This window comes from Nicotiana tomentosiformis, chromosome 1, assembly GCF_000390325.3.
Source record: "Nicotiana tomentosiformis chromosome 1, ASM39032v3, whole genome shotgun sequence".
Lineage (NCBI taxonomy): Eukaryota > Viridiplantae > Streptophyta > Magnoliopsida > Solanales > Solanaceae > Nicotiana > Nicotiana tomentosiformis.
In genome coordinates this window covers 93258470-93330558 of record NC_090812.1, presented here as the reverse complement: position 1 = coordinate 93330558, position 72089 = coordinate 93258470, and the positions used below count along the sequence as shown (strand labels likewise).

General features: G+C 37.4%; 1 protein-coding gene across 1 annotated transcript; it reads left to right on the top strand.

Annotated features, from left to right (window-relative positions):
• The first annotated feature begins 60401 nt into the window (after positions 1-60401).
• LOC104099420 (dnaJ protein ERDJ3B) lies at positions 60402-65836 on the top strand. The gene is made up of 10 exons (XM_009606404.4): positions 60402-60715; positions 60817-60965; positions 61068-61197; positions 62512-62626; positions 63329-63445; positions 63537-63623; positions 64627-64686; positions 64784-64861; positions 65144-65215; positions 65311-65836. The coding sequence occupies exons 1-10, from the start codon at positions 60639-60641 to the stop codon at positions 65467-65469; spliced, it is 1044 nt and encodes a 347-aa protein (XP_009604699.1). The 5' UTR covers positions 60402-60638; the 3' UTR covers positions 65470-65836.
• The last annotated feature ends 6253 nt before the right edge of the window (positions 65837-72089 follow it).

Genomic DNA, 72089 nt, shown 5'->3' with positions numbered 1-72089 from the left:
GGGGTAAGTGATTCTAACTCGTATTTAGTCTACATATAAAAGTGTATCATTGTTTTTCACAATTTAATTAGTATTTTAAGATTTGAGATTTGGAAAAGTTTAGAAATCTCATAGAAACGAAATTTTGAGATTTCGGTATCGATTCGGAGTCGGATTTGAGTGAAACTGGTATGGTTGGATTCGTAATTGAATGGGTTGTCGGATTTCATAACTTTCGCTAGATTCTGAGATGTGGGCCCCGTGGGCGAATTTTTAATTAATTTCGGGAGTTTTATTAAAAATGTAGTATTTTCTTATAGAATTGATTCCTTTAATATTTAGTGATTGTATCGAATTATTTTGGCTAGATTCGAGCCAGACGGAGTTGAATAATCATGGAAAAGGCCTTATAGTGGATTAAATTGGAGCAAGATGAGGTAAGTCTCTTGTCTAATCTTGTGAGGGGGAAATTACCTCATAGGTAATTAAAATTAAATAATTGTTGCTAATTATGGGGGGCTACGTATGCACGAGGTGACGAGAGTCCGTGCGTAGCTACTATTAATGCTAAAGTCCGGGTAGTTTAGGACTCAAAGCATGCCTTACTTGTATAAATTGTATTCTTTAATTTATTTATATTAATTGATATCTATATGAATATATTGTGAACTGTTAGATAAAGATATTAAAGGATGGAAATTTTATATGCTTGATTTTTGTTTAAATAAATTAATTATTAAAAGAAATTATTCTCCTCCCAAATTTATCTTATAATAAATACACTCTCCTTCCGGAGGCACATCAGAAAATGTCCTCCTTTCTTGTGGAGCAGGCCGAACACCTCGGCAGGATAGATGCATCTATGGATCGCGCCGCACGTTCCTCGGCAGTGTACACGACACTCTGGATCAGGTCGTACGTCCTCGGCAGAAATCGTGCTTAATAATAATAATTACACGATACTTTAATAATTTATTTCAGCTTGTGAAGCTAAGTAATAAATTGGAAAATCCTTGGAATTTAATGAATTATTATTCTTGCTTATTTAGGAATTAATTGTTACTCCTGTAAATGAGATTTAATTGATAAATTGGAATTTATTTGAATTGAAGGAATTTAATTAATGTATTGAGAATTGTTACATTTGAAGGAATTGGATTATTTCCGCTGATTAAATAAATTATTTGTAAATTCTGTAAATCATGCTGATTTAAATATCTTAGTTTTATTTCAATTATTATTGACCCATAGTGAGTGTCAAAGTCGGCCATCTCGTCTCTACCACTTCGAGATTAGGCTTGATACTTACTGGGTACATGTTGTTTACGTACTCATACTACACTTATTGTACTTTTTGTGCAGGATCTGAGACAGGTACTAGTGGTGGACCTATCATCACATACCCACGTCATCCCAAGGCATAGTGGTGAGCTGCCTTTATGAGTCGTTCTGCAGCTACCAGTGTCTCTTCTTATATTTATATTCTATCTATTTTATTTTAGACAGTATTTGGAGTTTTGTATAATCTACTAGATGCTCATGCACTTGTGACACCGGGTCTTGGCACACACATTGGTAGAAGTTGGTATTTTATTATTTTCTTGGAATAATAGTTTAACCAATGTACGATTGACTTATTAGTTGGCTTGCCTAGCTGTAGTGTTGGGCACCATCACGACCTATAGGTGAAATTGGGTCGTGACAGCATTGATAGGCTTACCTAGTCTTAGAGACTAGGTGCCATCACGACATTCTACGGAGAGAATTTGGGGTCGTGACACGGTGGCTATAAACCTATGAACCGCTGAAGCATGTCCAGGTACTGCAAACCTGTCTGCTCTCTCATGGCATGCGGCAGAGCAATAGGGTGTCCATCAACGGGAAGCCCATACATGACCTCCATGTTCTGCAGTGTGATGGTGGCCTCGCCAATGGGCAAATGGAATGTGTGCGTCTCCGGTCGCCACCGCTCTATCAGGATCGTGATCAACGACCAATCGAGTTGCAGCCGGCCGATCTCCACAATCCTATAAAAGCCCGTGTCCTGGAGGCGTCTGACTATACGGGGATGGAGAGCGCGGTCCCTGAGAAAGCCCCACATGTCGTCTACTCTCCTGGCGCAGAAAGTCTGGGCCAGTAACTGTCCCTCCCTTGTGTGGGACGACCTATGATCGCCCTGTAACAACAGTAGCTCCAGGCTGGCAAGTCTGGGATGCAAAGGCGGAACCTCCATGTCGTCTACCGTAAATTAAACAAGATTAATTACACTATTTTACTTTAATATGTTATTTTATTATTTTACATGTTAGTTTTATTATTTTAATTGTTTGTTTGTAAATTAAATAATTAATTTTCATAATTATACAAGATTTAATTATTAAATATTTACATATGGGTTTTGGTCTCGATATTTGAGGCTCAATAGCACCAAGATATCCTGAATTCTTGTGTTCATGATGAGAAAATTTTCTCGATTTATCACTCAACATTTCTGTTATTTTAAATATTAGTTTATTATTTATATGTTAGTTTAATATTGTATATCTTAGTTTATTAATTTATATGTTAGTTTTATTTTTATATATTTTTATTTATGACTCACTTATTTTTGACTATAATAAAATTAAATAATTAATTTTCATAATTATACAAAATTTAATTATTAAATATTAACATATGGGTTCCGGGCTCGATATTTGAGGCTCATTAGTACCAAGATATCCTGAATTCTTGTGTTCATGATAAATTTTATTTTTTGATTTATCACTCAACTTGTCTGTTATTTTAAATGTTAGTTTATTATTTACAGGTTAGTTTAATATCGTATATGTTAGTTTTATTAATTTATATGTTAGTTTTATTATTATATATTTTTGTTTATGACTCACTTATTTTTTACTATAATAAAATTAAATAATTATTTTTCATAATTATACAAGATTTAATTATTAAATATTCACATATGGGTTCCGGGCTCGATATTTGAGGCCAAGTAGCACCAAGGTATCCGGAAAATATTATTGTTTTCTCATGTTATTTTCTTACGATCGTTGACTAGAATTGGACAGAGTTTGTGTTTGAACTATCAGCTATTTTGACGTATTTTTGGGTATAATATATACTTAAATGATTAATTTCAATAACTACAAGGATACTACGCTAAAGGGCACTACATTTTACAACGCTTAAAGGGCACTACATTACAAATACAAGCACTATATTAGGCCACAAGATAGCACTAGAGGGAACTAAAGTAACAATTTATCTATTTTACTAGTCTTTAAGCAAATAAATAATCTAAACAGGATAAAAATAACAAATAAATTTAATCACAAAACATTCACGAAAATACATATACCACAGAAAAAATTAACTAATTAACATTTTTTTTTTAACAAGTAATAATAATTTCTCTATTTTTACTAATTTTTGTAGCACACTAATATCATAGTCCGGATAAAAATAACAAATTAGTTAAATCTCAAAACAATCACAAAATAACATAGAACACATTAAAAATAACTAATATGCATTTTTTATACGAGTTTTAACAAAAACTAAGTCGAAATACCTCGATTTAAGGTTTTTGAAAAGTTGAAGATTTGGTGATTTGGAGCCGAAACGAGTAACCCACGACGAGAAAACGCCTTAGCTAGGATGTGAAACCGAGAATCTTTACTTTTTGTGGGACGGGTGGGGTCCACTCGAGTTTTTTGGTCGTTAATGGGGGGGACCGCTGTTCATAATAATTTTTAAGGGGGGGGGGGGGAGTTCTGTTTGGTGGGGGAAGGGAAGGGGATGGGTTGAATATGTAGGTATAGCGCCATTTATTAAGGCGCTATACTATAGCGTCATTTATTAAGGCGCTATACTATAACGCCTTAATAAACGGCGCTATACCTGGCCGTCTTTTCATATTCAAATATAGCGCTCTTTAAAAGGGCGGTATATGTATTTTGGTCATTAGCTTTTTTTTTTCACCTATTTTTGTGTCTTGAGTCCAAAAATACATTATTTTAGTTCCGGACTCTTGTAATGCATCTTCTGCTTTTAAAATAACTAGTTCTAAGTTACGCACTTTGCGCGTGTTCCCTATATAAGTGAATATACGATCTTACAAAATTAAGTAATTATTATTAAATAATGTGTTTGAGTTATTAAAAAAAATTAAAAGAAAATATAAGTTCCTAAAATTGATAAATGCTGGTCAAATTTAGCTAGTACAATAAATAAAGAATACTACCCTGTAAAAATTCTTATATGCTTTATTGTGATTTTTGATGACTCATGTAGGAATATATGATGAAAAGTATTATTATTATTGTTACTTATACTGAAAACAAGTAACAAACAATACTATGATATAGCTAATTTTGCTCTATTTTCTAGTTTCTTTCACCGCTAATGCTCTTTTTGTGGAAATAAATTTATGTAACTTAGGAGCTTTATCAACTTAAAGAATAATTTTACTTACATGAAGATTTTGAAAAGAATTGAATAAGATTTTTTTCTAATTAGTTAATTCAGTGATTTTAATTTTTTTTTTGTTTTTGCATTGGGGCTTTGTACTGTTAAAATAACTTAGAAAATATAGATAATTTTTTAACTCCATTACTTCTCAAACAGTTATTTTTCTCTTAATTAATTTTTGAATAATATTTCAAAATTACATTCAATAATTAAAAAAATATTTAATTAAGTACATACCTCTTGCTTTTAATAGTTACAATCTATAGAAGTTTCTCCTTATAAGAAGAATGAATGTCTAAACATATTTTATCTGGAAATTACAGTGAGTAACTATAAGAAAACAAAAAAGTCTTACATAATGCATAGTTCACACACAAAAGGATAGTAGTCCAAATATAATTAAGACAATAATTTTAATTCAAAATAAGTAAAGATTTAATAACGAAAATTTTAGTTGATTTCAAAGTCCTAAATCTTAGAAAAAAAATTAAACTACAATTTTGTCTATTGTGATGACTATTTTAAAAGGGTCAAAAAGACGAACAACATTTCGTTAAGGGCCTTCGTACTTTTAATAGTATACTGTTGTATACCCCGATAATCAAATATATTTTTAAAATTCTTTCTCAAATTTTATAGAAATAATTGTTTGAATAGAATACCAAGACCAAAATTATATAGCTTGAGTTTTATATCCTAGTAACGGACATAGTGTTGTATACCCAGATAATCAATTATATTTTTTCACAAAAATTCTTTCTCAAATTATATAGAAAGAATTGTTTGAATAGAATACCAAGACCAAAATTATATAGCTTGAGTTTTATACCCTTTTGTTGAAATGCAGTTTTTCATTGTGCTAATATCCTTATCTTTTTGTCACGACCCCAAATTTCCTCCGTAGGAGGTCGTGATGACACCTAGTCTCTAAGACTAGGTAAGCCTATCAATGCGGAATAATAATAAATATCTGAAATAGATAAACTACAATTCAAATAATTTCAACTCCCAAAACCCGGATGAAATAAGTCACAAGCTTCTAAGAATTTATTCTCTATGTCTCTATACATCAGAGTCTAAAGCAAAAAAGGAAGACAACATAGTAAGATAGAAGGGGACTCCGGAGTCTGCGGACGCTACCAAATATACCTCGAAGTCTCCTCGTACAACTAGTTTAATGATACCCAGTCTGATAAGATGTACCTGGATCTGCACAAAAAGATGTGCAGAAGCGTAGTATGAGTACACCACAGCGGTACCCAGTAAGTGCTAAGCCTAACCTCGGTAGAGTAGTGATGAGGTCAAGTCAAGCCCTACTGGAGAATAAATAATGACATGGTAAAATATTTAAACAATATAATAAGATAAAATAACAATAGAAATGAATCAAGTAGTATGTCACATTTAATTACATCAAATAATTGCAATTAATATCTCGTGGAAACAAAACAAACTTTCCTTTTAACTTCAAGAAAACCACATCAAATAATCAAAGGCAACTGCGGCCATAAATCAATATAAATAAGGGCACTCCCGAAGTACCACCTCGTAGTCCCAAATCATAAATAAATTCACAATATCTCATTTTTCGTATCTCACCGCAGGAGCCTTCACAATTTATTTTAAAGAAAATATTTTTTTCGAAATAGCATCCCGCGTTTTAGCCATCCTTATCACACCGCATGACTTCTAGTAGTTTTCCCTACTAGCCACGCGTATCAAGCCACCCTTATCTCACCGCATGTATTTCAATACCCAGACCTTATATCACCGCATGCGTATCAATATCACAATATATCACAATTTGCACCTCAAGTGCTCAAATAATTTAACTTGCCAAAATAATTCAACAAGAATATTTTTCCACAATAAAGAGCTCACGGCTCATGCCAAAATAAATCATCAATAATATTTTTTCACAATAAAGAGCTCACGGCTCCATCACAATGAGTACGAAAATCTTACAAAAATATTCAGGAATAAATAATTCAGGAAAATAATATTTAAAAATCTTTAATATGTTGTTTCAATATCAAATTAAAAAATGTCAAATATTTCATATTAATAATATTTAATTTAAAGAAAATCAACCTTCAAATAATGCACAATATAAAAGAAACCAAGTTTCAACTAACAGGTAAAACAATTAGCAGGAGAAGGTCAAACAAATTTAAAATATAAACATTTAATCAATGATGAAGAATATAACAAGATAGAATATTTTAATAAATGCGCAACAATGATCTACACAATTTAAAAATATAATCCTTCACATTTAGCTCGTGTACGCACTCGTCACATCGTGCACACGACTTTCAACACATTTCAATAATCACATCAATACCAATCCTAGGAAAAATTTCCCCCACACAAGGTTAGACAAGTCACTTACCTCGACTTGCTCCAATTTAACCAAGTATTATATTTTTTCCTCGATTATCCGACTCCGATCGACTCGTATCCCAATGTTTTTCCTTAAAAATATATCAAAATCGCCTCTTCTCAAGCTCTAATTTGTCAAAAATGGCAAATGGGACGAAGTCCCCTATTTTTATAACTTACCGATCTGTCAGGGAGCTCGATTTGTCAGGGGGCTCGATTTGTCAGGGAGCTCGATTTGTCAGGGAGCTCGATTTGTCAGGGAGCTCGATTTTGTCAGGGAGCTTGATTTGTCAGGGAGCTCGATTTGTCGGGGAGCTCAATTTTGTCAGGGAGCTCGATTTGTCAGGGAGATCGATTTTGTCAGGGAGCTCGATTTGTCAGGGGGCTCGATTTGTCAGGGAGCTCGATTTTTGACAGGCAGCCCGATTTTGACAGCATTTCCAGCAGAAAAATTGCAGTAGCTTTTGTAGCAGCTAAGTCCCACTTTTGATCCGTTAACCATCCGAAACTAACCCGAGGCCCTCGGGAACTAAACCCAATACACCAACAAGTCCTAAAACATCATACAAACTTATTTGAAACCTCAAATCACATCAAACAACGCTAAAATCACGAATCATGCTCCAATTCAAGCTTAATGAAACTTAAAATTTCCAACTTGGACATTCGATGTCGAAACCTATCAAATCAAGTCCGATTGACCTCAAATTTTGCACCCAAGTCATAAATGACATAACGGAGCTGTGAATTTTCAGAACTGGATTCCGACACAGATATCAAAAAGTCAACTCCCCGGTCAAACTTCCAAACATTAAATTCCTATTTTAGCCATTTCAAGCCTAATTTCACTACGGACTTCCAAATAAAATTCCGATCACGCTTCGAAGTCCAAAATTACCATACTGAGTTGTTGGAATCATCAAAACTCTATTTTGGAGTCGTTTGCACATAATTCGACATCCGGTCACTATTTGAACTTAAACTTTTAAATTTTCATCAAAATTCTATATCTCGGGCTAGGGACCGCGGAATTTGATTCCGGACATACGCATAAGTCCCAAATCACGATACGGACCTACCGGAACTGTCAAAAATACTGATTCGAGTCTGTTTGCTCAAAATATTGACCAAAGTCAACTCAGTTTAGTTTTAAAGCTATACTTCACATTTTAATCCATTTTTCACCTGAAAACTTTTCGGAAAATTTTACGGACTGCGCACGCAAGTCGAGGAATGATAAATAGTGCTTTTTGAGGTCTTAGAATACATAATTAATTATTAAATTTAAAAATGACATTTTGGGTCATCACACTTTTGCATCCTAAACCTAAAACTAAATGGAGCTGAAAGTGATAAAAAATTTATTAACCTAAAAAAGAAAACCAACTCTAAAAGTGGTATAAAGTAGTCGAAACTATCCTACTATAAGTTGAGAGTTCTTGAATTTTAATGCTTTTAAATTTAAATCGAGTAAAAAATAAGGACTTCTAAAATTAAAAGGGATTGAAAAATCAAAGACTAAAAAGTAAGAAAATAATTAAACTATTAATCCTAAATCTTAGAGAACTAATAAAATAAATATTTTTAAATATATAAAAACTAATTAAATGACTATTTTGTCTAGTGTGAACTCTATTTCTAAAGAGTAAAAAAGGAGAACGACATTTTGCTAAAGGCTTTCGTGCTTTTAATATAGTATAGTATAGATAGATGCTTCTAGAAAATAATATATAATATCAAATACATTATTTATATATTCTATACGTATTTATTAATACATTATTACTATTATTACTTTTAGTAAAAAAATAACATTTATTCTTGTATCATATATACAGATACTATTTTTAAGAGCTATTTCAATCCTAGTTTTATTATTATTGATATTTAATATTTTGAAGTCAATAAATTACAAAATTATTAAAATTCTTAGTTGGATTTTTTCTAATGCTATACGAATTGTAAAAACATTAAAATAAATAAGTGAATGAAACAAAAGCTGAAAATAAGAACAAAATTCCGTCGCTGACATACATGAGATCTTTCACATGTTTCCTTTCAATTTTTCTTTTTCTTTTTTCTTAATATTTTTTCTCTTTAATTTAATACTCCTAAATTTGAATGGAGTTAAAAGAAAAAACTTTATTAAGAAAACAAACCCTTAAAAAGTGGACGAAACTTTCCTAATTTGGATTGAAAATGCAGGAATTCTAGAATTAAAAAATTAAACTCCTAAATATTAGAAAAATAATTAAATGACTACTCCTAGATATTATAGAAATAAGTAAATAAATACTCCTACATATTCGAAAAATAATTAAATGACTATTCTTAAATATTAGAAAAATAATCTAATGACTATTTTATCCAATGTGAACTATATTTTAAAAGGCTAAAAAAGACGAAGGATATTTCGCTAAGGGTCTTCGTGCTTTAATATAGTACTAGTCTTAGGGTACGCGCGTTGCGCGTGTACCCTGTCTCAATGAGTACAAAATTATAAAAAACCATTACATAAATACTATTATTAAATATTTAAGTTTAAAAATAAATATTAAAAGTGCAAGTTTTTAATAATAGATATTGATCATATTTAGCTAGATTAATAAAGAAAAAAATTGTAATTAAATAAGTAGTATCACTTTGATATTGTGATGAAGCCCTATCACCATGTCACCCTTTCTTGTGAAAGTTTCTTTCATGATTATTTGTTCTATATTATTATTTTATTTATTTATTAAAAGTAGAATATTTAAATGAAATCTTAATAATCTATTGCACATTTATTAGAAAATCTAATAAGGCCAAGATGCTTTTTTAAAGGGGGCTAAAATAAAATTTTAAAGGTCCGCCACTTTATTCTATCAATTTAGTTGTTTGTATGATTTGTACAAACTATGTTTAAAATGAAGTAAGTTATATTCTAGATTGGCTTTAATAATACGTAATAGTACTAAAATAAATACCTTGACCAAAACAATGAAAAGGAGTAGACCTTCACAAACGACAAAGAGATGGCAGAAAAGAAATCAAAGCAAAGATCCTTAAAAGCTCAAGAAAAAATATGTAAAATTTTACTTGATTTTAAATTATTAAATATTAGGAGTTTTTACATATTTCGAATAAGAAAAGCTTCAATAGCTAAGACTTTAGTTAATTTTAAAAATATAATTAAATGGTAATGTTATTTAGTATGAAATTTATTTATTTTATTAAAAAGAATAAACCAATTGTGTATAACCTTCATAATTATCATAAAAATATTTGTTTTCACTTATAAATAAGAATAACCTTATATATAGTGTAATGACCCAACCGGTCATTTTAACTTTTAGAACCCCGTTTCCTAAAATAAAACTTTCCTTATGTGCTTTTAATGATTTATGATTTGCGGGGATGGTTGGTTCGGGATTTGAAAGTGTTTGGGTTGAAATCAGAACACTTGGTTCCTTAAGTTGGCTTTAAAAAGCCAAATTTGACTTCGGTCAACATTTTTAGAAAATGACCCCGGAATAGAATTTTGATGATTCCAACAGCTCCGTATGGTGATTTTGGACATAGGAGCGCGTTCGAAATTTTATTTGGAAGTCCGTAGTTAAATTAGGCTTGAAATGGCTAAAATAAGAATTTAAGTTTGGAAGTTTAACCGGGGGTTGAATTTTTGATATCGGAGTCGAAATTCAATTCTGAAAGTTTTCATAGCTCTGTTACGTCATTTATGACTTGTGTGCAAAATTTGAGGTCAATCGGACTTGATTTGATAGGTTTCGACGTCGAATGTAGAAGTTGAAAACTTTAAGTTTCATTAAGCTTGAATTGGAGCATAATTCGTGGTTTTAGCGTCGTTTTATGTGATTTGAGATTTCAAATAAGTTCGTATGATGTTTTAGGACTTGTTGGTATATTTGGTTGAGGTCCCGAGGGCCTCGGGTGAGTTTCGGATGGTTAACAGATCAAACGTTGGACTTAAAACAGCTACTGCAATTTTTTCTTTCTGCTGGAAATTTTGGGCTATGATCGAGCCCAATATCGAGGCCCAAGATCGAGGCCACGACCGAGGGTCATGATCGAAGGAATGGCTCGAGAGTCATGATCGAAGGCAAAGGCTCGAGGGCCATGATCGAAGCCACGATCGAGGCCGAAGATCGAGGCCATGATCGAAGCCACGATCGAGGCCGAGGATCGAGGCCGAGGCCGAGGATCGAGGTCATGATCGAGGGCTGCCTGGGCAGAATTATAAAAGAGGTCATTCATCCCATTCACCATTTTTAACAAATTGGAGCTTGAGCAGAGGAGGTTTTTGATAGATTTTCAAGGAAAAGACATTGGGGGTAAGTGATTCTAACTCGGATTTGGTCAACATACACGAATATATTATTGTTTTCACCATTTAATTAGTGTTTTGAGATTGAAATTTGGGAAATTTTTAGAAATCTCATAGAAATGAATTTTTGAGATTTCGGTATCGATTCGAAGTCAGATTTGAGTGAAACTGGTATGGTTGGACTTGTAATTGAATGAGTTATCGGATTTTGTGAGTTTCGCCGGATTTCAAGACGTGGGCCCCACGAACAAATTTTTAATTAATTTGGGATTTTTATTGAAAATGTAGTATTTTCTTATGGAATTGATTCCTATAATTTTTAATGATTGTATCTGTCACGACCCAAAATCTCACCCGTCGTGATGGCGCCTATCTCGATACTAGGCAAACCGTTAATGTCACTAAACCACAATTTCTTTTATGTCTGAAAATATAATATTTAAATAAAATACAAAACCTCCCAAATACAAATACGAACACTCCCCAAACCCTGGTGTCACTGAGTACATGAGCATCTAATATGAATACAAATCTGGAAAAGTATGGTCTACAATAGTCTATGACCAAAAGTACAGTAATACAGAGATAGGGAAGGAGAGACAAGGTCTGCGAAATACGGTAGCTACCTCTGAATCTCCGGAAAATCAGCTGTACAGAAGAATCAACACTCGCTATGTCCGGGAATACCTAGATCTGCACACGAAGTGCAGGGTGTAGTATGAGTACAACCAACTCAGCAAGTAACAATAATAAATAAGGAACTGAAGATAGTAACGAGCTACACAGTTATGGTTCATTTCCAGTAATCCCAACAAAGAATAGACATGCTATAAAATCTGGCAGTTTAATGTCAAATCAATTTTTATACAGTTCCTGTTCATGAAATCCGTATATCAATAATTTTCCAGAAATTTCACAACAATGACAGATAGTAACTAAATACAACAACAAATGCAATTCAAGTACAACCTCTCAGAACAACAATCACTCACTGGACTCCCAGCCCTCATCACACACTTAATGAGTACCCTCACTAACTGGGGGTGTACAGACTCCGGAGGGGCTCATACAGCCCAAGCGCTATAATCTGCACGGACAACTCACGTGCTGTATGGACAACTCAAGTACCATAATATAAATATCTGGATCTGCACGGCCAACTCACGTGCTGCACAGCCAACTCACGTGCCATAGTATAATATAAGGATCCGCACGGCCAACTCACATGCCATAGTATAATATAAGGATCCGCACGGCCAACTCACGTGCTGCACATACAACTCACGTGCTATAGTATCAATATCTCACATTCAGGCCCTCGGCCTCACTGAGTCATAAATCTCTCCAGTCTCTCGGGCTCTCAATAATCATGAAATCAGCCCAAACAACAATGATATGATGTATTAATAATAATAATAATAGAGATTGAGATAAAATATGCAAGTAAAAACTGAGACTGAGCACATATAGCATTTAGCAGGCAATTCAACAAGTACGCGACCTCTGTGAGTCCCAACAGTACTATCACATAGCCTAAGCATGATTTCTAACATGGTTTACAGTCAAATTTTATCAACACATAGAGAGCATATAGCTAACAATAAATTATTCAACTTTACAGTTTCCCGGGACGGACCAAGTCACAATCCCCTCGGTGCACGCCCACACGCCCGTCACCTAGCATGTGCGTCACCTCCAAAATAATCGCATGATACCAAAATCCGGGGTTTCATACCCTCAGGACCAGATTTAAAACTGTTACTTACTTCAAGCCATGAAATTCTTATTCCGCAATGTCCTTTCCTCGTGAATTGGTCTCCAAACGCCTCGAATCTGGCCATAAATAATTCGTTTCAGTCAATAAAATTCATTGGAATTAATTCCATAAGAAAATAATAATTTTCCATAAAAATCCGAAAATTAGCTCAAAAATCGCACGTGTGGCCCACGTCTCGGAACTCGACAAAAGTTACCAAATCCGAAAGCCCATTCAACCACGAGTCTAACCAGACCAATTTTACCAAAATTCGACTCCAACTCGACCCTCAAATCTTCAATTTAGACCAAGAGAGTTTTCGATTTTTTCCAACTCAATTCACCAATTAAATGATAAAAACAACCATGAATTCGGGTAATTTAACCAATATTGAGTTAAGAACACTTACTTCGTTGTTTCCTCTGAAAATCAACCAAAATCGCCTCAAATCCTAGCTCCAAATAGTCAAAAACTGAAAAACTTAAACTCACTGCCCAGGATTTTCTTCTTCGCGAATGCGGTCAGTGCCTCGCGTTCGCGAAGCACAAAATAGCTCCTGTCCAAATTCCTCCTTCGCGAACGCGACATCACCCTCGCATTCGCGAAGCACAAAAATGCCTTTGCCTCAATGTCTTCTACGCGAACGCATTCAACCCCTCGCGAACGCGATGATTCCTTCCCCTCACTACGTGAACGCGACACCCCCTACGCGAACGCGTAGACCAATTGCATGGGGTCCTTAGCTGCTTCCTCTCTTCTTCACGAACGCGTAACACCTCTCGCGGTCGCGATGCACACCCAGTCCACCCTTCGCGAATGCGTGCTTCTCTTCGCGAACGCGAAGAGAAAATATTTCCAGCCTCTCAGTTCCTCTTCGCGAACGCGATGAAGGAAACCAGATGGTGCATCAGAAAAATTCTAGCAGAGTTCCAAGTCAAAAATCCAACCCGTTGACCATCCGAAACTCACCCGAGCCCCTCGGGTCCTCGACCAAATATACCAACAAGTCCTAAAATATCATACGGACTTAGTCGAATCTTCAAATTACCTCAAACAACGCTAAAACCATGAATTACACCCCAATTCAAGCCTAATGAACTTTGAAATTTCTAATTTCTACAAACGACTCCGGAACCTATCAAATCGCGTCCGATTGACCTCAAATTTTGCACACAAGTCATAAATGACATAACAGAGGTATTCTAATTTTTAGAATCGGATTCTGACCCCGATATCAAAAAGTCAACCCCCCGGTCAAACTTCTCAAAAATTAAACTTTCGGCATTTTAAGCCTAATTCCTCTACGGACCTCCAAATAATATTTCGGACACGCTCCTAAGCCCAAAATCATCATACAGAGCTATTGGAATCATCAAAATTCAAATCCGAGGTCATTTACACATAAGTCCATATCCGGTTCACTTTTCTAAATTAAATTTTCAATTATGAGACTAAGTGTCTCATTTCACTCCGAGTTCCTTCCGGACCCGAACCAACTAACCCGATAAGTCATAAATCAATTGCAAGACATAAATTAAGCAGTAAATGGGAGAATGGGGTTACAATATTTAAAACGACCGGTCGGGCCGTTATAGTATCGAATTATTTTGGCTAGATTCGAACCAGACAGAGTTGGATAATCGTGGAAAAGGTCTACTAGTGGATTTAATTGGAGCAAGACGAGGTAAGTCTCTTGTCTAATCTTATGAGGGAAAAATTACCCCATAGGTAATTAAAGTAATAATTATTGCTAATTGTGGGAGCTACGTGCACACAAGGTGACGAGAGTCCGTACGTAGCTGCTATTAATGCTAAAGTCCGGGTAGTTTAGGACTCAAAGCATGAATTACTTGTGTAAATTATATTTTATATATATATATATATATATATATATATATATATATATATATATATATATATATATATATATTGAATTGTTAGGGATATATATATTGAATTGTTAGGGAAGTTATTAAAAGATGAAAATGTCATATGCTTAATTTTCTATTTAAATTTATTAATTGTTAAAGAGAAATTGTTCATCCTCTCGAATTGATCTTATAATAAATATACTCTCATTCTGGAGGTACATAAGAAAATGTCCTCCTTTCTTGTGGAGCGGGCCAAACGCCTCGGCAGGATAGATGCATCTATGGATTGCGCCGCACATCCCTCGGCAGTGTACACGACACTCTGGATCAGGTCGTACGACCTCGGCAAAAATCGTGCCTATTAATAATAATTACACGATACTTGATAGTTTATTGCAGCTTGTGAAGCTATTTGATAAATTGGAAATTTATTGGAATTGAAGGATTTTAATTAATATATTGAGAATTGTTGCATTTGAAGGAATTTAATTATTTCTGCTGATTAAATAAGATTATTGTTGACTTTGTGAATCATGCTGAGTTAAATAAATTCTAATTTATTCTATTTAATATTGTTGATCCTTAGTGAGTGTCAAAGTCGACCATCTCGTCTCTACCACTTCGAGATTAGGCTTGATACTTACTGGGTACACGTTGTTTACGTACTCATACTACACTTGCTGTACTTTTTGTGCAGGATCTGAAACAGGCACTAGCGGAGGACCTATCATCGCACATCCACGTTATCCAGAGGCGTAGTGGTGAGCTGCCTTTATGAGCCGTTCTGCAGCTACCAGTGCCTCTTCTTGCATTTTTATTCTATATATTTTTATTTCAGGCAGTATTTGGAGTTTTGTATAATCTACTAGATGCTCATACACTTGTGACACCAGGTCTTAGCACACACATTGGTAGAATTTGGAATTGTATTATTTTCTTAGATTTAAGTTAATCAGTATGTCATGACCCAATTTCACCTATAGATCGTGATGGCGCCCAACACTACAGCTAGGCAAGCCAACTTAATAAATTAAGCATATATTGCAAAAAATTTAAAACCAAGAAAATAATAAAACTCAAATTCTACCAATGTGCGTGCCAAGACCTGGTATCACAAGTGTATGAGCATCTAGTAGATTATACAAAACCCCAAACACTGTATGAAATAAAATAGATAGAATAAAAAATACAAGGAGAGACACTAGTAGCAGCAGAACAGATCAGAAAGGCAACTCACCACTATGCCCCTGGATAACGTGGGTGTAAGACGATAGGTCCCCCACTAGTACTTGCCTCAGGTCCTGCACAAAAAGTGCAGCAAGTGTAGTATGAGTACGTAAATAACGCGTACCCAGTAAGTATCAAGCCTAATCTCGAAGTGGTAGAGACGAGATGGCCGACTTTGACACTTACTATGGATCAATAATAATAATTGAAATACAACTAGGATATTTAAATCAGCATGATTTACAGAATTTAAAATAATTTATTTAATCAGCGGAAATAATCAAATTCCTTCAAATGCAACAATTCTCAATATATTAATTAAATTCCTTCAATTCAAATAATTTCCAATTTATCAATTAAATATCATTTACAGGAATAACAATTAATTCTTTAACAAGCAAGAATAATAATTCATTAAATTCCAAGGATTTTACAATTTATCAATTAGCTTCGCAAGCTGAAATAAACTATTAAATTATCGTATAATTATTATTATTAAGCACGATTTCTACCGAGGACGTACAGCCCGGTCCAGAGTGTCATGTACACTGCCGAGGGACGTGTGGCGCGATCCATAGATGCATCTATCTTGTCGAGGCATTCGGCCCGCTCCACAAAAAAGGAGGACATTTTCTTATGTACCTCCGGAAGAAGAGTATATTTATTATAGGATAAATTCGGGAGGAAGAATAATTTTTTTTAATAATTAATTAATTTAAAGTGAAAATCAAGCATATGAGATTTCCAATCTTTAATATCTTTATCTAATAATTCACAATATATTCATATATATTAATTAATATTAATTAAACAAAGAATACAATTTACATAAGTAATTCATGCCCTGAGTCCTAAACTACCCGAACTTTAGCATTAATAGTAGCTACGCACGGACTCTCATCACCTCGTGCGTACGTAGCCCCCGCAATTAGCAACAATTATTCAATGTAATCCCTATGGGGTAATTTCCCTCTCACAAAATTAGATAAGAGACTTACCTCGTCTTGCTCTAATTTAATCCACTAGAAGGCCTTTTCCACGATTATCCAACTCTGTCTGGCTCGAATCTAGCCAAAATAATTCGATACAATCATTAAAAATTATTGGAATCAATTCTATAAGAAAATACTACTTTTTTAATAAAAAATTCGAAATTAATTAAAAATTCGTCCGTGAGACCTACGTCTCGAAATCCGGTGAAAGTTAAGAAATATGAACACCCACTCAACCACGAGTCTACCCATACCAAAATCACTAAATTTCGATAACAATTCGGCCCTCAAATCCTCAAATCTATCCAAGAGGGTTTTCAAACTTTTCCAACTCAATTCACCAATTAAATGATAAAAATAGTGATGGATTCGGGTAATTTAACCAATATTGAGTTAAGAACACTTACCCTGTTGTTTTCTCTGAAAATCTCCCAAAAATCGCCTAAATCCGAGCTCCAAATCGTTAAAAATCCCATTTTTAGAACTTAAACTCTCTGCCCAGTGATTTCTTCTACGCGATCGCGAACTTCCTCACGCGATCGCGTAGCACAAATTTTACTGCCCAAACATTAACCCTACGCGATCGCATCAAGTCCCACGCTATCGTGAATGTACCAGATTCCGACTCTACGCAATCGCACCCCTCATCACGCGATCGTGTGGCCCAACTTCCTCTCAAGTTTCCCCTACGCGATCTCAAACACTGACACGCGATCGCGATACACACTGGCCAACCCTACGCGATCGCGGATGTGCCCACACGATCGCAGTGAACAAATTCCCAGCTACCCAAATTAACCCTACACGATCGCGCGTAGAACAAATCTCCCTCTACCTAAATTACTCAACGCGATCGCAGACCAACTTACGCGATCGCATATAAGGATACCAGAAGAAAATACCAGCAGTTATCAGCAATGTTCCAAAGGCCAAAAATGATCCGTTAGCCGTCCGAAACTCACCCGAGCCCCTCGGGACCTCAACCAATTATACCAACAAGTCCTGAAACATCATACGAACTTAGTCGAAACCTCAAATCACATCAAACAATGCTAAAACCACGAATCATATCCTCCAATTCAAGCTTAATGAAACTTAAAATTTCTAACTTTTTCATTCGGTACCGAAACCTATCAAATCAAGTCCGATTGACCTCAAATTTTGCACACAAGTCATAAATGACATAACTGAGCTATGAAAATTTTCAGAACTGGATTCCGACTCCGATATCAAAAGGTCAACTCCCTGGTTAAACTTCCAAACTTAAATTCCTATTTTAGCCATTTCAAGCCTAATTTAACTACGGACTTCCAAATAAAATTCCGAACATGCTCCTAAGTCCAAAATCACCATACGGAGCTATTGGAATCGTCAAAATTCTATTCCGGGGTTGTTTTCTCAAAAATGTTGACCGAAGTCAAACTTAGCACTTTAAGGCCAACTTAAGGAACCAAGTATTCCGGTTTCAACCCAAACACTTCCAAATCCTGAACCAACCATCCCCGCAAGTCATAAATCATCAAAAGCACATACAGGAAGTTTTATTTTAGGGAAGGGGGTTCTAAAAGTTAAAATGACCGATTGGGTCATAATATTTTCCACCTCTTAAACAAACGTTCATCCTCGAACGGGTTTAGAATTATACCTGGAGTGTTGAATAGGTGTAGATATCTGCTCCGCATTTCTTCCTCGGCCTCCCAAGTCGCTTTCTTGACTGGTTGGCCCCTCCACTAGACCTTTACTGCAGAAATCCTCTTGGACCTCAACTGGCGAACTTGTTTATCAACATTGGCAAATGGCTCTTCTTCATAACCCAAACTCTTATCTAGTTGAACTGTGCTAAAGTCCAACACATGTGATAGGTCGGCATGATACTTCTGGAGCATAGATACATGAAAAATCGGATGAACTCCCGATAGACTGGGAGGCAATGCAAGGTCATAAGCAACCTCTCCAACTCGTCTCAACACCTCAAATGGGCCTATAAACCTTGGGCTCAACTTGCCCTTCTTCCCGAATCTCATAATTCCCTTCATCGGCGAAACCTTCAAGAGAACTTTTTCACCTACCATAAATGATAAATCACGTGCTTTCTGATCTATGTAACTCTTTTGTCGGGACTGTGCTGTACGAAGTCGCTCCTGAATCAACTTTACCTTTTCCAAGGCATCCCTTACCAAATCAGTACCATATAACTTAGCCTCACCGGGATCAAACCATCTGATAGGTGAACGGCATCGACGGCCATATAAAGCCTCAAATGGAGCCATCTCAATGCTGGATTGGTAACTGTTATTATAAGCAAACTCGGCCAAAGGCAGGAAACGATCTCACTGACCTCCAAAGTCAATCACACATGCCCTGAGAATATCCTCCAAAATCTGAATTGTCCGCTCTGAAAGCCCATCGGTCTGTGGATGAAAGGTTGTGCTGAGCTCTACACGGGTCCCTAATTCACTCTGTACTACTCTCCAGAAATGTGAAGTAAACTGAGGGCCTCTATCTGATATGATGGAAATTGGCACACCGTGCAATCGAACTATCTCCTGAATATAAATCTGGGCCAACCTCTCTGAAGTATACGTAGTCACAACAGGAATAAAATGTGCCAACTTGGTCAACCTGTCAATAATCACCCAAACTGCATCAAACTTCCTCAAGGTCCGCGGCAACCCAACTACAAAGTCCATAGTGATGTGTTCCCATTTCCATTCTGGTATAGTCATATGCTGAAGTAGGCCACCTGGCCTTTGGTGCTCATATTAAACTTGCTGGCAATTTAGACACCTAGCTACATACTCAACAATGTCCTTTTTCATTCGTCGCCACTAATAATGTTGCCTCAAATCATGATACATCTTCGTAGCACCTGTATGAATAGAATACCGAGAACTGTATGCCTCCTCTAGGATCGTTTTCCTCAGTCCATCCACATTAGGAACACATAGACGATCATGGAGTCGCAGAACACCATCCGCTCCAATAGTAACTTCCTTGGCACCACCTCGTAGTACCGTTTCTCGAAGCACCATCAAGTGTGGATCATTATACTGGCGAGCCTTGATCTGCTCAAATAGTGAAGACTGAGCTACGACACATGCAAGAACTCGGCTGGGCTCTGAAATATCCAGCCGCAAAAGTCTGTTGGCCAAGGACTGGATATCCAAAGCTAATGGCCTCTATTCTACTGAAATGAAAGCCAAACTACCCATACTCTCCGCCTTTCTACTCAAGGCATCTGCAACTACATTTGCTTTACCTAGATGATATAGGATAGTAATATCATAATCTTTTAGTAATTCCAGCCATCTGCGCTGTCTCAAATTTATGTCCCTTTGCTTGAACAAATGCTGCAAACTGTGATGATCAGTATAAACTTCACATGACACCCCATAAAGATAATGCCTCAAAATCTTAAGGGTGTGAACAATCGCAGCTAACTCCAAATCATGTACCAGATAATTCCTTTCATGGGGCTTTAGCTGACGTGAAGCATATGCAATAACTTGCCCTTCCTGCATCAATACACAACCCAAGCCGACACGTGAAGCATCACAATACACTGTACACATTCCCAAACTGGAAGGTAACACTAACACTGGTGTTGTAGTCAATGCTGTCTTGAGCTTCTGAAAGCTTGACTCACAATCATCGGACCATCGAAACTGAACACCCTTCTAAATTAATTTGGTCAAAGGTGCTGCAATAGATGAAAAACCTTCCACAAACCGACGATAATAACCTGGTAAACCTAGAAATCTCCTGATCTCAGTCGCCGAAGTGGGACGATGCCAATTCTGAACTGCCTCAATCTTTTTAGGATTAACTTTAATACCTTCGCCCGATACAATATTTCCCAAAAATGCTATAGACTCTAGGCAAAACTCACATTTAGAGAACTTAGCATATAGCTTTTGTTCCTGCAATGTCTGAAGCACTACTCTCATATACTGCTCATGTTCCTCCTTGCTGCGCGAGTAGATCATAATGTCATCAATGAAGACAATGACAAACGAATCAATATATGGCCTGAATACCCTGTTCATCAGATCCATAAACGCTGCTGGGGCGTTAGTTAAACCGAAAGACATTACTAGAAACTCATAATGACCATATCTAGTACGGAAAGCAGTTTTCGGAACATCCGAATCTCGAATCTTCAATTGATGATACCCCGACCTCAAGTCGATCTTAGAGAACACCCTAGCACCCTGCAACTGGTCAAATAGGTCATCAATACGCGACAACGGGTACTAGTTCTTAATAGTAACTTTGTTCAATTGGCGATAGTCAATACACATTCGCATTGTGCCATCTTTCTTCTTCACAAATAATACCGGTGCACCCCAAGGCGATACACTCGGTCTGACGAACCATTTGGCTAGTAACTCTTCAAGCTGTTCTTTTAACTCTTTCAATTCTTTCGGAGCCATGCGATACGGTGGAATAGATATAGGCTGAGTATCTGGAGCCAAGTCAATAAAAAAATTAATAATACGATCAGGTGGCATACCTGGAAGATCTAAAGGAAATACATCGGAGAACTACTGGCACTGAATCAATAGTCGGAGTCTTTACAGTAGTATCCCGAACATAGGCTAGATAGGCCAAACAACCCTTCTCAACCATGTGTTGAGCCTTTATAAAAGAAATAACTCGATTAAATGAACTAACTGACGAACCCTTCCACTCCATACCAGGCAAAGATGGAATAGCTAAGGTAACAGTTTTGGCATGACAATCTAGAATAGCATGATATGGAGATAACCAGTCCATACCTAGAATAATTTCAAAATCTATCATCTCAAGCAATAAGAGATCTGCTCTAGTTTCATAACCACAGAATGTAATAATACAAGACTGGTAGATCCGGTTCACAATAACAAAATCGCCTACAGGAGTGGACACATAAACAAGAGTACTCAAGAACTCACGAGAAACACCAAGGAATGGAGCAAATACAGATGACATATATGAATACGTGGATCCTGGATCAAATAATACTGAGGCATCTTTGTCGCAAACAGAAATAATACCTGTAATCACAGCATCTGAGGCCTCTGCATCTGGTCTAGCCGGAAAAGAATAGAACCGAGCTGGAGCGCCAACTGGCTGGCCTCCGCCTGGCTGACCTCTACCTCTAGGATGGCTCCTACCTACCTGTCCTCCACCTCTTGGTGGTCAGACTACTGGTGGAGCAGCTGGTCCGGTAAGCATAGGCTACTGACCCTGCTATAATGATCTACCCCGAAGCCTGGGGCAAAACCTCTATATATGACTGGGATCCCTGCACTCGTAATAACTCTTCGGTGCGATGGGCTGCTGACTAAGTGTATGGCCCTGGGGAACAGAATACCCACTGGGAGGACCCTGAATAGCTGGTGGGCGGTAGGAACTCTCTGGTATAGTACTGAGATAAGGTCGCACTGGAGCACCTCGAGGAGGTAGTGGTGCTGGAAATGGGGGTCTGCTGGACTGCCCCCTCATGAACTGACCTCTGCCCCCATATGGATCACCTCTGAACTCTCCAGAGTACGTGAATCGCTTATCTCTCATAATCTGCTCTCGGCTCCGCTGACGCACACCCTCAATCCTCCGGGCTATCTCCACAACTCGCTCATAAGAAGTACCCATCTCAACCTATCGAGCCATAGTGGCCTGAATACCAGTATGTAAACCAGTTACAAACCTCTGCACTCTCTCCACCTCAGTAGGGAGTATCATAAGTGCATGGCGAGATAATTCAGAAAACCTCGCCTCATAATCAGTCACTGATATCTGACCCTGCTGGAGCTGCTCAAACTAAAACCGCAACTCTTCCCTCTGGGAGGATGGAATATACCTGTCCAGGAAGATACGGGTGAACCTGTCCCAAGTAATGGGAGGAGAATCTACTGGTCTGCCAAGAGCATAAGACTACCACCATCTACGGGCTATGCCCTCTAGCTGAAAAGTAGCAAACTCTACCCCATGAGACTCTAATATCCTCATGTTGTGCAGTCTGTCCCTGCAACAATCAATGAAGTCATGTCGATCCTCATGTCGCTCACCCCCAAAGACAGGAGGATGTAGTCTAGTCCAACGGTCCAATAGCTTATGAGGATCGGCGACTATAGCTGGCCTGGGCTCAAGTGTAACTGCTGCCACTGGCTGGGCTCCTCCCACAGGTAGTGCACCCTGGGTCTGATATACAGCAGTTGCATGTCCATGAGCTTGCACAGTAGGGGTCTATGCTCCCCCGCCCGCCTGAGATGTGGCTGGGTCTGCCGGAAATAAACCGGCCTGAGTCATATTATCCATGAACCGGAGCATACAACCCATGACATCCTGAAATCCCGGTGCAGATGTGAAATCCATCGGAGTTGGCTCTGCCAAAGGCACCTCACCATGCTCCTCAATAATGGGATTCTCTGCTGGACCCACTGGCAGCATAACTGGAACAGTCCTGGGACGTCCTCGCCATCTACCACGGGCTGGAGCCCTCCCTCGGCCTCTAGCAACTGGGGGAGTAGCTCTTTCCTGGTCTGGAACCTCATTCGAGCGCGTTCTCACCATCTGAGAGAATAAGAGAAGGATATTTAGAACTACATCAATTGCACGATGGAATATTAAGAAAGTAAATTTCCTAACACCCTATAGCCTATCGAAGATAAGTACAAACGTCACTGTACTGATCCGTAAGACTCTATTAGGCCTGCTCATAACTTGTGAGACCTACATGAACCTAGTGCTCTGATACCATGTTGTCACGACCCAATTTCACCTATAGGTTGTGATGGCACCCAACATTACAGCTAGGTAAGCCAACTTAATAAATTAAGCATATATTAACAAAATTTAAAACCAAGAAAATAATAAAACCCAAATTCTACCAATGTGTGTGCCAAGACCTGGTGTCACAAGTGTATGAGCATCTAGTAGATTATACAAAACCTTAAACATTGTCTGAAATAAAAATAGACAGAATGAAAAATACAAGGAGAGACACTAGTAGCTACAGAACGGATTAGAAAGGCATCTCACCACTATGCCCCTGGATAACGTGGTTGTAAGACGATAGGTCCCCCACTAGTACTTGCCTCAGGTCCTGCACAAAAAGTGCAACAAGTGTAGTATGAGTACGTAAACAACGTGTACCCAGTAAGTATCAAGCCTAATCTCAAAGTGGTAGAGACGAGATGGCCGACTTTGACAATCACTATGGGTCAATAATAATAATTGAAATACATCTAGGATATTTAAATCAGCATGATTTAGAGAATTTAAAATAATTTATTTAATCAGTGAAAATAATCAAATTCCTTCAAATGCAACAATTCTCAATATATTAATTAAATTCCTTCAATTCAAATATTTCCAATTTATCAATTAAATATCATTTACAGGAATAACAATTAATTCTTTAACAAGCAAGAATAATAATTCATTAAATTCCAAGGATTTTTCAATTTATCAATTAGCTTCGCAAGCTGAAATAAACTATTAAAGTATCATGTAATTATTATTATTAAGCACGATTTTTGCCGAGGACGTACGGCCCGATCCAGAGTGTCGTGTACACTGCCGAGGGACGTGCGGCGCGATCCATAGATGCATATATCCTGCCGAGGCGTTCGTCCCGCTCCACAAGAAAGGAGGACATTTTCTTATGTACCTCCGGAAGGAGAGTATATTTATTATAGCATAAATTTGGGAGGAAGAACAATTTCTTTTAACAATTAATTAATTTAAACAGAAAATCAAGCATATGAGATTTTCATTCTTTAATATCTTTATCTAACAATTTATAATATATTCATATATATCAATTAATATTAATTAAACAAAGAATACAATTTACACAAGTAATTCATGCTTTGAGTCCAAAACTACCCGGACTTTAGTATTAATAGTAGCTACGCACGGACTCTCGTCACCTCATGCGTACGTAGCCCCCGCAATTAGCAATAATTATTCAATTTAATCCCTATGGGGTAATTTCCCCCTCACAAGATTAGACAAGAGACTTACCTCGTCTTGCTCAAATTTAATCCACTAGAAGGCATTTTCCATGATTATTTAACTCTGTCAATCTCGAATCTAGCCAAAATAATTCGATACCATCATTAAAACTTATTGGAATCAATTCTATAAGAAAATGCTACTTTTGCAATAAAAATTCCGAAATTAATTAAAAATTCGTCTATGGGACCCACATCTCAGAATCTGGCAAAAGTTACGAAATATGAACATCCACTCAACCACGAGTCTACCCATACCAAAATCACTATATTTCGATAACAATTCGGCCTCAAATCCTCAAATCTATCCAAGAGGGTTTTCAAACTTTTCCAACTCAATTCACCAATTAAGTGATAAAAATAGTGATGAATTCAGGTAATTTAACCAATATTGAGATAAGAACACTTACCTCATTGTTTTCTCTGAAAATCTTCCAAATATCGCCTAAATCCGAGCTCCAAATCATTAAAAATGAAAAAATTTCAAAACTTAAACTCTCTGCCCAGTGATTTCTTCTACGCGATCGCGAACTTCCTCACGCGATCGCGTAGCACAAATTTTACTGCCCAAACATTAACCCTACACGATCGCATCAAGTCCCACGCGATCGCGAATGCACCAGGTTCCGACTCTACACGATCGCACCCCTCTTCATGCGATCGCATAGCACAACGCGTGGCCCAGCTTCCTCTCAAGTTTCCCCTACGCGATCACAAACACCGACACGCGATCGCGATACACAGTAGCCTACCCTACGCGATCGCGGACGTGCCCATGCGATCGGAGTGAACAAATTCCCAGCTGTCCAAACTAACCCTACGCGATCGCAACCCTATTCTCGCGATCGCGTAGAATAAATCCACCTCTGCCTAAATTACTCTACGCGATCGCAGACCAACTTACGCGGTCGTGTATAAGGATACCAGAAGAAAATACCAGCAGTTATCAGCAGTGTTCCACAGGCCAAAAATAATCTGTTAGCCGTCTGAAACTCACCCGAGCCCCACGAGACCTCAACCAATTATACAAACAAGTCCTGAATCATCATACGAACTTAGTCGAAACCTCAAATCTCATCAAACAACGCTAAAACCACGAATCATCCTCCAATTCAAGCTTAATGAAACTTAAAATTTCCAACTTCTTCATTCGGTACTGAAACCTATTAAATCAAGTCCGATTGACCTCAAATTTTTTACACAAGTCATAAATGACATAACTGAGCTATGAAAATTTTCAGATATAGATTCCGAATCCGATATCAAAAAGTCAACTCCCCGGTCAAACTTTCAAACTTAAATTCTTATTTTAGCCATTTCAAGCCTAATTTAACTACGGATTTCTAAATAAAATTTCGAACACGCTCCTAAGTCCAAAATCACCATACAGAGCTGTTGGAATCATCAAAATTCTATTCCGGGGTCGTTTTCTCAAAAATGTTGACCAAATTCAAACATAGCACTTTAAGGACAACTTAAGGAACCAGGTGTTCCGGTTTCAACCCAAATACTTCCAAATCCCGAACCAACCATCCCCGTAAGTCATAACTCATTAAAAGCACATACGGGAAGTTTTATTTTAGGGAAGGGGGTTCTAAAAGTTACAATAACCGATTGGGTCATTACACAGTATCTTTTCAAATTTCTTTAATATTTCTAGAAAATTAATAAAATTACTTAGAAATTTATTCTGGAAATAATTGATATATGTTTAATTTATTTGTTGGCTTGCCTATCTGTAGTGTTGGGCGCCATCATGACCTATAGGTGAAATTGGGTCGTGACAACATGGTATTAGAGCACTAGGTTCACGTAGGTCTCACAAGTTATGAGTAGGCCTAATAGAGTCTTGCGGATCGGTACGAAGACGTCTGTACTTATTTTTGAGAGGTTATAGAGAGTTAGGAAACTACCTTTATTCATATTCCATCGTGCAATTAATGTAGTACAAAATATCCTTCTCTTATTCTCTCACAGATGGTGAGAACGCGCTCTAATGAGGTTCCAAACCAAGGAAGAACTACTCTCCCAGTTTCTAGAGGCCGAGGGAGGGTTCCAACCCGTGGTAGAGGGCGAGGACGTCCCAGGACTGTTCCAGTTATGTCGCCAGTGGGTCTAGTGGAGAACCCTATTATTGAGGAACAGGGTGAGGTGCCTGTGGTAGAGCCAGCTCCGGTGGATTTCACATCTACACCGGGATTCCAGGATGTTATGGGTCATATTCTGCGGTTCATGGACAATATGACTCAGACCAGTTTATTTCCGGCAGACCTAGACATATCTCAGGCGGGCGGGAGAGCACAGACCCTTACCGCGTAGGCTCATGGACAGGCAGCTATTGTATATCAGACCCAAGGTGCACTACCTGTGGGTGGAGCCCAGCCAGTGGCAACAGCTACACTTGAGCCCAGGCCAGCTGCAGCCGCTGATCCGCAGAAACTATTGGACAGATGGACTAGACTTCATCCTCCTGTCTTTGGGGGTGAGCGACATGAGGATCCCCAGGATTTCATTGATAGGTGCAAGGATAGATTGTACAACATGAGGATATTGAATTCTCATGGGGTAGACTTTGCTACTTTTCAGTTAAAGGGCAGAGCCCGTAAATGGTGGCAGTCTTATGTTCTTGGCAGAACAGTAGATTCTCCTCCTATGACTTGGGACAGGTTCACCTGTATTTTCCTGGACAGGTATATTCCACCCTCTTAGAGGGAAGAGTTGAGGTTTCAGTTTGAGCAGCTCCAGCAGGGTCATATGTCAGTGACCGATTATGAGGCAAGGTTTTCTGAGTTATCTCGCCATGCACTTATGATATTCCCTACTTAGGCGGAGAGAGTGCTGAGGTTTGTTGCGGGTTTACATACTGGCATTCAGGCCACTATGGCTCAAGAGCTTGAGATGAGTACTTCTTATGAGCTAGTCGTGGAGATAGCCTGCAGAATTGAAGGTGTACGTCAGCGGAGCCGAGAGCAGGTTATGAGAGATAAGCGTTTCAGTTATTCTAGAGAGTTCAGAGGTGCTCCGTCTGGGGTCAGAGGTCAGTTCATTAGAGGGCAGTCCAGCAGGCCCCCATAGCCAGCACCACCGCCTCCTCGAAGTGCTCTAGTGTGACCCTATCTCAATGCTATACCAGAGAGTTCTTATCGCCCACCAGCTATTCCCAGTGGGTATTCAGTTCCCTAGGGCTAGACTCTTAGCCAGCAACCCATCGCACCAAAGAGTTGTTACGAGTGCGGGGATCCCAGTCACATACGGAGATTCTGCCCCGGGCTTCGAGGTAAACTAGTGCAACAGGGTTACCAGCCTATGATTACTGGACCAGTTGCTTCACCGATTGTCCGACCACCAAGAGGTGGAGGACAGGTGGGTAGGGTTCGTCCTAGAGGTGGAGGTCAGTCAGGCGGAGGCCAGCTAGTTGGCGCTCCAGCTTGGTTCTATGCTTTTCCGGCCAGACCAGATGCAGAGGCCTCAGATGCCGTGATTACAGGTATTATTTCTGTTTGCGGCAAAGATGTCTCAGTATTATTTGACTCAGGATCTACGTATTTATATGTGTCATCTCTATTTGCTCCATTCCTGGGTGTTTCTCGTGAGTCCATGAGTACTCATATTTATATGTCCACTCTTGTGGGCGATTCTATTGTTGTGAACCGGATCTACCGGTCCTGTATTATTATATTTTGTGGTTATGAAACTAGAGCAGATCTTCTACTTCTTGAGATGATCTACTTTGAAATTATTCTAGGCATGGACTGGTTATCTGCATATCATGCTATTCTAGATTGTCATGCCAAGACTGTTACCTTGGCTATTCCAGTTTTGCCTAGGCTGGAGTGGAAGGGTTCGTCTATTAGTTCATTTAATCGAGTTATTTCTTTTATGAAGGACCAACACATGGTTGAGAAGGATTATTTAGCTTATCTAGCTTATGTTTGGGATACTACTACAGAGACTCCGGCTATTGATTCAGTGCATGTAGTTCGGGAGTTCTCTGATGTATTTCCTTCAGATCTTCCAGGTATGCCACCTAATCATGATATTGATTTATGTATTAACTTGGCTCTAGATACCCAGCCTATATCTATCCCACTGTATCACATGGCTCCAAAAGAATTGAAAATATTGAAAGAACAGCTTGATGAGTTACTAGCCAAAGGGTTCGTCAGACCGAGTGTATCGCCTTGGGGTGCACCAGTATTATTTGTGAAGAAGAAGGATGGAACAATGTGGATGTGTATTGATTGTCGCCAATTGAACAAAGTCACTATTAAGAACAAGTACCTGTTGCCGCGTATTGATGATCTATTTGACCAGTTGCATGGTGCTAGGATGTTCTCTAAGATCGACTTGAGGTCGGGGTACCATCAGTTGAAGATTCGGGATTCGGATGTTTCGAAGACTACTTTCCGGACTAGATATGGTCATTATGAGTTTCTGGTGATGTCCTTCGGTTCAACTAACGCCCCGGCAGCGTTTATGGATCTGATGAACAGGGTATTCAAGCCATATATTGATTCGTTTGTCATTTTCTTTATTGATGACATTTTGATCTACTCGCGCAGTAAGGAGGAGCATGAGCAGCATATAAGAGTAGTGCTTCAGACATTGCGGGAACAAAAGCTATATGTTAAGTTCTCCAAATGTGAGTTCTAGCTAGAGTCTGTAGCATTTTTGGGGCATATTGTATCGGGTGAGGATATTAAAGTTGATCCCAAAAAGATTGAGGCAGTTCAGAATTGGCATCTTCCCACTTCGGCGACTGAGATCAGGAGTTTCCTAGGTTTAGTAGGTTATTATCATCGGTTCGTGAAAGGCTTTTCGTCTATTGCAGCACCTTTGACCAAATTAACTCAGAAGGGTGCTCCGTTCCGATGGTCTGATGATTGTGAGGTGAGCTTTCAGAAGCCCAAGACAGCATTGACTACAGCACCAGTGTTAGTATTGCCTTCCAATTCGGGAATGTATACAGTGTATTGTGATTCTTCACGCGTTGGTTTGGGTTGTGTATTGATGCAGGAAAGGCGAGTTATTGCATATGCTTCACGTCAGCTGAAGCCCCACGAGAAGAATTATCCAGTGCATGATTTGGAATTAGCTACGATTGTTCACGCTCTAAAGATTTGGAGGCATTATCTTTCTGGGGTGTCTTGTGAAGTTTACACTGATCATCACAGTTTGCAACATTTGTTCAAGCAGAGAGACCTAAATTTGAGGCAGCGCAGATGGCTGGAGTTACTGAAAGATTATGATATTACTATCCTATATCATTAGGGCAAAGCAAATGTGGTTGCAGACACCTTGAGTAGAAAGGCGGAGAGTATGGGTAGTTTGGCTTTCATTTCAGCAGAGAAGAGGCCATTAGGTTTGGATATTCAGTCATTGGCCAACAGACTTGTGCGACTGGATATTTCAGAGCCCAGTCGAGTTCTTGCATGTGTTGTAGCTCAGTCTTCACTATTTGAGCAGATCAAGGCTTGTCAGTATGATGATCCACACTTAATGGTTCTTCGAGAAATGGTACTACGGGGTGGTGCCAAGGAAGTTACTATTGGAGCGGATGGTGTTCTGCGACTCCAGGATCGTCTATGTGTTCCTAATTGGATGGACTAAGGAAAAATATCCTAGAGGAGGCACATAGTTCTCGATATTCTATTCATCCAGGTGCTACGAAGATGTATCGTGACTTGATGCAGCATTATTGGTGGCGGCGAATGAAAAAGGACGCAGTTGAGTATGTAGCTAGGTGTCTAAATTGCCAGCAAGTTAAATATAAGCACCAGAGGCCAGGTGGCCTACTTCAGCAGATGACTATACCATAGTGGAAATGGGAACGCATCACTATGGACTTTGTAGTTGGGTTGCCGCGGACCTTGCGGAAGTTTGATGCAGTTTGGGTCATCGTCGATAGGTTGACCAAGTCGGCACACTTTATTCCTGCTGTGACTACGTATACTTCAGAGAGCTTAGCCCAGATATATATTCAGGAGATACTTCGGTTGCACGGTGGGCCAATTTCCATCATATCAGATAGAGGCCCTCAGTTTACTTCACATTTCTGGAGAGCAATACAGAGTGAATTGGGGACCCGTGTAGAGCTCAGCACAGCCTTTCACCCGCAGACCGACGGGCAGTCAGAGCGGATAATTCATATTTTAAAGGATATGCTCAGGGCATGTGTGATTGACTTTGGAGGTCAATGGGATCGTTTCTTGTCTTTGGCCGAGTTCGCTTATAACAACAGCTACCAATCCAGCATCGAGATGGCTCCATTTGAGGCTTTATATGGTCGGCGATGTCGTTCGCCCATTGGATGATTTGAGCCCGGTGAGGCTAAGTTATATGGTACTGATTTGGTGAAGGATTCTTTGGAAAAGGTAAAGTTAATTTAGGAGTGACTTCGTACCACACAGTCCAGACAGAAGAGTTACGCGGATCAGAAAGCGCGTGATTTATCATTTATGGTAGGTGAAAAAGTTCTCTCGAAAGTTTTGCCGATGAAGGGAATCATGAGATTTGGGAAAAAGGGGAAATTGAGCCCAAGGTTTATAGGCCCGTTTGAGGTGTTGAGACAAGTTGGGGAGGTTGCTTATGAGCTTACATTGCCACCCAGTCTATCGGGAGTTCATCCGATTTTCCATGTATCTATGCTCCGGAAGTATCATGCCGACCTATCACATGTGTTAGACTTCAGCACAGTTCAGCTAGATAAGAGTTTGGGTTATGAAGAGGAGCCAGTTGCCATTGTTGATAAACAGGTTCACCAGTTGAGGTCCAAGAGGATTTCTGCAGTAAAAGTTTAGTGGAGGGGCCAACTAGTTGAGGAAGCGACTTGGGAGGCCGAGGAAAACATGCAGAGCAAATATCCACACTTATTCAGCACTTCAGGTATAATTCTAAACCCGTTCAAGGACGAATATTTGTTTAAGAGGTGGAGAATGTAATGATCCAACCGGTCATTTTAACTTTTAAAACCCCGTTCCCCAAAATAAAACTTTCCGTATGTGCTTTTAATGATTTATGACTTACGGGGATGGTTGGTTCGGGATTTGGAAGTGTTTGGGTTGAAATCGGAACACTTGGTTCCTTAAGTTGGCTTTAAAAAGCAAAGTTTGATTTCGGTCAACATTTTTAGAAAATGACCCCGGAATAGAATTTTGATGATTCCAACAGCTCCGTATGGTGATTTTGGACTTAGGAGCGTGTTCGGAATTTTATTTGGAAGTCCGTAGTTAAATTAGGCTTGAAATGGCTAAAATAGGAATTTAAGTTTGGAAGTTTGACCGGGGAGTTGACTTTTTTATATCGGAGTCGCCATCTTGTTCTGAAAATTTTTATAGCTCCGTTACGTCATTTATGACTTGTGTGTAAAATTTGAGGTCAATCGGACATGATTTGATAGGTTTCAACATCGAATGTAGAAGTTGGAAAATTTAAGTTTCATTAAGCTTGAATTGGAGCATAATTGTAATGACCCAACCGGTCATTTTGACTTTTAGAAACTCATTCCCTAAAATAAATTCCCCGAATATGCTTTTATTAATTTATGACTTGCGGGGATGGTTGGTTCGGGATTTGAAAGCGTTTGGGTTGAAATCGAAACACTTGGTTCCTTAAGTTAGCCTTAAAAGGCTAAGTTTGACTTCGGTCAACATTTTGAGAAAACAACCTTGGAATCGGGATTTGACGGTTCCAATAGGTTCGTATGATGATTTTGGACTTGGACGTATGTCCGAATCGGGTTTTGGATAAGCCGGGAGCGTTTTGACGCTTAATAGTAAAAATCAACTATTTGAAGGTTTAAACTTCTTTAAATTTGGTTTGGAGTAGGATTATTAGTAATTGATGTCCGTTTGGAATTCCAAGTTTAGAAATAGTTCTGTATAGTAATTTAAGATTTGCACGCAAAATTTCGTGTCATTCTGAGTAGTTTAAGTATATTTCGGCACATTGGAAGTAAATTGAAGAACTTGAAATTCTTAAGTTTGAATCAATTTTGTTTAAGGTATGATTCTTAGATTTGATGTTGTTTTACGCGTTCCGAGAGTTCGAACGAGTCCGTTTTATGATTTTAAACCTATTGGTATGTTCGAGCGGGGCCTCGGAGGTCCCGAGTGTTAACCGGACGAGGCTCGGATCAATGTTAGAATTTTGAAGAGGAGCTGAAGCATTCTGCTTCTAGTACGTTCGCACCTGCGCTTGGACAGCCGCAGGTGCGACTCTCGCAAATGCGAGGTTTATGCGCAGAAGCGAAAAGGGAACCTGCGGAATCTCGGGCGCACCTGCGAACGCGCAAGTGCGAGAAAAAGAGCACAGATGCAGAAACTGGGCAGTCAAGCTAAGCTCGTACCTGCGAGGCTTTTCCGCAGGTGCGGAAATGCCTGTTGGACATAATGGTTAAAAGTCGGGGCTCAGACATTTTGAGCCCATTTTTTCTCCATTTCTAGGCGATTTCAGAGCTTTTGAGAGGGGGGTTTCAACTAACAACTTAGAGGTAAGTTAATTCTACATCCTTTGAGTTAAATACATAGATTATAAGTACATTATAACTAGTAAATCTTAGAAATCAAGGGTTTAGGTAAAAAAAACCTAGATTTTTATAAAAATGAGATTTTAACCACGAAAATAGTTGTGAAATTGGGTAAAAATTATATGTTTGAGTTCTTGAGATTATGAGTAACGTTTTCATCCGAAAATTAAGGGTAAACTTTAGGAATTTTATCATTTTGGATAGGGAAATTTATTTGATAGATGAATTTCGAATTATTGAACATATATTAATTATTTTATATAACGTTTGGATAGTTTCGGATTTTTCGGCATTGAATCGAGAATTTTACGCGACGCGATAATCGGAAAGTGGACTTTGAGACGAGGTAAGTCTATTGTCTAATCTTGTGAGGGGAAAATTACCCCATAGGGATTAAATTAAATAATTATTGCTAATTGCGAGGGCTACGTATGCAAGAGGTGACGAGAGTCCGTACGTAGCTACTATAAATGCTAAAGTCCGGGTAGTTTAGGACTCAAAGCATGAATTACTTGTGTAAATTGTATTCCCTGATTAATTAATATTAAATTGATATATATTAATATATTGTGAATTGTTAGATAAAGATATTAAAGGATGAAAATCTCATATGCTTGATTTTCTGTTTAAATCAATTAATTGTTAAAAGAAATTGTTCTTCCTCCTGAATTTATCTCATAATAAATATACACTCCTTCCGGAGGTACATAAGAAAATGTCCTCCTTTCTTATAGAGCGGGCCGAACGCCTCGACAGGATAGATGCATCTATGGATCGCGCCGCACGTCCCTTGGCAGTGTACACGATACTCTGGATCGGGCCGTACGTCCTCGACAGAAATCATGCTTAATAATAATAATCACACGATACTTTAATAATTTATTTCAGCTTGCGAAGCTAATTGATAAATTGAAAAATTCTTGAAATTTAATGAATTATTATTCTTGCTTGTTAAAGAATTAATTGTTATTCCTGTAAATAATATTTAATTGATAAATTAAAAATTATTTGAATTGAAGGAATTTAATTAATATATTGAGAATTGTTGCATTTGAAGGAATTTTATTATTTCCGTTGATTAAATAAATTAATTTTAAATTCTGTAAATCATGCTGATTTAAATATCCTAGTTGTATTTCAATTATTGTTATTGACCCATAGTGAGTATCAAAGTCGGCTATCTCGTCTCTACCACTTCGAGATTAGGCTTGATACTTACTGGGTGCACGTTATTTACGTACTCATACTATACTTGCTGCACTTTTTGTGCAGGATCTAAGACAGACACTAGTGGATGACCTATCATCGCACATCCACGTTATCCAGAGGCATAGTGGTGAGTTGCCTTTTTGAGCCGTTCTGCAGCTACCAGTGCCTCTTCTTGCATTTTTATTCTGTATATTTTTATTTCAGATAGTATTTGGAGTTTTGTATAATCTACTAGATACTCATACACTTGCGACACCAGGTTTTGGCACACACATTTGTAGAATTTGGAATTGTATTATTTTCTTAGATTTAAGTTAATCAGTATCTTTTCAAATTTCTTTAATATTTCTAGAAAATTAATAAAATTACTTAGAAATTTATTCTGAAAATAATTGATATATGTTTAATTTATTTGTTGGCTTGCTTATCTGTAGTGTTGAGCGCCATCACGACTTATAGGTAAAATTGGATCGTGACATATAGTACAACTGCACATCCTAATTTATATCGTTGCATTATTTGTTACGCAACCCAACATGTAGTGCATGTTAATCGTTATAAAACTTTGAATTAAAAGTATATTTAAATAACACATAGAGGCTCAATTCATATTACAAAAGCCTTTATACAAACATATATGCACACGCATAACAAAATATAATAGATTTAAAATAAAATGAATATATGATAATATTAAACAATAAGACCTAATACCGTTAAACTAAAATAAGTCGGTCGAAATCCGTCTTATGTAAGAGTGAACAACAAAATTATTATCATAATTACTATTTTAGAATGACTCGAATGCAACTGTTCATCTAACCTATAATATGAAAAAGTTAAAAAATGATATTTTAGTATAAATATAACAAATTCGTATCACTGCTCATTCAAATACAAAATGCATTAGAAAAAGAGAAAGAACATAGAGAGCAGATTAAAAGAAAAAGAGAAACTTGATTACCATTACATACAATTACCTTTAAGCAAAAAATAATAATTGTATAATACACAATAGAAAAACATATATTATAATTTACAACTGAAGATAATTTTAGACTAATAATCATACATGATATATTGTAAATAAAAATCAAAAGTGACAATCACAAATAAGGTTTTTTTTTGGAGATATAGATATTATCATGAGTTTATGGTAAAGAATATGGCATATTGACTTCTTTTTTTATAAAAGTGTTCACTTCCTCCTTATTTTAAATGGTTTTGATTTTAATACTCTAGAAGCTTTAATCCTAAGATAATTTTGGTAAAAGAATACTAATCCTAAACTAACATTAATTGGTGATATTTTATTCGGTTATGGTAAAAGAATACTAAACCTAAAGTAACATTAATTCTAAAAAATTAAAGATTAGAGTTGTATCCTACCATAATTATGATAGGAGTAAAAGAATACTAAACCTAATAATACTAATTGCTTATTTTTATTTGCTTTTGGTTTTAAAATTTTGGGAAACCAAAAAAATCTCCTAAACCTAACAGGAGACATTTAATACTCCTAAAGGTAAATGGAGTTGACAGTGAACGAATTGTCCTAGTGTGAATTTGAATTGAAAAATCAAAGCTTTACATAGTAGGAAAATTATTAAATTACTATTTCTAAATAGTAGAAAATTAATTAAATGATTATTCCTAAATAGTAGAAAAAATAATCAAATTAATGTTTTATCCAGTGTCGGTGTAAACTCTATTTTAAAAGGGTAAAAAAGATGAACGACATTTTGCTAAATGTTCCGTGCTTTTAATATAGTATAAATATAGATATTTTTATTTGCTTTTGGTTTTAAAATGTTGGGATATCAAAAACAATCTCCTAAACCTAACAGGAGACATTTAATACTCCTAAAGGTAAATGAAGTTGACAGTGAACGAATTGTCCTAGTGTGAATTGGAATTGAAAAATCAAAGCTTTATATAGTAGGAAAATTATTAAATTACTATTTCTAAATATTAGAAAATTAATTAAATGATTATTTTTAAATAGTAGGAAAAATAATCAAATTACTGTTTTATCTGATGTGAACTTTATTTTAAAAGGGTAAAAAAGACGAACGACATTTTGGCTAGAGACTTTTAATATAGTATAGATTAAGAAATTGCAAATCAATGCTATACGGCTAATATATAGGGAGTATCATACTCTGATTTTACCAAGTACAACTCCTAAGAGTTTTTTGGTCCATTGTCCTTACTCCTTTGTAAAAAGAGTTAAAGTGAAACAGTGGAGTAGCCCTCTTTTTGCTCTATCCGTGACGCACGTTCTTGTTCTTTTTATTTTTTGATACCTTCTTAGGAGTATTATTTATTTGATCATACCAAAAAAGTGACATATTTTTATTTGTATTAAATCTATTTAATCTTTTCACATCAGTATACTTTGATTTAACTTTATGCAAATATTACGAGATCTTAAACAAAAAAGAACACTTCCGTTTTAAATAAATGGCGGAATCATATTACCTTTTTTCTTTAGATATATACTCTATATGTTTCATTTTATTTGACAACTTTATATGATTCATTTATTTGACAACATTGGATTTTTGGAATTGTTACCTTGAAAGTTTCTAAGTGAACTTAGTAAACATCATTTTTGTCATTAAACTTTGATTTTACCTGTTTAGAGAGATCCGTTCAGTTCATATATAACATCAAATAACGGACTTGTGTGACATTAGAAAAATTAGCTTCAGCCATCGTCAATTTGCGGCTCGAAAAGAGTGTTTCATATTAGGCATCTTTATATTTGTACACATGTAATTAGGAAAACAGAAAGCAACACCACAGACTAATTTATTCATTCGAGAGTTACTTGACTCCGAAAGATGAGCGTATGGCAAGGGAAAAGGAGTGTGTGTGCAAACGATCTTTTTCTCTAGATAAAAATATGGAAAACATTTTGGTTAGAGCAGTGTCCAGCCCAGCCCAGCCAAGCCCAGCCCAAGTCTCGTGAGCTTTTATATTTGATGGGCGAAGACGGGACAATCCACCATATGAATGGGCCTTAAAATGGCCAGCACAATCCAGTCCTAAGACGGCCGCGGGCTAGGGCGGGCCGACGCTTCAATGTTTTTAGAAAAAAGAATTTATTTAAATTCTTAAATATTTAATTTATTTAAATCCTTAAATATTCTTTCGTGACATAGTCGATTAATCATTTAAACAACTTATGTTTGCTTAGAGCGTACAAAAAGCTTGATATTTGACGAGGAATGTGATGACTCGAAAGGTTATATTTAAATTTAATATTCATTTCTGTGATCTGAGACCATAAATAATACCACTTAGCATTCTTCGACTTGTGTGCGCAGTCCGTATATTTTTCCGGAAAGCTTTTATGCGAAAAATTGATAAAAATATGAATTTGTACTTTGAAATTCACTTAAGTTGACTGCGGTCAATATTTTGAGCAAACGAACCTGGATCCGTATTTTGACGGTTCTGGTGGATCCATATGATGATTTTTGGCTTAGGAGCGTGTCCGAAAAATTATTTGGAAGTCCGTAGTTAAATTAGGCTTGAAATGGCTAAAATAAAAATTTAAGTTTGGAAGTTTGACCGAGGAGCTGACTTTTTGATATCGAGGTCGGAATCCTATTCTGAAAATTTGAATAGATCCGTTATGTCATTTACGACTTGTGTGCAAAATTGAGGTCAATCGAACTTGATTTGATAGGTTTCGGCATCGAATGTAGAAGTTGAAAATTCTTAAGTTCCTTAAGCTTGAATTGGGGTATGATTCGTAGTTTTAGCATTGTATGATGTGATTTGACATTTCGACTAAGTTCGTATGATATTTTAGGACTTGTTGGTGTATTTGGTTGAGGTCCCGGGGGCCTCGGGTGAGTTTCGGATGGTTAACGGATCGAAATTTAGACTTAAAAAAAAATCTAAAAACTTTGCCTTCTGGTGTAATCGCACCTACGGGCATTTTCTCGCAGAAGCGAGCTAGGCAAGCGCAGAAGCGGGGAGGGGCTAGCAAGGCAGTGTGTGTAGGTGCGGAGATTTCGCCGCATCTGCGAAGCCGCAGAAGCGGAACGCGGAGGGGCAGGCTCTATCGCAGAAGCAGACAGCTTCTTCGCAGAAGCGTGTCCGCAGAAGTGGACTGAATTTCGCAGAAGCGTGAATAACCGCAGAAGCGGCTTAGTGAGCCGCAAAAGCGAAAGCACGGGACAGATTACAAAACAGAGGGTTCCGACAATTTTTGTCATTTTGGACATTTCTAACACGGGTTGAGGCGATTTTTGAGCAAGAATTTACGAAAAAACTTGAGGTAAGTTACTTGTGATCATTGTTAGTCAATAACATTGAATTATCATCGAGTATTTCGACTAGATTACGTATTTTTGAGGTGAAATTCGAGGATTCGGGCCTAGAGATTTGAAAATAAGATTTCGGGATTTGAAGATCGAGTTGATGTCGGAATTTGGTAAAATTTATATGGTTGGACTCGTGGTTGAATGGGCATTTATATTTTGTAACTTTTATCGGGTTTCGAGATGTGGGCCCCACTATTAATTTTTTGAATTGAATTTTAGATTTTGATTGAAAAATTTTGTATTTTCATATAGAATTAGTTTCTATAATTCGTGTTGAGTATATTGAATTATTTGTGACTAGATTCGAGGCATTTAGACACCAATTCGTGAGGCAAAGGTTTATTGGAATCTTGAGTTGGTTCCAAAGCGAGGTAAGTATCGTGGTTAACCTTGACTTGAGGGGGTAGGATTTGTTTGTCTATTTGCTACTTGATTTAATGTGCGGGTACAACGTACATGTGAGGTGACGAGTACTTATGCATTGTGGTTGAGTCAAAGCATGCGGGTGAAATTTGTTTATTATGAATAATTGCCTATTTAATTAAGATATTCCTGCTTAAGTTATTATTTTTATTTGATCATTTTTCATGAAATTATTGATAATTTAATTATTGTTGAATATTTTGGAAGGTGAGGTCAGTATTCTGGTATTTAATTGATTGATAAGTATATATCCCCCTATTTTAATACTCTTCTGAATTTATATTATTATTTTCATGGTAAGGAAGAGTGTAAAAGTACGAAGGGTGATGCCGTGCCATTTATATTATTTATAATATCCTTGTCATGGTGAGAAAGAGTATAAAAGAACGAAGGGTGATGTCGTGCCATTTTCAAAGAGCGTAAAAGCATGAAGGGTGATGCCGTGCTAGAAGAGAGTTAAAGTACGAAGGGTGATGCCGTGCCAGAAGAGAGTTAAAGCACGAAGGGTGATGCTGTTCCAGAAGAGAGTTAAAACACGAAGGGTGATGCCGTGCCAGAAGAGAGTTAAAGCACGAAGGGTGATGCCGTGCCAATCTTATTATTTAATTATAAATTCATGGGAAGAATGAGAGTAAAAGCACGAAGGGTGGTGCCGTGCCATTCTCATATTATCAGCTGCTCATTTTATTGTTGATGAATTAATTGAATGCTACGTGATATTGCTCCTGCTGAAATTTCTATATCATTCCCCTTCGCATGTTCCCTCCCAAATTTATAAGTTGTTAATTATTGTGTTATTGTTGCTTCGTATTTGTATATGCTTATACAGGTTGTTTACGTATGTGTCTTGTCATAGCTTCGTCACTACTTTGTCGAGGTTAGGCTCAACACTTACGGAGTATATGGGGTCGGTTGTACTCATACTACACTCTGCACTTCTTGTGCAGATTTTGGAGTTGGACCCAACGACATACCATAGACTTGCTCGGATTTAGCTACCGAGAGAAGACTTGAGGTATAATTGCACAGCGTCCGCAGTTCTGAAGTCCCCTTCTATCTTATCTTAGTTGTGTATTATCTTTCAAAAAGCTTGAATTTATTCAGACCTATATTTGTATTATTCTAGTAGCTCGTACACTTGTGATACCAGATTCGGGGATGTATTTAGATGATTCGGTTTATATGGTCTTTCACACTTTATTTCAGTAATTGACTTCCGTTTAATTTAATTTGTTTAAAAAAAAAGGGTTACGATTATTTTATTATTGGCTTGCCTAGCTAGTGAAATGTTAGGCCCCATCACGGTCCTGAAAGTGGGAATTTCGGGTCGTGACAAGTTAGTATCAGAGCACTAGGTTACTTAGGTCTCACGAGTCATGAGCAAGCTTAGTCGAGTATGAAGGATCGGTACGGAGACGTCTGTACTTATCTTTCAGAGGCTATGAAGTTTAGGAACAATATCACTTCTTTCTTATTCTGTCGTGCGATTTTATTCTATCATCGATGATTGAATCATTCTATTCTTATTCTCTCGCAGATGGTGAGAACACGTAATATATCTACCGACGGACAGGGATCTGAGCCCCCGGTGGCAACTATAATAAGGGGCAGAGGCTGAGTCTGAGGTCGCGCTAGAGGCCGAGGTATAGGCAAGGGTAGAGCTCAGTCTAGAGCTCGAGCAGCAGCACCTGTTGTAGAACCCCAGATGGATTTGGGAGTGAAGGTTCCAGTTTAGACTGTACCTGTTGGACCAGTTCAGGTCCCGGAAGGATTCATAGCTTCTCCAGTGCTTCAGGACGCTCTAGTCCGTTTGGTGAGTCTTATGGAAGGTGTGGCCTAGAATGGTACATTTCCAATGGAACCAGCCGTCTCACAGGCTGGGGGAGGAGCACAGACTCCCACTACTCCCGCTCTGGAGCAAATGGCTCCCCAGTATCTGACTCCAGCAGCCCCGCCAGTTAGGGTAGTTCAGCCAGTTGTTGCGGCACAGGCTGGTGATAGGTCTGCCATGTCTTCTGAGGCTTTATTGAGGTTAGACAAGTTTATTAAGTTCTTTCCAGTTCACTTCAGTGGTACACCTTCTGAGTACCCACTGGATTATCTTGACCGTTGTCATGAGGTATTGCGGAACATGGGTATAGTTGAGACCAATGGGGTCGATTTTGCTGTATTTCAGATGTCGGGTTCCGCCAAGAGGTGGTAGAGAGATTATATGTTGACCAGAGTAGCTGGGTCGCCTGCATTGACTTGGGAGCAGTTCTCACGGCTATTTCTAGAGAAATTCCTCCCTATCACATTGAGAGAGGATTACCGCAGGCAATTTGAGCGTCTCCAGCAAGGCAGTATGATTGTTACTCAGTACGAGACCTATTTTGTGGATCTAGCCCATCATGCTCTCCTTTTACTTCCTACTGAGGGAGAGAGAGTGAGGAGGTTTATTGATGGACTCACTCACCCTATCAGGCTTCGGATGGCCAAGGAGACCGAAAGTGAGATTCCCTTCCAGGAAGCTACTAATATTGCTATGAGGATCGAGATAGTTCTTGTATAGGAGAGAGGGCAGGGGTCTGATAAGAGGCCTCGTCAGTTCGATGGGTTCAGTGGTGCCTCGTATGGAGGCAGGGGTAATTTTGGTAGAGGCCATCCTCCCAGTCCGCTTCATTTAGCGCTTAGGCATCCCACAGTGCTTCAGGTGGTCGCGGCCCTCATATGTCTCATTCCGGCCAGCTAGCTTACTGTACACCACCAGCTCATATTAGTGCACCTCCGATCCATAGTCATCAAAGTGGTTATCCAGGTCGACATGGCCAGTTCTAGGGTCAGCAGTCACAAAAGCTGAGATCATGTTATACTTGTGGTGATCCGAGGCACATTGCTAGATTTTGCCCCACGTCTCGGGGCAGCATATAGCAGCTGGGTTCTCATGCTATGATTCCACCACCAGCTGTTCCGCCACTTTCCCAGCCAGCTAGGGGCAGGGGTCAGATAGCTAGAGGTGGAGGTCAGGTTGTTAGAGGTGGAGGCCAGCCAGTTAAGGCCGTCCCAGGGACGCAGTTCAGAGTGGTGGAGCCCAGCCCCGATTTTATGCTTTTCCAGCTAGGCTTAAGGCCGATTCATCTGATGTCGTGATCACAGGTATTGTTCCAGTTTTCCATAGAGATGCTTCAGTTCTATTTGATCCAGGATCTACTTATTCTTATGTGTCCTCCTATTTTGCTTCATATCTGATTGTGCCTCATGATTCTCTGAGTGCTCCTGTGTGTGTGTCCACACCGGTGGGAGATATTGTCGTGATAGATCATGTATATCGTTCGTTTATGGTTACTATTGGGAGTCTTGAGACTAGCATGGATTTTCTACTACTTGATATGGTAGATTTTAATGTCATCTTAGGTATGGATTGGCTGTCACCTTATCATGCTATATTGGATTGTCACGCCAAAATGATGACCTTAGCCATGCCGGGGTTGTCTCAATTAGAGTGGAAAGGAATTCCTGGCTATTCTACCAGCAGGGTTATCTCTTACATGAAGGCTCGACATATGGTAGAGAAGGGCTGTCAATCTTATTTGGCACATATTCGCGATTCTAGTGCGGATATTTCTTCCATGGGTTCCGTCCTAGTTATCCATGAGTTTCCAGATGTATGTCCTGCAGATTTACCGGGGATGCCACCCGGCAGAGATATTGATTTCTATATTAATTTGGCTCCAGGCACCCAGCCCATTTCTATTCCACCATACCATATGGCCCCACCAGAGCTAAAGGAATTGAAAGACAGGACTTGCTTGATCAAGAATTCATTAGACCTAGCGTCTCGCCCTGGGATACACCGGTGTTATTTGTAAAGAAGAAAGATGGTTCGATGTGGATAAGTATAGATTATCGGCAATTGAACAAGGCTACTATCAAGAACAAGTATCCGTTGCCAAGAATTGATGACTTATTCGATCAGCTTCAGGGTGCCAAGGTGTTTTCAAAGATCGATTTGAGGTCTGGTTACCATCAGTTGAAGATTAAGGCATCTGATGTTCCTAAGACAGATTTTCGAACTCGGTATGGGCATTACGAATTCCTAGTGATGTCATTTGGGATGACAAATGCCCCAGTAGCATTTATGGATTTGATGAATCGGGTGTTCACGCCCTATTTGGATTCTTTTGTGGTTATAGTCATTAATGATATCTTGATTTACTCCAGCAGTCGAGAGGAGCATGAGCAGCATCTTCGGATTGTGCTTCAGACTTTGAAAAATAATCAGTTATATGCCAAAATTTTAAAATGTGAATTTTGGTTAGACTCAGTTGCCTTTTTGGGGTATGTTGTATCGATAGAAGGCATAAAAGTGGATTCTAAGAAGATTGAGGCAGTTCAGAATTGGCCTAGACCTACTTCAGTTATAGAGATCTGGAGTTTCCTGGGTTTGGCACGTTATTATCGCCGATTTGTGGAGGGGTTTTCATCTATAGAATCTCCATTGACCAAATTGACCTAAAAGGGTGCCCTATTCAGATGGTCAGACGAGTGTGAGTTGAGCTTTCATAAGCTCAAGACTTCATTGACTACGACGCCAGTGTTGGTATTGCCCACAGGTTCAGGATCTTATACGATGTATTGTGATGCATCTCGCATTGGGTTGGTGCAGTATTAATGCAGGATGGCAGAGTGATTGCATATGCGTCACGACAGTTGAAGGTTCATGAAAAGATTTACCATGTTCATGACTTAGAATTGGCAGCCATTGTTCATGCGCTAAAGATTTGGAGGCACTACCTTTACGGTGTCTCGTGTGAGGTATTCACTAATCATCGTAGTCTACAGTATTTGTTCAAAGAAAAAGATCTCAATTTGAGGCAGAGCAGATGGTTGGAGCTGTTGAAAGACTATGATATCACCATTTTGTATCATCCCGGAAAGGCCAATGTGGCGGCCGATGCTTTGAATAGAAAGGCTGTGAGTATGGTCAGCCTTGCGTATATTCCGATTGGTGAAAGGCCATTAGCCGCAGATATTCAAACTTTGGCCAATCAGTTCGTGAGGTTAGATGTTTCAGAGCCTAGTCGGGTTCTAGCTTGCACAGTCGCTCGGTCTTCTTTATATGAGCGCATCAGAGAGCACCAATATGATGATCCTCATTTTCTTGTCCTTAAGGACACGATGATGCCAAACAGGTTGTTGTGGGGGAATATGGAGTTCTGCGGATGCAGGGTCGTATTTGTGTGCCTAATGTGGATAGGCTTCGTGAATTAATTTTTGAGGAGGCCCACAGTTCTTGGTATTCTATTCATCTGGGTGCCGCCAAAATGTATTAAGATTTGCGGCAACATTATTGATGGAGGATATTGAAGAAGGATATAGTTACATATGTAGCTCGGTGTCTAAATTGTCAGCAAGTCAAGTAAGAGCATCAGAGACCTGGTGGTTTGCTTCAGAAGTTAGAAATTACTGAGTGGAAGTGGGAGTGTATCACTATGGATTTTGTTGTTAGGCTTCCACGGACTCAAAGAAAGTTGACGCAGTATGGGTCATTGTGGACAAGTTGACCAAGTCAGCACATTTCATTCCAGTTGCAGTTACCTATTCTTTAGAGCGGTTAGCGGAGATTTACATCAGCGAGTTTGTACGCCTTCACGGTGTGCCTGTGTCTATCATTTCTGATCGAGGTACGCAGTACACCTCGCACTTCTGGAGAGTTGTACAGCGTAAGTTAGGTACGCGGGTTGAGTTGAGTACAATATTTCACCCACAGACAGACGGATAGTCAGAGCGCACTATTCAGATATTGGAAGATATGTTTCACGCTTGTGTTATAGACTTTGGAGGTTCTTGGGATCAGTTTTTTCCACTTGCAGAGTTTGCCTATAATAATAGCTACCAGTCAAGCATTCAGATGGCTCCATATAAAGCATTATACGGGAGGCGATGTCGTTCGCCCGTTGGCTGGTTTAAACCGGGAGAGGCTCGGTTGTTGGGTACCGATTTGGTACAGGATGCCTTGGATAAGATCAAGGTTATTCAAGATCGACTTCCCAAAGCTTAGTCTAGACAACAGAGTTATGCCGACCGTAAAGTTCGTGATGTTGCATTCATGGTTAGAGAAAGAGTATTGCTCTGGTTTTACCTACGAAGGATGTAATGAGGTTCGAAAAGAAAGGCAAGTTGAGCCCTAGTTATATCGCACCCTTTGAAATTCTTGAAAGGGTGGGTGAAGCAGCCTATAGGCTTGCACTACCACCTAGTTTATCAACAGTTCACCCGGTGTTCCATGTGTCTATGCTCCGGAAATATCATGGTGATCCGTCCCATGTGTTAGATTTCAGCTCGGTCCAATTGGACAAGGATTTGACTTATAAGGAGGAGCCGGTAGCAATTCTAGCCTGGCAGGTCCGACAGTTAAGGTCTAAGAGTTATCCATCAGTTCGAGTATAATGGAGAGGTCAGCCGGTAGAAGCATCCACCTGGGAGTCTGAGTCGGACGTGTGGAGTAGATACCCACACCTTTTCACCAGCCCATGTACTTTTTCTAATTCCGTTCGAGGACGAACGTTTGTTATAGAGGTGGAGAATGTGATGACTCGAAAGGTCATCTTAAAATTTAATATTTATTTATGTGATCTGAGACCTTGAATAGCACCACTTAGCATTCCTCGACTTGCGTGCGCAGTCCGTATATTTTTTCAAAAAGCTTTTATATGAAAAATTGATAAAAATGTGAATTTGTACTTTGAAACTCACTTATGTTGACTCCGGTAAATATTTTGAGCAAATAAACTCGTGTCCATATTTTGATAGTTCCGCTGGGTCCGTATGGTGATTTTGGACTTAAGAATGTATTTGAAAAATTATTTAGAAGTCCGTAGTTAAATTAGGCTTAAAATGGCTAAAATAAAAATTTTAGTTTGGAAGTTTGACCGGGGAGTTGATTTTTTGATATCGGGGATGGAATCCGATTCTAGAAATTTAACTAGGTCTGTTATGTTATTTATGACTTGTGTGCAAAATTTGAGGTCAATCGGACTTGATTTGATAGGTTTCGGCATCGAATGTAGAAGTTGAAAATTCTTAAGTTCCTTAAGCTTGAATTGGGGTATGATTCATACTTTTAGCGTTGTTTGATGTGATTTGAGATTTCGACTAAGTTCGTATGATATTTTAGGACTTGTTGGTGTATTTGGTTGAGGTCCCGGGGGCCTCGGGTGAGTTTCGGATGGTTAACGGATCAAAATTTGGACTTAAGAAAAAATCTGAAAATTTTGCCTTCTGGTGTAATCGCACCTGCGGATATTTTCTCGCAGGTGCGAGCTCACAAAAGCGAGCTGGGCAAGCGCAGGAGCGGGGAGGGGCTGCCAAGGCAGTGTGCGGAGCTGCGGAGATTTCGCCGCATCTGTGAAGCCGCAGAAGCGGTTTTGTGATCGCAGAAGCGGAACGCAGAGGGGCAGGCTCCATCGCAGAAGCGTGTCCGCAGAAGCAGACTGAATTCCGCAGAAGCGTGAATAGCCGTAGAAGCGGCAGCTTTGCCGCAGAAGCGTGAACCGCAGAAGCGGCTTATTGAGTCGCAGAAGCAAAAGCACTGGACAGATTACAAAACAGAGGGTTCCGATAATTTTTGTCATTTTGGACATATCCAACATGGGTTGAGGCGATTTTTGAGCAAGAATTCACGGAAAAACTTGAGGTAAGTCACTTGTGATCATTTTTAGTCAATAATATTGAATTGTCGTCGAGTATTTCGACTAGATTACGTATTTTTGAGGTGAAATTCGAAGATTTGGGCCTAGGGATTTGAAAATAAGATTTGGGGATTTGAAGGTCAAGTTGATGTCAGAATTTGGTAAAATTTGTATGGTTGGACTCGTGGTTGAATGGGTGTTCACATTTTATAACTTTTGTCGGATTTCGAGACGTGGGCCACACTGTTGATTTTTTAAATTGAATTTCGTATTTTGATTGGAAAATTTAGTATTTTCATATAGAATTGGTTTCTATAATTCGTGTTGAGTATATTGAACTGTTTGTGACTAGATTCGAAGCATTCGGACACCAATTCGTGAGGCAATGGAATCTTGAGTTGGTTGCAAAGCGAGGTAAGTATCGTGGTTAACCTTAAATTGAGGGAGTAGGACTTGTTTGTCTATTTGCTACTTGATTTAATGTGCAGGTACAACATATATGTGAGATGACGAGTACTTATGCGGTGTGGTTGAGTCAAAGCATGCGGGTAGAATTTGTTTATTGTGAATAATTACCTATTTAATTAAGATATTTCTGCTTAAGTTATTATTATTTTTATTTGATTATTTTTCATGAAATTATTGCTAATTTAATTATTATTGAATATTTAGGAAAGTGAGGTCAGTATTCTGGTATTGAATTGATTGATAAGTATATATCCTCGCACTTTAATACTTCCAAATTTATATTATTATTTTCATGGTAAGGAAGAGTGTAAAAGTATGAAGGGTGATGTCGTGCCATTTATATTATTTATATTATCCTTGTCATGGTGAGAAAGAGTATAAAAGCACGAAGGGTGATGCCGTGCCATTTTCAAAGAGTGTAAAAGTACGAAGGGTGATGCCGTACCAGAAGAGAGTTAAAGCACGAACGGTGATGCCGTGCCAGAAGAGAGTTAAAGCACGAAGGGTGATGCCGTGCCAATCTTATTATTTATTTATAAATTCATGGGAAGAATGCGAGTAAAAGCACGAAGGGTGGTGCCGTGCCATTCTCATATTATCAGTTGCTCATTTTATTGTTGATGAATTAATTGGCTGCTACGTGGTACTCCTCCTGCTGAAATTTTTATACCATTCCCCTTCGCATGTTCCCTCCCAAATTTATAAATTATCAATTATTGTGTTATTGTTGTTTCGTATTTGTATATGCTTGTACAGGTTGTTTATGTACGTGTCTTGTCATAGCCTCGTCACTACTTTGCCGAAGTTAGGCTCAACACTTACGGAGTACATGGGGTGGGTTATACTCATACTACACTCTGCACTTCTTATGCAGATTTTGGAGTTGGTCCCAGCGACCGTACCATAGATTTGCTCGTATTCAGCTACCCAGAGGAGACTTGAGGTATAACTGCACAGCGTCCGTAGTTTTGAAGTCCCCTTCTATCTTATCTTAGCTGTGTATTATCTTTAAAATAGTTTGAATTTTATTCAGACCTATATTTGTATTATTCTAGTAGCTCGTGCACTTGTGACACTAGATTCGGGGATGTATTTAGATGATTCGGTTGTTATGGTCTTCCGCAATTTATTTCAGTAATTGACTTCCGTTTAATTTGATTTGTTTAAAAAAAAGGGTTACGATTATTTTAACGTTGGCTTGCCTAGCAAGTGAAATGTTAGGTTCCATCACGGTCATGAAGGTGAGAATTTTGGGTTGTGACAAGGAATCTCGTAATTGAAATGCAAATTCTCTATATCTCTAGCTCTTCTTTTTTAAAGTTACATGAATATTTTTCCTCATATTCAGGAATTGCTTCAAAAATTTATATGCTGAGGTTTTTTAATTTAGGATTAACATCATTTGCTGATTTTATCATTATACTCCATAAAATTTTTAAAATTCCTGAAATTTGCTAGTGATCAATTTTTTTTTTGTATTTAAAATTGATCTCCTCTATACTGAAGAGCAGTTTAAATATTAATAATATATTAAAGTAATCCAAACTGATCATTAGCCACTTGAAGTAATATTTTCTTTTGAAAAAAGATTATTATTGGCTACCTAAAACTTTTCGAGTTCGTTAACCAAAAGAAAAATTAATTTTGTCATATTACATGCATGTCAAAAATCTAAATTCTATTTGATATGGAAGGATAAATGAGCAATCTAGGATTGAGGAATGGGGATTATAGTTAATAATTTTTATAGTTTTTAGTTTTTTAAAATATTAAATATTTAATAGTTAATTAATTTAAATTTAATTAATTTTTGACCCACGGGCCGGCCCAGGGCCGGCCTCGGTCAAGCCTCAAGGGCCAACGGGCTGTCTTGGGTCGGGCTTATAAGCCTCAGTTTTAAATGGACTCAAAAAATTCTAGTCCAACCCTACTCAAGTAGCGGGCTGGATTGGGCTAGTCTAGCGGGCCAAGCCCATTTTGACTGCTCTAATTTAGGTACATCCTAAGTTAAAAAAAAAAAAAAATGTCATGGCTCGTGAGAATTAAAATCGAGCAATAGTAATTAAGCAAAGGATAATTATTAAATGCGGGGGATTCCTCGCTCTATTTCCGTTGCATTACAAGTTTGACAAACTAATAAATCTGATAAAATAATATCTTCCACTTAACTCTCGCTTCTCAGTCACCCTACCTGGTTAGACATTCCTGACTCTATTTTTTCCATAAGTCATATTCATAACCCTACTCTAATTTTAAGTATACGTAAAAAAAGAAATGGAAATTTGATATTGGACTTTATAATCAACAATGTTAGCATGAGGTAAAGCTAGAAAGTTGACACCATCCTGGGCTGTATTAGCAGGTACAGTAAGGATGGAAAAAATGATACCAATAGCGACTTTTAAGGACGTTGTTTAAAATATAGCCAGCCTTTGTAATAGTTGAAAATTCGTCAAAATTTTAAGTGCGGCGAACTTGATGGAAAATGGCCACACAAACTTCAGGTTATTTTTCTGAAGTTTGATTGTGTTATTGTGTATACTCGTCCATCAACAACATCCTAATATAGACTATAGAGAGGTCTATGTCAAGCTTTGGCACTTCTCTAGTTATCTCTAAGTACCCTTTGCTGCAAGCTCTATGCAATGGACCGTAGTTATTCAAGTCCTTTTTCCAAGCAAAATCTGGTCGAACTTTAACTACTTCCTTCACTATTTCTGCATATTGGAGAAAGATAAGAATGAGATGTTTTAGTTAATAATTACACGCATGCTTTCTAAAGGAAGAAGAAGAAAGAAGAAAGAAGAAAGAAGAAGAGAAAATAGACTAAGTTAAGAAGAAGTGGGTCTCTATCGCTTTCTTTTGAGTTGTGAAAAATCATCGCGATAATGACATTTTTGGCCTGTCTAAAAAAATAATAGCCAGCAAATATATATCTATATTTATCTATATCTATATCTATATTATTATAAAAGCATGAATACAATGTCGGTTTACAAAAATAACCTTGTAATTTTAAGCATAATAGCTCATAATAAAAGGACATAACCGGAATTCTAGATATTAGCCTTATAATCCTATTAGTTTTAGGACATAATACTACATGTTAGGAATCCTACATGACTAACTTTAGGAATCCTATTAGTATAAATATTTTCGGGTTGTCTAATCCATATAAAATTACTATTACCAATTTAATTTTAAAATGTATTATAATGTCCTATTACTAATTTAATTTGAGAATGTATTATATTGTCCAAATCCATTAAGAAAAATGAGAGCATATATTATTATAAAAGCATAAATACAATATTAATATATCAAATTTTCCTAAAATATTAAACGGAAGAACTCATAAGGAAAGGACATAACTGCAATAACCTATTTTTTGGACTACAATATCTTCTATGCTAATTTTTAATATTTAAAATTTTAAAAATAATAAAATTTTATCTATTAAATTCTTTTTAAAAATATGTAGGAAGGTTTAATAAAATTAATTTCATAAGAATCCTCCGTATTGGCAATACATTACCACTACATAATGTCCAATACGAAGAAAAAATAAAAGTAATATTAAATAGAACACATAAAGAGTTAAAATTGAGAGAAAAAATACCCCCACGATAATATATTTTTATATTATATTTGAACTATTTTCCTACTCAAATAATATTTTTTTTATTAATTTGTTGTGTAATATTAAAAAATACCCAATTATTAAACAACAATTAAGAAAATATTTAAGAATATAAATTTGTGAGAAAAGAAAAAAATGGTTGGTAAGAGTCAATACCACTAATGATTCTATCAACATAAAGATCTAAAAGTGAAATGTCATATCAATCTTTTACACTTTAAAAATAAATTTTATGGTGGATAATATTATAATTAAGATTAAATATTCAAAACAAGAGATGAACTAATATTAAGATCTGAATCAACATAGAATAAATTATTTTTTATGTTAAAATTAAATAATTAAATCGTTGAATTAATTATTTAGCAAGAAAATTCAATTCAATTATTTTTTGAATTCATCATATGAGTAAAATTCTTATTCAAGTTAAAAATAATCTCCGGGTACATAAATTTATTCCATAAAAAGAGCGTTAGAACACAAAGTAAAAAGGTTAATATATTATTAAGAATCAAAATACTATACAAGTGTATGAGGAAGCACAATTAAAGCTAAATCCTAAATAAGAACAAGTTTTCAAGACTATTTTATAAAGAGTCGACTCTAGTATAACAGGATTATTCTTTGTAGATTCCTCCAACGGAATCGAAATAATATTTCTATTTCATACATTACTTGCAAATATCATATCAACAGGCATGAAATTGTTAGTAATAATAACAAGTGGTGTACAAATAACGATTTTATTGTGAGACCACCCACTTTAGATTTGATATACCTCTTCAAACAACTTAAATAATCATCACAAATATATCAAAGCGGCGCAATTGTGCTAAATTTATAAGGAAAGCAAAATTGATAATATGGGATGAAGCACTTATAGTTAAGTGTCAAACGATCGAAAAAATTGCATGGAGTTCTAGAGATATATTGGATATTAATGAACCGTTTGGTGAAAAATCAATGGTTTGGGAGGTGATTTTGTCAAGTACTACCAGTAGTTCCAAAATCGACAAAAGCAGAGACTGTAAAAGCTAGCTTACCAAAGTTATACTTCTGGCCTCAACGAAAAAGATTCAACTGACAAGAAATATAAAGTAAGAACAGATCCAATATTCAGTGTCTTCTTGCTTCGTGTGGGAAACGAACAAGATCATCCAATAAAAGATGATTTGGTTCTTCCTGAACACTTGGTTATCAATCCCAATGGTAATAGTAGTGCATTTAATAAGAGAAATATTTCTATCATTAGATTAAAACGCAATTTGTGCAAATCGCATGATACAATTAAAAAGATATCATAGCTGTCACGACTCAATTTTACCTATAGGTCGTGATGACACCCAACACTACGGCTAGGCAAGCCAACTTAATAAATTAAGCATACATTGACAAAATTTAAAACCAAGAGAAATAATAAAAAATAAAATTTTACCAATGTGTGTGTCATGACTTAGTGTCACAAGTGTATGAGCATCTAGCAGAATATACAAAACCTCAAATACTGTCTGAAATAAAAATAGACAGAATGAAAAATACAAGGAGAGACACTAGTAGCTGCAAAACGGCTCAGAAAGGCAGCTCACCACTATGCCCCTGGATAACGTGGGTGTAAGATGATAGGTCTCCCACTAGTACTTGCCTTAGTTCCTGCACAAAAAGTGCAGCAAGTGTAGTATGAGTACGTAAACAACGTGTACCCAGTAAGTATTAAGCCTAATCTTGAAGTGGTAGAGACGAGATGGCCGATTTTGACACTCACTATGGGTCAATAATAATAATTGAAATACAACTAGGATATATAAATCAGCATGATTTACAGAATTTAAAATAATTTATTTAATCAACGGAAATAATCAAATTCCTTCAAATGCAACAATTCTCAATATATTAATTAAATTCCTTCAAATCAATTAATTTCTAATTTATCAATTAAATATCATTTACAGGAATAACAATTAATTCTTTAACAAGCAAGAATAATAATTCATTAAATTTCAAGGATTTTTCAATTTATCAATTAGCTTCGCAAGCTTAAATAAATTATTAAAGCATCATGTGATTATTATTATTAAGCACGATTTCTGCCGAGGACGTACGACCCGATCCAGAGTGTCGTGTACACTGCCGAGGGACATGCGGCGCGATCCATAGATGCATCTATCCTGCCGAGGACATTTTCTTATGTACCTCCGGAAGGAGAGTATATTTATTATGAGTTAAATTCGGGAGGAAGAATAATTTTTTTTAACAATTAATTGATTTAAACAGAAAATCAAGCATATGAGATTTCCATCCTTTAATATCTTTATCTAATAATTCGCAGTATATTCATATATATCAATTTAATATTAATTAATCAGGAAATATAATTTACACAAGTAATTCATGTTTTGAGTCCTAAACTACTCGGACTTTAGCATTTATAGTAGCTACGCATGGACTCTCGTCACCTCATGCATACGTAGTCCCCGCAATTAGTAACAATTATTCAATTTAATCCCTACGGGGTAATTTTCCCCTCACAAGATTAGACAAGAGACTTACCTCGTCTTGCTCTAATTTAATCCACTAGAAGGCCTTTTCCATGATTATCCAACTCTGTCTGGCTCGAATCTAGCCAAAAATAATTCGATACAATCACTAAAAATTATATGAATCAATTCTATAAGAAAATACTACATTTTCAACAAAAATTTTAAAATTAATTAAAAATTCGTTTGTGGGACCCACGTCTCGGAATCCGGTGAAAGTTACGAAATATGAACACCCACTCAACCACGAGTCTACCCATACTAAAATCACTAAATTCCGATAACAATTCGGTCTTCAAATCTATCCACGAGAGTTTTCAAACTTTTCCAACTCAATTCACCAATTAAATGATAAAAATAGTGATGGATTCAGGTAATTTAACCAATATTGAGTGAAGAACACTTACCCCATTATTTTCTCTGTAAATCTCTCAAAAATCGCCTAAATCCGAGCTCAAAATCGTTAAAAAATAGAAAATGGGACGAAATCCCATTTTCAGAACTTAAACTCTCTACCTAGTGATTTCTTCTACGCGATCGCAAACTTCCTCACGCGATCGCGAAGCACAAATATTTCTGCCCAAATATTAGCCCTACGCGATTGCATCAAGTCCCACGCGATCGCGATGCACCAGGTTCTGACTCTACACGATCGCATCCCTCTTCACGCGATCGCGTAGCACAAATGTGTGGCCCAGCTTCCTCTCAAATTTCCCCTACGCGATTGCAAACAATGACTCGCGATCGCGATACACACACTGGCCAATCCTACGCGATCGCGGATGTATCCACACGATCGCAGTGAACAAATTCCCAGTTGCCCAAATTAACCCTACGCGATCGCAACCCCATTCACGCGATCGCGTAGAACAAATCCACCTCTGCCTAAATTACTCTACGCGATCGCAGACCAACTTACGCGATCGCGTATAAGGATACCAGAAGAAAATACCAGCAGTTATCAGAAGTGCTCCAAAGGCCAAAAGTGATCCGTTAGTCATCTGAAACTCACCCGAGCCCCTCATACGAACATAGTTGAACCCTCAAATCACACCAAACAACGCTAAAACTACGAATCATCCCCCAATTCAAGCTTAATGAAACTTAAGATTTCCCACTTCTACATAATGTACCGAAACCTATTAATTCAAGTCCGATTGACCTCAAATTTTTCACACAAGTCATAAATGACATAACGGAGCTATGAAAAGTTTCAAAACTGGATTCCGACTCCGATATCAAAAAGTCAACTCCGCGGTCAAACTTCTAAACTTAAATTCCTATTTTAGATATTTCAAGCCTTATTTAACTACGGACTTCCAAATAAAATTCCGAACACGCTTCTAAGTCCAAAATCACCATATGGAGCTGTTGGAATCGTCAAAATTCTATTCCGGGGTCATTTTCTAAAAATGTTGACCGAAGTCAAACTTGGCCTTTTAAGGCTAACTTAAGGAACCAAGTGTTCCGATTTCAACCCAAACGCTTCCAAATCCCGAACCAACCATCCCCGCAAGTCATAAATTAATAAAAGCATGTTTGGGGAGTTTTATTTTAGGGAACGGGTTTCTAAAAGTCAAAATGACCAATTGGGTCATTACATTCTCCACCACTTAAACAAACGTTCGTCCTCGAACGGGTTTAGAATAATACCTGGAGTGCTAAATAAGTGTGGATATTTGCTCCGCATGTCCTCCTCGGCCTCCCAAGTCGCTTCCTCGACTGGTTGTCCCTTTTACTGGACCTTTACTACAGAAATCCTCTTGGACCTCAACTGGCAAACTTGTTTATCAACAATGGCAAATGGCTCTTATTCATAACCCAAACTCTTATCTAGCTGAACTGTGCTGAAGTCCAACACATGTGATAGGTCAGCATGATACTTCCGGAGCATAGATACATGGAAAATCGGATGAACTCCCGATAGACTGGGAGGCAATGCAAGCTCATAAGAAACCTCCCCAACTCGTCTCAACACCTCAAATGGGCCTATAAACCTTGGGCTCAACTTGCCCTTCTTCCCGAATCTCATAATTCCCTTCATCGGCGAAACCTTCAAGAAAACTTTTTCACCTACCATAAATGATAAATCACGCGCTTTCTGATCCGCGTAACTCTTCTGCCTGGACTGTGCTGTACGAAGTCGCTCCTGAATTAACTTTACCTTTTCCAAGGCATCCCTTACCAAATCAGTACCATATAACTTAGCCTCACCGGGCTCAAACCATCCGATAGGTGAACGACATCGACGGCCATATAAAGCCTCAAATGGAGCCATCTCGATGCTGGATTGGTAACTGTTATTATAAGCAAACTCGGCCAAAGGCAGGAAACGATCCCACTGACCTCCAAAGTCAATCACACATGCCCTGAGCATATCCTCCAAAATCTGAATTGTCCGCTCTGACTGCCCGTCGGTCTGCGGATAAAAGGTTGTGTTGAGCTCTACACGGGTCCCCAACTCACTCTGTACTGCTCTCCAGAAATGTGAAGTAAACTGAGGGCCTCTATCTGATATGATGGAAATTGGCACACTGTGCAACCGAACTATATCCTGAATATAAATCTGGGCCAACCTCTGTGAAGTATACGTTAGTCACAACAGGAATAAAATGTGCCAACTTGGTCAACCTGTCAACAATCACCCAAACTGCATCAAACTTCCTCAAGGTCCACGGCAACCCAACTACAAAGTCCATAGTAATCCGTTCCCATTTTCACTCTGGTATAGTCATCTGCTGAAGTAGGCACCTGGTCTCTAGTGCTCATATTTAACTTGCTGGAAATTTAGACACCTAGCTACATACTCAACTATGTACTTTTCATTCGTCGCCGCCAATAATGCTTCCTTAAGTCACGATACATCTTCGTAGCACCTGGATGAATAGAATACCGAGAACTGTGTGCCTCCTCCAAGATCTTTTTCCTCAGTTCATCCATATTAGGAACACATATACAATTCTGGACTCGCAGAACACCATCCGCACTAATAGTAACTTCCTTGGAACCACCTCATAGTATCGTTTCTTGAAAAACCATTAAGTGTGGGTCGTCATACTGGCGAGCCTTGATCTATTCAAATATTGAAGACTGAGCTACAACACATGCAAGAACTCGGCTGGGCTCTGAAATGTCTAGCCGCACAAGTCTGTTGGCCAAGGACTGAATATCCAAAGCTAATGGCCTCTCCTCTGCTAAAATGAAAGCCAAACTACCCATACTCTCCGCATTTCTACTCAAGGTGTCTGCAACTACATTTGCTTTACGATAATATAGGATAGTAATATCATAATCTTTTAGTAATTCCAGCCATCTACGCTGCCTCAAATTTAGGTCCCTCTACTTGAACAAATGCTGCAAACTGTGATGATCAGTATAAACTTCACAAGACACCCCATATAGATAATGCCTCCAAATCTTAAGAGCGTGAACAATCGCAGCTAACTCTAAATCATGTACCGGATAATTCTGCTCGTGGGGCTTCAACTGACGTGAAGCATATGCAATAACTCGCCCTTCCTGCATTAATACACAACCCAAACCAATACGTGAAGCGTCACAATACACTGTATACATTCCTGAATCGGAAGATAACACTAACACTGGTGTTGTAGTCAATGCTGTCTTGAGCTTCTGAAAGCTTGACTCACAATCATCGGAACTAAACACCATTCTGGGTTAATTTGGTTAAAGGTGGTGCAATAGATGAAAAACCTTCCACAAACCGACGATAATAACATGCTAAACCTAGAAAACTCCTGATCTAAGTCGCCGAAGTGGGACGATACAAATTTTGAACTGCCTCAATCTTTTTGGGATCAACTTTAATACCTTCGCCCGATACAATATGTCCCAAAAATGCTACAGACTCTAGTCAAAACTCACATTTAGAGAACTTAGCATATAGCTTTTGTTCCCGCAATTTCTGAAGCACTACTCTCATATGTTGCTCATGTTCTTCCATGCTGCGCGAGTAGATCAAAATGTCATCAATGAAGACAATGACAAACGAATTAATATATGGCCTGAATACCCTGTTCATCAGATCCATAAACGCTGCCGGGGCATTAGTTAAACCGAAAGACATTACCAGAAACTCATAATGACCATATCTAGTACGGAAAGCAGTTTTCGGAATATCCAAATCTCGAATCTTCAACTGATGATACCCCGAACTCAAGTCGATCTTAGAGAACACCCTAGAACCCTGCAACTGGTCAAATAGGTCATCAATACGCGGTAACGAGTACTTGTTCTTAATAGTAACTTTGTTCAATTGGCGATAGTCAATACACATTCGCATTGTGCTATCTTTCTTCTTCACAAATAATACCGGTGCACCCCAAGGCGATACACTCGGTCTGACGAACCCTTTGGCTAGTAACTCTTCAAGCTGTTCTTTCAACTCTTTCAATTCTTTTGGGGCCATGCGATATGGTGGAATAGATATAGGCTGAGTATCTAGAGCCAAGTCAATACAGAAATCAATATCACGAGTAGGTGGCATACCTGGAAGATCTGAAGGAAATACATCGGAGAACTCTCGAACTACTGGCACTGAATCAATAGCCGGAGTCTCTGCAGTAGTATCCCGAACATAGGCTAGATAAGCCAAACAACCCTTCTCAACCATGTGTTGAGCCTTTATAAAAGAAATAACTCGATTAAATGAACTAACCGACGAACCCTTCCACTTCAGCCTAGGCAAAGATGGAATAGCCAAGGTAACAATTTTGGCATGACAATCTAGAATAGCATGATATGGAGATAACGAATCCATACCCAGAATAATTTCAAAATCGCTCATCTCGAGCAATTCTTCTTCAAAAATTCCTCTATATTTTTTCACTCTTCTTCAAAAATCTCTCTCAATTTTTATAGATTCAAACTCTAAATACTCTACCACACACCTCCATTAACGCATGTTGCTTGCTTAACTTTCATTGAAGAAGAAAATACTTTCGAAGATCAGCCCTAATTCCAGTAAGAGAGCAGCAATTCCACCATTGACAACCATTAAAAAATTTTGAAGCTTTGAATTCAAATTTGGATTTTCAAAAACTATTATTTGTTTGATTGGGTGTTGTTGCAAATAATTGAGAATATTGTTTGGAGTTTATATCTCAATTTTGAGGGTGTTTTGGTGAAGATTAAACTTAATTTTGGCTGAATTTCAGATTGAAACTCGAAGAAGAAGAAGACATGACATACATTATACTTACGAAATTGTAGTAAAGTTGTAGTAAAATTGTAGAAAAATTATATTCTGTTATATATATATATATATTTTTATTTAAATATTGTATGAAAGTTGAACAATATTGTATAAAAATTATATTTAAGTTGTATGATATTGTAGTTGTATATAACTGGGTAGAAATAATGTATGAAAGTTGTAGATAAGTTGTATAATATATAATTAGTTGTATGAAATTTATTTTTACTATGTATAAATCAAATACAAAATATACAAAAGACATATTGTATAAAATTTATATTTAAGTGGTATGATATTGTAGTTGTATATAACTGGGTAGAAATAATGTATGAAAGTGTAGATAAGTTGTAGATAAGTTGTAGATAAGTTGTATAATATATAACGCGGTAGTGAGGCAAGAAGACAAAAATAGAGAAGAGAAAGCGAAAGAATGAAATTATCTGGGCAATGGCTGGAAAGAGCAATACTGGAGCTATGTAACAAGATAGAGACGGGTCTTGATTTAGATGCTGAGATTATATCTGGGCTCGTCTCCTATTGCGAGCTTGCTCCTCCTCTCGATGCTAAAGAATATCTTGATGTAACCCCTTTCCCTCTATCCATATCTCTAGTTTTATGATTTTCTTGCTTTCAGTTTTGATGAGCATATTGTTATGGTAATTTGGGTTCTGTATTTAGTATAAAGTCCATAATTGAGGGTAGGGGTATATGACTAATATTGGACTAGTTCACTTCTGTATAGTGCGGTGTGCGGGGGTCATCGGCAATGGCTTCTGTATTGTATACTTCCTTGTATCAAGGTATAGTTTACTCGTGGAACTTTTGCAGCTTTAATTGTTCGGTTTTCCTATACCTAAATCACTAAATATAAGTTCAATCTTGAGAGAAGAGGGGAGAGAGGAGAGAAAAAAGGAAAATAGTGTAACTAAATCCCTTGATTGAAGGCACAAATAATGAATTGGGGGCCTTTTAAGGTGGATTGTATATATTTTGTAACTAAAATGTGTTTAGGTCAGATAAATACTAAAATATAAATATTTTTCGTAATAAAATTTCAAATAGTGTATAGGAATGAAAAAATCTCATTAAATTAGGCCGTCGGGTTATGCTAAAATGAGGTAGAGTGTAGTAGTAGTTTGAGATATAGTATTGGGCCTAATGGCATAATATAGCCCATACAATATTATTCTAGTTTGGGCTCCCACATCAGGCAGCTCAGACACCCGAACAGCCCCAAATTCCATTCGTTTTGTCCATCAGATACGAAAAGAATTAGAATCAGAAAAGATGCATGAAAACACGTGGAATTATCCTATTGGCTAAAACATGTTGGAGTCCTCTCTTATTGGTCGCTATTCGCATGACCACGTCGCAGCAGTAAAGTCAGTCGTTGATTCAATATTCAAACGTTCGCCCCGTTCCGCGGTTCAATTTTCTTTAAGCTTTTGCAGTAACATAAAATCAAATTCAATTGATTATAAATTTCCAATTAGCTAACGTCTTCTGATATTCCAGATTGTTCTGGTACATCCAGTTTCTGAACCCTAGATTTCACAATTGTTGTAAGAAACATTTTTATTTCCTTTGATCTGTGTGCCAAACGAGATAATGGCGCATGGAAGATCAAAGTTGATCCTCTTGTTGTTGTGTTGTTTATCATACACTTTATCAATTGCCATTGCAGCGTGAGTATTTAATACTAGTACCACTCTATCTGTGTTTATGTTTTTGTGTAAAAATGTGATTTTCGTACTATTTCTTATGGAGTGTGTTTAATTCTTTTCAGGAAAAGTTACTATGATATATTGCAAGTTTCAAAAGGTGCTTCAGATGAACAGATTAAACGCGCTTATCGGAAGCTTGCGTTAAAGTATCACCCTGATAAAAACCAAGGAAATGAGGAGGCTAACAAGAAATTCGCTGAAATCAATAATGGTACGTTGCTTTTACTTTTATTGATTATTACTCATTAGGTGGGTTTTTTGGATATCAGTTTTGTGTAATTACTTATCTTCTTGGGGTATTTTCACTTTTCAGCTTATGAAGTGCTGTCGGACAGTGAAAAGAGGAATATATACGACAGGTATGGAGAAGAGGGTCTTAAACAACACGCTGCTAGCGGAGGAGGCAGAGGTGCTGGAATGAACATTCAAGACATATTTAGCCAGTATGTTCAGTTCCTATAGTTCCACTTTATCCTTCAATTTTTTTTCTGCGCTGTTGATATTCATTTTGCTCATTTACGAATTATATCCGTTCTTTGGTTGCATATTCTTGCTGGAATGAAATGGAACTGAATAGAGATACTCCCTATGGCGATATCTGATTGATTGATCGGATGGCTGTGATCGTTTTGTAATAATTGCGTAAAGCCACTGGATAGAAATAGGTATAAGGTTGCACCTTTTAACTTAAAAAATGGCAAACCACTGATCTTGAGCTAGTTGTGGTAAAGGACTATCAAGTAGGCACATGGCCTGGTTATATAATTCTGGTTACAAGCATAAGCTTAGGCTATATCAGCGGCAGTTGTAGTTTTCAGTTTACCCATATACACAATCATAGTTGGTTCTCGTTATCTAGTCACCTTATTTTATTACATTGCGCTGCAAGGCTGCTATATGAATTTATCTCCCTTACATTTAGCTATCTAAAGAATTTATCCATTGTTTATGGGTTTTTGATATCTAATGATTGACCATTTTCCTGCAATATGGTTAAGGGTGTTGTAGTCTAACTGATGTTTAGATGCATTCAAACTTCTTATATGTTAGAAAAATAGGTCCCAATGTCTAATCTTTCAAATCAGTATTGTTGGTATTCTGGATCTTACTTTTGGTGAAAATTATATGTTTCTTTATCATGGCTTTTTTCTGTTGAATGCTTACCAGATACTCCCTAAGATACATTCTAGATACTCTAAAAAGATTCCAACATGAAATATTTAGATAGACACAGTAACGAGACTTTCACCAATTATGATGGTAAGAAGCTCCATAGACATAATTTCTATATGAAAGTACATTGTGCTGTGCTAAGTAAAATTTCCTACCATGATACTTTTTCTATGTTAAATATTTCATAGTTGCATTGTTCGTGGTACTACGCTATGCTCTATTCATGTATGTCAGACATGTTTCTGTTAATCTTTCTAAGTTAGTTGCAAACATTGGCTTCACACGTATATTACATTTTAAGAGATAACTCTTATGTTCATTTATTTTTACTAGGTGATGATGCCCTCTCTGCCTTATCTTTTCAGCTGGTTGGAAATGTTAGTAGTTGGTTCTGTTGCTTGCTTGTTAGAGAAGTACACCCTACATACACTTATTAGTGCCATGATTTTCGGATATTTCTTTCAAAGATATAATTCTCCTTAGTTTGTCTGGTTTCTCCTGAAGTTGTTGGTTCGTTATCTTATGATGATTAAATGTTTTGAATGTGCTATCTTTCTTGCTAACAAAATGAATAATCTCTGAAGGTTTTTTGGTGGGGGCTCAATGGAGGAGGAGGAAGAGAAGGTTGTGAAAGGTGATGATGTAATTGTTGATTTGGATGCAACATTGGAAGACTTATACAATGGGGGCTCCTTGAAGGTGAATTACTGTGAACTAATCTGCACCTCTCTTGCTAAATACTCCTTGTCAAGTTGACATCATCGCCTCTCTACTACGGCAAAGGGTGCCACTATCTAGATCGTGGAAAAATAGATGTGCGGTTTCAGAAAGTTATATGAAGCTATCACATGCTTTCCATGTGTCTTCTTTTTCCATTTCACTCGGCAATGCACAGTAAAAGGATCTGAGCTTTCTCATCCTTTGTTGTGTGTCGAACAACTCATGAGTGACATAAAGTAGAGATTTGGGAAGCTAAGTTGAGAATTATCTCCCATTGGTCTTGAGATACTCTCACGTAGTAGTTATGGCTAAGAAGTTATGTGAGGACCGATCCTTTCAGGCGCAGCCATTTGGAGTTGTGATTTCACATTGTCAAAAAATTATACTGCATAAATAGAGAAAAAAAAAACTATTTATTTTGCTTATATATAAAAGATTGGATCCCCTTAACATAGAGGAAAATTCTACTGTAGTGGCAAAGGGGTTTCAAAATTAGTTTAGGTCATAATATTATATCCTAGAGTGTGACATTCTTGCATTTCTCGAATCAGTTTGTTTGAATTCCTGGCCACGCAACTGTCTAAACCTAGAATTTCTTTTCTGGTGATATCAACTGTCATAATTCTTCTACATGTTGTACTTATCAAGAAATTTTTCTTCTGTGTTTGGTGAAAAATACAGGTTTGGAGGGAGAAAAACATTTTAAAACCGGCACCGGGTAAGAGGCGGTGCAACTGCCGAAATGAGGTATATCATCGACAAATCGGTCCAGGAATGTTTCAGCAGATGACTGAGCAGGTATATCTTCGGTCCAAAGTTCTAGATGTCAATTTCAAGCTTTTTGGTGCAGCATCTAGATTATGTTAAACTCTGCAATTATGCTGTTTAGGTCTGTGACCAATGCCCCAACGTGAAGTTTGAAAGGGAGGGCTACCACATTACTGTGGATATTGAGAAAGGAATGCAAGATGGTCAGGTGAGCTTTCTTCTACATTTTTGACTTGCATGCTTGATGTTGTTTATTAAGCTACTTACACTCTTATTTGTTTGCAATGATCCCTTTTCTGATGTAGATGCTGAACATAAGCCTGTGTTTATGCATTTTGATGTACTTTCTTCCTTGTACCCTTTTCACTGCTAGTACTCTCAGGAGCTTCATTTGGCTAGCAGAATAATTTCGTTTTAAATGTCCTTCTGGCCACTTAGATCAGTCTACCTGAACTGTTAAAGCCATTTACTCCCTCCGTTTCAATTTATGTGAACTCATTTGACTGGGCACGAAGTTTAAGAAAAGAGAGAAGACTTCTGAACTTGTGGTGTAAAATAAGGCACATGTATTTTGTGTGGCTATAAATCATTGCATAAAGGTAAATTATTTCCAAATAAGGAAAGGGGTCATTCTTTTTGGCACGGACTAAAAAGGAAATAGGTTCACATAAATTGAAACAGAGAAAGTACTATTTTTACTCTTAGTAAATAATAGCCTCTACTAGATGCTGATTTGAGGTGCACCTAGGTTCATCCAAGAACAGTCTGATGGTGGTTCATTTGAAAGCTAGGCTTGTCATGTGGTGCACTTTGATATGAATGTTATTTACAGTTTAGCATTTACAATTTATATCTTGTCTATGACATATTATCTTTCACCGTAAAGAAGCTTAATTCGTTGTTAGTTCCTTTCTTAATTTTCTGAATACAAGGAAACATTTCAAAATTTCTTTGGATCTATCGAACTTTTCTTGTTTAAAACTGTGAGCTAGTCATATCATGTGTATTCTTCTAACTCATTTCTCCTTTTTAAAGGGGCTAAATATTTGCGTGAACATTAGATCATAATGTTGAGGGGCATTCATTTTCTTTTTGCCTAGAAATGCTTTCTCTTCATGTCATGTCTTGTTAGACTTGATGCCGAAATGGCAGGAAACTGCTTCTGGTTGTGTTGTGTGTTTCTTAGTAAGAATAGAACATTCTTTTTACAGGAAGTGGTCTTTTATGAGGATGGTGAGCCTAAGATAGATGGTGAACCTGGAGACCTGAAGGTTAGACTTTGTTTCCATGCTGAACAATTGACTTATTTCGTCATGATGTATGCCTTGACTGTGACTTATATTGGTTCCTTTTCATACTTTGGGACAGTTCCGCATCCGCACAGCTCCTCATGACCAGTTCAAAAGAGAAGGAAACGACCTTCGCACCACTGTTACTATAACTCTGGTAACCTAGACATACTTCGTTTTACTTACCACAGTGCATTGCAATTAGCCCTTTTATTCACTTGGCGTAGAATTAAACATTTTAAGTTACCAAAAGATGAAGGTCGTTAAAGAAGAATTAAAGTAATGGATTGATGCTATACTGTTTAGAGAGATTGATATCCAGGAAACATGAATATAAATTCAACTAAACTGACGCCTGATACAGTGCTAGTAGGGACGGTAGTGCAAGCTCTTTGTTGGTATAATGGTGTTGTTAATTGATTCTTTTACTTCGATTCAGGTGCAAGCTCTGGTTGGTTTTGAGAAGACCATTAAACATCTCGATGATCATCTAGTGGATATTAGTTCAAAGGTATATTTTTTCATACATGTCTGACAGACTAACCAACCATACTTATCTGTTTGGCTATATGACCTTGTACTGAAATGATTATTGATATACCCTAGGGAATCACTAAACCAAAGGAAGTGAGAAAGTTTAAAGGCGAAGGGATGCCACTGCATTTTAGTGACAAGAAGGGTGATTTATATGTTAAATTTGAGGTTCTTTTCCCCACATCATTGACGGAGGACCAGAAGAAACAGATCAAGGAAATTCTTGGTTAAGATACCCCATAATAGACTATTTCTTTGGTCTCCACTCTCCAGTGATGAAAATCCGTGCATCTGTTTGAAGCTGCACCATGCGTCTGACTTGCTATAACCTTCCAAGCTTTTGTGATCTTAACTTTCACGCCCTTCTATCGAATTCATTTTTCCTTTATCTTTTTTAGGATGGAGGTGCTCATTTGAGGTATAGAGTAGAGGCCATTTATATGTGTATCGAACAATGATTGTAGAGTAGATGGAAATATGTATAGGTGCTGCAATATTTTGAGGTCGTCTATTTTGTTAGGACGCTTGTCAGTAAGGACTACGGGTTTTAATCCCAGATGGTTTATGCAAATGACAAATGTAACGTCTTGTTATTCTTCTCTTCACCCCCACATAATGCAGACTCAGGTTGATATGCTAATATGCTGGGTTTACTCAAAATGTGAAATTTCAGGCCTCCAAAATACTGAATTAACCCAAATAGCCGCCCACCCAACTGCTTAAACTAAAAATAACACACAGATGTATAATATATGTATAATCAATATTAAATATGTGTGTAGTCATAAACAATCAGTGTATAATCTATCTATACCGGCTAATAAAAGTAAACATTGAATTTGGCCGACAATTTATGTTAAAATCCCTCCAAAATATAGATTTGAGTTTGGGTAATAACACGCACCCAGCCCATCTGAAGAGTACCTTTGTGGACTTGGATTGCTTCACTTGTGCAGGCTAATGCACTTACTTGTACTTGGTGTTTGCGCCGAATATATAAATATAAGACATGTATTATACATATAAATACACTTTAATTTTTAATTATTAAGATTAAATTGCTTGATTTGGTGTAAATATTAGGTGTGGTTAAGTGTGGTAGGTTTATAGCCCGTTTGGCCAAGGTGGAAAAATCAGTTTTTTTTGGAAAGTATTTTTTGGTGAGAAACAATTTGTGTTTAGCTAATTAATTTAAAAAGTACTTCTAAGTAGCAATTAATGTTTGACCAAAGTTTTAAAAAGTGTTTCTAAGTGTATTTTTCTCAAAAGTGCTTATAAAAAAAGTGTTTCTAGGAAGAAGCTATTTTTTTCTGCTTCTCCAAAATGCTTCTACTTCTCCTCATAAGCACTTTTTTTTCTCCTAAAAGCTTGGCCAAACACTTTAAATTTAAAAAAAAAAAAAAAAGTACTTTTGAACTTGAAGAAACTTGACCAATCGAACTATTAGTGAATACTTCAGCCGCTTGGATCCTTGTATTTGTTTCGAGGTTCCATTGTTGCTAAACCTGTCATATCAAGCCTCCCAATATACATGTTACCCATAATTTGGGATTTTGGGCCTCTGGGCCATGTGTTACCTAACACGATGAACGAAAGTAACACTGCAAATTCGATCTTTGAGAAAAATAATTCTAAAATAGATTTTTACTTATTTATACCACATTATAAACCTATTTACTACTGTTAGAGAGATTATCACCTAATTACATTAGCATATACAATTTATCATTTATATACAAAATTTTATAAAGTACCATTAGAGAGGTGTCTCCACCCTCGCTTTCTTCCTTGTGGACTGCAAACTTCTCTTACCATTAAAAAGCACCATACTCTTATTATTCTAACTCAAATCAAGGCAACTATCCTCAAAGCAAAACAAAGATCAAACCTTTTTTTATCCAAATGCTAAATAACTAAATTAATTGTACTATATAAACAGAGAAGTTAGGACATTGCAATTAATTCCGTGCAATCCACTTTCTGTTTTTAAATTGTAACACTCAGTTTCTTGTACTCTATAGATTTGTTGGTTTAATTTCAGGATGCTAGCTTAATATCTCTAAGTAGATTTCTTTTAGTTTATTGAAATCAATAAACTAAATAGTATTCATGAGAATCGAGTAGATTGAATTGGGAATCTTGTTAATCCATTAAAAACTCAATTGATAGGCATTAAAAAGTTTTGAAGCTATGAATTCGAAAATTGATATTTGTTTGGATTGGGTGTAGTTAAAAATGATTGAGAATATTCTTTGGAGTTTATATCTAAATTTTGAGATAATTGGATGAGGATTCGAGGTTGTTTTGATTAGAATTTCAGATTGAAACTCGAAGAAGAAGACTTAAACAAGTTATATATATTTTTATATTTCAGGTGTAGAAACGACATTCAAAATATATACAACTAACAGAATTGTATATAAGTTGTATATAAATTGTACATAAATTATAGTTTTTATCGGATTCTGTACAAAAAAATTGAATTTAAGTTGTAGATATATTGTAGATTTTGACCGAATTTGTATATATTTTGTAAAAAAAGTTAGTTACTTTCCGTAAATAGAAAAACTTAGACAAAACCGGATAAATAAGTTTAAAATCTCGTATATATACGAAAAAATCCCATTCTAAAACTACGCGACTTGTTTTTATCAATAGCAAGCTGAGTAATTATTAATTTGCCCCATTTAAGTGTTCCATTTACTCTTAAGATAGGAGCTGAAGTTCAATTACTATATAATAATAATAATAATAATAATAATAATAATAATACTAATAATAATAAAATCATCGATAAAATTATATTTTTGAAAATCATGAATTATGTTTTATCACAAAAGTGAGTTCCAAGCTACATTTTTTATAAGAATAAAAAGAAAGAGCTGGAAAACATGAGAAATAAATTCTAATTTAGACACGATTTAAACACCAAGTCAAAATAAAAAAGTGTAACAATTAATTGAAGTTAAAAGCGTATTTATTTTTGAGGCAGGACAACTATTACAAGTAGGCAGTATAGCGGAGGGTTGGAATTTCGAAGCTGACCTGGAAGCTAAACCTGCATTAGGGCTAGTTTGATGTCTTCTTATAGTACCTAGTATTAAAGTTCTTAGAATCTTTCTTTATGAAGTTTACCCTATCAAGTAAAATTTTAGTGTTTCTATTTTCACTTTTAAGCTCCGACTCCTTTTTTAGCCGAAATGGCTCTAGAAATTTTTTAAATCTAATTTTATTTGAATCCCTAAAATATGTGAAATGAAATCCAGCACTTAATAATTTTAATTTAAAATTCTCCACCAAGAAAAATGGCTTTTAGCGAAGGAAAATCCAGTCGCTATAAATCAATAACGACCAAACAAAATTAGGTCGTCACCGGTCGCTAAAGGCTCCGTCGTTAAAAGTAAACGACCGGATTAGAATCCAGTCGTTAAATTCCTTTAACAACCAGAAAATTTTTCGTCGTTATTCCTATTTAGCGACCAGTGTTCCCTTCGCTAATACACATGTAACCATTTGATAATCTTGTTGTTAAAGAGTTTTAAAGACCAAATTTTCTTTCGCTGATGTGAAATTAAAATAAATATAATTACACCAATTTATATTTTTCTATGTAGTTATCCAATAATAATTATTACCATATGTTTTCTCACACACATATATACATTTAACCACGCATCTAAAAATATATCCAATAATCAAATTCATACTCTATAAATTTCATTGTGCATTACAAAGAACTGAAGGATCACACTGTTTATAAACATACCCATCCAAATTGCATGACGCTACTTTTATCAACTCCTAAAAACAAACAGTAGAACTGTAGCATGATGTACAAATGACCACATCTTTAAATCACTGCTAACAGAACAAAAACTTTATTGTGCCTCAACTTGCTCCGCACATTCTTGAAGGATATGTTCTTCATACTTCAAGTTCTTGATTTGTTAAAAGAAAAAGTCCTGTCGCAGCCCAAAATCCACTATAGGTCGTGATAATACCCAACATCGCCGTTAGGTAAGCCAACACTTAATTATTCATTTTATTATTTTTAAAATCATGAATCTTACTTGGATAGAGAGGTCAGTGCATTAAAATAAATCGTGGTTACGTATAGTTTCGTTAAAATAATATGTGAAAGTGTATCAATGTAAAACAATCCATAACAAATTCTAGAACACCCCCAAGACCCGATATTACAAATGCATGAGCATCTACTAGAAGGCACAATAACAATACAACATCTGTCTGGAATACAAGTTAAACAGGAAAAAAAAATATAAATAACTCTGATGGAGACTCCGTATGCTGCGAATCGTAACATGGGATGCAGCTCACTGTAAAGTCCCCGCAACAGCTACGCCTTTACGCCCAAAAAACCACAAAAAATATATACCTGCACAATAAGTGGAGAAGTATAGTATGAGTATGTAAATCAACGCGTACCCACTAAGTATCTAGCCTAACCCCGGAGAAGTAGTGACGAGTGGTCGACATTGACACTTACTAGTGGTCCAATAAATCAAGTACAATAGAAAGTAAATAAGTATGAGGCATGGTAAATAAACAGTGTAAACAAATATAGGTACGTGGTACGATCCTCCTCTGAACAGTAAACACAAGCTCTCAATTATCTGTTACCTTCTCAACCGGAGTATACATATAAAATAGTCCCTACCAGATAGGTCGTCATAATTCAAATAAGGAAAACTCACGGATACATTGGCTTCTTTGTCAAATATTACGCACGATTCTGTTGAGGCGAACGTCCCGATCCCATAAGAGTGTTTCATGAAGTTGCTGAGGCAAACGACCATATCCCATAAGAGTGCTTTATAGAAATGCCGAGGCGAACGACATGATCCCATAAGAATATGATACTGCCGAGGCACAAGGCCCGATCCCGTAAAAATAAGATACTGTCGAGGCGAACGGCCCGATCCCATAAGAACATGATACTGCCGAGGCGAACGACCCGATCCCATAAGAATATGATACTTAATTCTTCTGAGGCGAATGACCCGATCCCATTAGAGTAAGAAGTTTTAACGGGTCCTTGACCCCCACTCACGAATATACGTGTGAGTTATGAAATTTAGGGAAGCTTTTCGATGAAAACGCACAACGGAAGAAATTCGTAGGGGAAAAACACAATTATTCCGCGACAAATCAAGTAGCTCTTCAAATCTCTATAATAGCGAGTCTGTCACTCTACGCAAGCCTAGTCCCAGATCGTAACGAGAAATAAAGGAATTAAACATGCAAGGATAACTCAATTAGTACAATTAAAGCATGGCGTGAACCTAGGTCTACTCGGACATAATCAGGGATTCTAGCATATGCACGGACACTCGTCACCTCATACGTGCGCCGCTCCCACAACATGTAGCATATAACAAGAACAACACACACGAGGTAAATCCCCCCCCCTCCAGGGTTAGACAAGAGACTTACCGCGCTTCGAAGTTCTATAACCGGCTACGACGCCTCTCTAACACCTCAAACCGATGCCAATCGATCCGAAACTAGTCAAACAATGTGCAAACCAATAAAAATATACTCTAATACTCATAAATAATCAATTTATAACAATTCCAAACTCCGCTCGAAAAGTCAACAAAGTCAACCCTCGTGTCCACATGCCTAAATTCCAAATTTTTTTGAAGATAAATATTACCCATAACACCATGAACTCAAATATATAATTTATTCCTAATTCCATGTCCAATTTCGTGGTCAAAATCCAAAAATACGATTTCTAGGTTTTTCTTCAAAAATCCCACAAATTTTCAAAACTTTCATGTTAAATCCTTATAGTTAATTACCTTGCAATAGATGATGAAACTATTGCCTCCAAGACCTCCAAAAACCACCAAACCAAATAAAAATGTGAGAGAAATGGGCTAAGTCCCAAAATGAAGTCTTAATAACAACCTCAGATGTCGCATTTGCGACGCAGACAGTGTTGGTCGGGCTTCGCATTTGCGACGCCAACTTCACATTTGCAAACCAAATGAAAATGTGAGAGAAATGGGCTAAGTCCCGAAATGAAGTCTTAATAACAGCCTCAGATGTCGCATTTGCGACATGAGGCTCGCAAATGTGAAGTTGGCGTCGCAAATGCGAAGCCCGACCAACATTGTCTGCGTCGCAAATGCGAGCTCAGTGACTTCGCAAACGTGACATTTTGTTCGCAAATGCGAACTCCCATGCCCCGGCCCATCTTCGCAAAAGCGAGAATGATCTCGCAAATGCGAGAACAGTGCACCAGAACCAGCAGAACCTCTACAAACTCCTCTGGAACGCGTCCAAAACTCATTCGAGCCCTTGGGGCTCCAAAGCAAACATCCACACAAGTCTAAAAATATAACGCGAACTTGCTAACGCGATCAAAATAACAAAATATCTTCTAGAATCATGAATCGGACGCCAAAACGCATAAAAATCACATTGAACTTCAAGAACTTCTAGAATTGCAACCAATCGTCCGAACAACATCAAATTAACTCCGAATGATACCAAATTTTGTAGACAAGTTTCAAATGACGAAACGGACCTATTCCAAGTCCCAAACCCAAAATCCGAACCCGGTAGCTTTAAAGTCAACTATGGTCAAACTTAGGAAAAATTCCAAACTTTCAAACATTCAAATTTCGACGAACACGTCCGATTCATACTTAAACATCCCGGAATGACGCCAAACTTTACGCACAAGTCACAATTCACGATGCGAACCTATTCCAAGTCTCGGAACCCAAAATGGACATCGATAACACCAAAATTTACTTCAAATCAATCTTAAAAAATTCTTAAACTTTTGAAACACAACTTTCCATATTAAGCGTCGAAAT

Coding starts and splice junctions, on each gene's coding strand:
- LOC104099420 (XM_009606404.4), top strand. CDS start 60,639: ATGGCGCATGGAAGATCAAAGTTGATCCTCTTGTTGTTGTGTTGTTTA. Junction 62,627..63,328: donor ACAATGGGGGCTCCTTGAAG/GTGAATTACTGT, acceptor TGAAAAATACAG/GTTTGGAGGGAGAAAAACAT. Junction 64,687..64,783: donor GTGAACCTGGAGACCTGAAG/GTTAGACTTTGT, acceptor ACTTTGGGACAG/TTCCGCATCCGCACAGCTCC.